This window comes from Tursiops truncatus, chromosome X (assembly GCF_011762595.2).
Source record: "Tursiops truncatus isolate mTurTru1 chromosome X, mTurTru1.mat.Y, whole genome shotgun sequence".
Classification (NCBI taxonomy): Eukaryota; Metazoa; Chordata; class Mammalia; order Artiodactyla; family Delphinidae; genus Tursiops; species Tursiops truncatus.
Genome location: NC_047055.1, coordinates 87,155,867 through 87,226,350, shown reverse-complemented (window position 1 = coordinate 87,226,350; position 70,484 = coordinate 87,155,867). Strand labels below are relative to the sequence as shown.

General features: G+C 46.8%; 3 protein-coding genes and 1 pseudogene across 17 annotated transcripts; 3 read left to right on the top strand and 1 right to left on the bottom strand.

The window, feature by feature from the left end:
- Positions 1 to 2,004: 2,004 nt before the first annotated feature.
- Positions 2,005 to 2,952, top strand: LOC101335596 (retinol dehydrogenase 12 pseudogene; annotated as a pseudogene).
- Positions 2,953 to 13,902: 10,950 nt separating this feature from the next.
- SSX4 (SSX family member 4) lies at positions 13,903 to 19,460 on the top strand. Its single transcript, XM_019943411.1, is given in 4 exon segments — positions 13,903 to 13,971; positions 14,417 to 14,548; positions 17,899 to 18,040; positions 19,360 to 19,460. Coding segments are annotated over 4 exon segments (444 nt in total).
- Positions 19,461 to 37,809: 18,349 nt separating this feature from the next.
- On the bottom strand, positions 37,810 to 47,431 carry SLC38A5 (solute carrier family 38 member 5). 4 transcript variants are annotated; one of them, XM_033850038.2, is made up of 16 exons: positions 46,832 to 47,431; positions 45,350 to 45,403; positions 45,195 to 45,294; positions 44,739 to 44,854; positions 44,575 to 44,663; positions 43,926 to 44,018; positions 43,721 to 43,799; positions 41,936 to 42,018; positions 41,565 to 41,623; positions 41,341 to 41,463; positions 41,050 to 41,129; positions 40,286 to 40,386; positions 39,914 to 40,029; positions 38,962 to 39,106; positions 38,765 to 38,868; positions 37,810 to 38,265 (listed from the first exon to the last, which is right to left on the bottom strand). In XM_033850038.2, exons 2-16 carry the CDS (start codon positions 45,400 to 45,402, stop codon positions 38,164 to 38,166), a joined length of 1,443 nt encoding a protein of 480 aa, XP_033705929.1. In that variant the 5' UTR covers position 45,403; positions 46,832 to 47,431; the 3' UTR covers positions 37,810 to 38,163. The 4 variants fall into 4 exon arrangements, with proteins under 4 accessions (XP_033705929.1, XP_033705930.1, XP_033705932.2 ...); XM_033850039.2 differs by having other exon boundaries at positions 45,195 to 45,270; positions 46,832 to 47,412; XM_033850041.2 differs by lacking the exon at positions 46,832 to 47,431 and having other exon boundaries at positions 44,575 to 44,648.
- Positions 47,432 to 52,880: 5,449 nt separating this feature from the next.
- FTSJ1 (FtsJ RNA 2'-O-methyltransferase 1) lies at positions 52,881 to 68,821 on the top strand. Of its 12 annotated transcripts, none has more exons than XR_002177991.3 (16): positions 52,881 to 52,979; positions 53,061 to 53,201; positions 54,752 to 54,921; positions 55,197 to 55,266; positions 55,365 to 55,455; positions 55,802 to 55,880; positions 57,301 to 57,353; positions 57,439 to 57,492; positions 57,579 to 57,681; positions 57,784 to 57,867; positions 58,566 to 58,669; positions 58,759 to 58,956; positions 59,173 to 59,214; positions 64,111 to 64,164; positions 67,970 to 68,122; positions 68,565 to 68,821. XR_002177991.3 is itself a non-coding variant. In XM_019943538.3 (14 exons), the coding sequence occupies exons 1-13, from the start codon at positions 52,963 to 52,965 to the stop codon at positions 59,203 to 59,205; spliced, it is 1,191 nt and encodes a 396-aa protein (XP_019799097.2). In that variant the 5' UTR covers positions 52,881 to 52,962; the 3' UTR covers positions 59,206 to 59,214; positions 60,662 to 61,229. The 12 variants fall into 12 exon arrangements, 9 of the variants coding, with proteins under 9 accessions (XP_019799097.2, XP_019799096.2, XP_019799093.1 ...); XR_002177992.3 differs by having other exon boundaries at positions 67,965 to 68,122; XR_002177993.3 differs by having other exon boundaries at positions 68,061 to 68,122; positions 68,565 to 68,820.
- Positions 68,822 to 70,484: the final 1,663 nt, after the last annotated feature.

Here is a 70,484-nt window from a genome sequence, read left to right as displayed (position 1 = left end):
GCTGCAACTAAGAGTTCGCATGCCACAACTAAGGAGCCAGCGAGCCACAACAAAGGAGCCTGCCTGCTGCAACTAAGACCCGGTGCAACCAAATAAATAAATAAATAAATATTTTAAAAAACAGGTGACTGAATAAACAAATTGGAGTCCATACTACACAACATGGATAAATCTCAAAATAATTATACTGAGTGAAGGAAGACAGACAACCAGGGGTACATAGAGTATGTTTCTATTTACATGAAACCTTATAAAATGCAAATTAATCTTCAGTGACAGAGAGCAAATCAGTGCTTGATTAGGTGTATGCAAGTGGGGATGAGAGAGTGATGAATGCTTACTAACTTGATTATGGTGAATATATTTATATATAATATAAACTTATCAAATTGTATACTTTAAATATGTACAATTTACTGTATGTCAATTATACCTCAATTAAGCTGTTTTTAAAAAACGTCATAGATAGCAGCAATCTGTATAATCAGTCATGCCAGAAATACATGCAAGAAAGTCTAAGATGTTGAGATATAAAACTGGCAGATATATTTTTCTGATCTCATACCCGGCAGCAATGATTTATCTTTAACACCAACTCTCAGATTCTGAGTTCCCCCGCTTCTCTCAAGTGATATAGTTATGATTTGTGCAAAATTCCATCTTTATGTTATACTTCAATATAAAGTTTACTCTTTTAAAAGAGAAGTGGAAATATACTATAGAGCAAAAGAATCTTCAGCTCAATGAACAATATTCTAGACAATATGGGAAACTCCCACAGCCACATAATGCTGGCCTTTTCATTCATCCATCCTGGAGTCAGAAGGTCCACAGCATCCTGGGTCCTGGTGCAGGCCTTGCCCTCACACAGGGGTCTGTCACCACCACCAGCACAGAGTCTCTCCTGTTCCCTTGTTGGAAAAGTGCTGAGCACAGAGACTTCCACCATCCTGGTTTCTCACACTATAGTCTGTAGCCCTGACAGTAGGCAAGTCCCTCCACACAACTGGCCACAGGCTTTCCTACTTGTAGATGTATTCCTCATTTACACGTGCTCTCTGCAGGTGCTGGGGTTTACAGTCTCCTCATGGGGTGGAGACTAGCATTGTGGTGAAGGATTAGCCAAACATGGTCTTCATTCCTCCCTCTACTATTTGTTGACTGTCTGACCTTAGGCAAATTCTGGCCTCTTGAATCTACATCTGTGACATCTATATCACATGCTCCTGGGAGCATTTGGGTTTCTTGTGAACCCAAAACAGAGTAAGCGCACAATACATGCATGGTATTATTATCACCATGTTCATCAGTCAATAATAACAACAGTCAATGTTCGTAGATTACTCACTATGTGCCTAGCCCTATGCTAAGTGCTTTACAAGCACAAGTTACAATAGCCTTGTGAGGGAGGTGCAGTTATTACCTCATTTCACAGAGGAGGAAATGGAAAGTCAGGGAGGTTGAGTGACTTGCCCAAGGTCACTCAGTCATCAGGTGTTGGGGCAGGGAAGTGAACTCAGGTCTGTTTGCCTACAGAGCCCACATCCCTCCCACCAGGCTGCACTGTCTTCCACCCCATTCGGCCTCAAAGAGCTCCAGTCACTCCTTTCCAAACCCAGTGACCCCAGAACTTCAGAACAAGGCATCTGACTTACTCCTTGCAGTAGGCAGAATAATGGCCCCCAAAGATAGTAGGTCATAGTCCCTGGACACTGTAAATGTTACCTTACTTGGAAAATGGTTCTTTGCAAATATGATTAAGTTAAGGCTGTTGAGATGTGGAGATTATCCTGGATTATCTGGGTGGGTCCTAAATGCAACTACATGTATCTTCATAAAGGATGCATAAGAGATGCCCAGAGTCCAGGAGAGAGAGGAGATAAGGGAGTGGGAGGGAGAAGCAGAGAGAAGCAGCCAAGAATTGGAGCCAGACCAGGGGTTGGAGCCAGAATTGGAGTCGAAGCTGCTTTTGCTAAAGCAGCAGCAACTAAAGAAGTTGAAAAGATGCTGGTTATCTTAGGACTACTCACCTCCCTCCTTTCTTTCCTGTATGTGATAGCTCTGTCCATTAGGAAGTTCTTTGCTGGTGAGATTTGGAGAACAAATGTGCAGCTTCCCAGGAAGATAGTGGTGATCACTGGAGCCAACATGGGCATCAGTAAGGAGACGGCCAGGGAGCTCACTCGCAGAGGAGTATGCATTGCCTGCTGAGATGTACTGAAGTGGGAATCTGCTGCTAGTGAAATCTGAGCTAATACAAAGAACTCCCAGGTGCTGGTGTGGAAACTGGACCTATCCAGTACCAAATCCATCCGAGCTTTTGCTGAAAGCCTTCTGGCAGTGCAAAAGCAGCTCCATATTCTGATCAACAATACAGGAATGATGATGTGTCCATATTCCAAGGCAGCTAACAGCTTTGAAACCCACCTGGGAATCAACTGCCTGGGCCACTTCCTTCTCACTTGCTCTCTCCTGGAGCAGCTGAAAGAGTCTGCTCTTGCACAGATGGTGAACCTGTCATCGGTGGCTCACCATGTTGACAAGATTCACTTCCAGGACCTTGAGAGTGAGAAGTGCTACAGCTGGGGCTTTGCATATTGCCACAGCAAAATGGCCAATATACTTTTTACTTGGGAGCTGGCCAAGAGGCTTCAACGGATGGGGGCCACCCTGTATGCAGTGCACCCAGGCATGGTCCACTCTGAGCTTGTCCAATACTCTTTCTTGCTGTGCCTGGTCTGGCAGCTCTTCTCCCTCTTTTTCAAATTGGTGTGGGAGAAGGGGGCGCAGACCAGACTGCACTGTGCCATAACTGAGGGCCTGGAGCCCCTGAGTGCCAAGTACTTCAATGACGGCAAGAGGACCTGGGTATCTCCAAGGGCCTGAAGTAACAAAATGGCTGAGTGCCTGTGGAACGTCAGCTGTGAGCTTCTAGATATCCAGTGGGAGTAGAGCTGGTGGAAGAGCCACAGCCTTATCAGGCCAAGTCCATGCCATAATGAAAGGGGACCAAGGAGAAGGGCCATCCTGAAGGATTTTCCTTCTGGTTTACTGCTGTTGCAAACCCTGCCCTGTTCTGATTCTCCTGACCCTTACCTTGGCACACCCAACGCTCTTGTGAAGCTGGCTTACAGCATGAGATGCTCACAACTGCAGAGGATTCTTCTCCAATAATTTCATGAATAGAGTGCTCTCTTGGGGCAGGAGGACTGGGAAGATCCGAGGTGGGCATGGGGAAGGCAGAAGAGCCTGGGAAATTGGGGGCAATTTCTTCATCAATACCAGAAATGCCAGCGAACATTTTCAGCTGAGGTGACAGGAGCATCAGGGTTACATATTTCCAGGGACTGTAAGACTCAAACTTTTGACTGATCTGTTTTCTCTTTTCTTCTTCTCTCTCTTTTCTTCTTCTTCTTCTCTTCTCTTTTCTTCTCTCTCTTCTCTTTTCTCTAGTCGCATCTCTTGAGTCTAGACAACTCAGGAAAATCTTGGCTAACCTTGGCCAACTTTAGTTCCTTCCTCTGAGCATCCTGAAGCCACTGTATGAAGCTGGACCTTCCCATTTTCTTTTTCCAGTTCTTTTTTTAAGGTAAAAAATATTGCCAGCCTTATTGAGATATAATTGACATATAACACTGTGTAAGTTAGGACCTCCATTTTCAATCATGCAGATTGTTTCTTTTTCTAAAGAGTTCCCTTTACCTCAATTTTTAGAGAAAATAAAAACTGAACGTGGAAGGGAGGGAGGGAGGGAGGAAGGGGGGAAGGAAGGGAGGGAAGGAAGGAAGGAAGGAAGAAAGGTGGAGAGAGATTTGAAGAGATACACAGAGGAGAAGGCAATGTGATAATGGAATAGAGAGATCTGAGGATGCTGGCCTTCAAGATTGGAATAATGCCACCTGAAGCCAAGGAATGATGTGAGTAGTCAGAAGCTGAAAGAGGCAAAAAATGAATTCTCCCTAGAACCTGTAGATAGAGTACAGCCCTTCTGACACCCTTGATTTAGGCCAGTGATGCTGATTTCAGGTTTATGACCTCCAAACTGTGGGAAAATAAAGCTCTATTGTTTTATGTCACCAAGTTTGTGGTCACTTGTTACAGCAGCCACAAGAAACTAATACCTGATTTTGCTACCTAAAAGTGGAATGCTGCTGTAACAAATACCTAAAAATATGAAAGTGGCTTTGGAATTGGCTAATGGGTAGAAGCTAGAAGAATGTTGAGAAGCTTAATAGAAATGTCCTAGATTGAATTGAAAAGACTGTCAGTAGAAATAACAACTTTGAAGGTGATTCTGGTGAGATCTCAGAAGGAAGTGAGGAGCATGGAAGAGAAAACCTACATCATCTTAGAGAATATATATATTGTCATAAGCAAAATCGTAGAAATATGAACATTAAAGGTGCTGTTGATAAGGGCTCAGAAGCAAATGAGGAACATGTTATTGGAAACTTAAGGAAAGACAATCCTTGTTACACTGGCAGAAAACTTAGTGAGTTGTGTCCTACAGTTGTGTGGAAATCAGAACTTGTAAGAAATGAACTTGGATATTTAGCTGAGGAGATTTCCAAGCAAAGTGTTGAAGGTGTGGTCTGATTTATTCTTGCTGCATATAGTAAAATGTCAAAGGAATGAGGTAAATTGAGGGAAAAATGGTTAAGCAAAAGGGATCTAGGATTTGATAATTTGGGGAATTCTCAGTCTATCTAGATTGCAAAAGACATTAAATTAATAGATTCATTCTCAGAAAGGTGCACTCTGGAGAGAAAGTCAAGAGTGTGGCTGTGTTTGCTAGTACTGCAGAGATTTAGATGTGTGACTCGTGAATCTCTTCAACCATCTCAGCCATACCCAGGAATAGAGCTAGGATAATCTAGGAAAGATATATGGAGGACCATCTGGTCTAATGGTGTGAATCTCTGGACATACGTGGGAGACCCACACAATTTTTTATGTTATATCTTCAGAAACATGGACAGATTGAACTGAACAAAACAGAGGCAAGAAAAAATGAAGGAAAGACTGCCAGACTCCCAAAATTCTACAGGCATCAAAAAGGCTGATAAAACTACTCAATTACAAACATATGCCACACTTCAAGAGAAAGGAAGAATGACTCTGAGGGCAGAGCTGTAGGTCCATAGGACAGAGCCTCAAGTCACAGAGGATTATTCCCAGGCCTTGAAACCCAATGGAATTTTCCCTGCTAGATTTCAAAATTGCTTAGGACCAATGACTCCTTCTTGCTTCCATTTCTCTTATTTGAAATGATAATGTCTATAGCTACTATTCTATGCCTGTCCCACCACTGTATTTTAGGAACAGTTAATTTGTTTTCTGGTGTCCAAGTCCAAAGAGGAATTTTGCCCCAGGATGGATGTACCCAGAGTACCACCCATATCTATTTTAGAAGATGATATTTGGTACTCTTGAGCTGATGATATTTAGATGAGATTTTAGACTTGAGCTGATAGTGTGATGGATTGAGAATTTGGGGACTTGGGGATGGAGTGCATGTATTTTGCATGTGGGATGGACATGAATCCTTGGGGACCCGAGAGGAGACTTAATAGCAGGCCCCCCCAAAAGATAGCCACATCCTAATTCCTGGAACCTATGAGTATTACCTTTCAACAACAATAGAAAAGACTTTGCAGATGTGATTACATTAATGATCTTGAGATAGGGAGATTATCCTGGATTATCTGGGTGGGCCCTAAATGTATCATAAGTGTCCTTATCAGGGGAAAGCAGAGGGAGATTTGGCACAGACCAGGGAAGAAGGCAATATAACCATGGAGGCAGAGATTAGAATGATGCAGCCACAAGCCAAAGAATGCTGGCAGCCACCAGAAGCTGGAAGAGGCAACAAGAAGATTCTTTCCTAGAGCCTCTGGAAGGAGTGCAGCCCAGCTGACTCCTTGATTTCAGCCCAGAGAAACTAATTTCAGACTTCTGGCCTCCAGAACTGTGAGAAATAAAGGTCAGAATATTTCACTGAAACATTCAAAAACATACATACATGGAAACAACCTGTGTCCATCAACAGATGAATGGATAAATATGTGGCACATATATACAATGGAATATTACTCAGCCATAAAAAGAAATGAAATTGAGTTATCTGTAGTGAGGTGGATGGACCTAGAGCCTGTCATACAGAGCAAAGTAAGTCAGAAAGAGAAAAACAAATACCATATGCTAACACATATATATGGAATCTAAAAAAAAATTTTTTAATGGTCATGAAGAACCTAGGGGCAGGAAGGGAATAAAGATGCAGACCTGCTATAGAATGGACTTGAGGACACGGGGAGGGGGAAGGGTAAGCTGGGACGAAGTGAGAGAGTAGCATTGACATACATACACTACCAAATGTAAAATAGATCGGTAGTGGGAAGCAGCCGTATAGCACAGGGAGATCAGCTCGGTGCTTTGTGACCACCTAAAGGGGTGGGATAGGGAGGGTGGGAGGGAGGCTCAAGAGGGAGGGGATATGGGGATATAGGCGTACATATAGCTAACTCACTTTGTTATACAGCAGAAATAAGCACAACGTTGTAAAGCAATTATACTCCAATAAAGATGTTTTTAAAAACCAAAAAAATAATGCATACATACATTTCTATTGTTTTATGCCACAAAGTTTCTGATAATTTGTTACAGCAGCCACATAAAATTATGTGTGATTATAGAAGATTAAGTAAATTATGTTAAAGGTCCTTTGTAATTTTAAGATTCATTCATTCATTCAACCAACCAACAAATATTTGAGGCAATATAGAAGAGTAAGTAAAAGCACAGACTTTGGACTCAATTCAACTCGGGGGTGAACTCCAGTTCTGCTACCTACTGATCCTGTGACCTTGACCAGGTTGCTTAACTCTCAGCACCTCAGTCTCAGCATCTGCACACAGGGGATGATAACAGTACTTAAGGAGCAGTTGTGAAAATTAAATGGAATGATGCACATAAATGGCTTTGTGCTTGGCACATGGGTCATTGCCCTGTCCTCCTTGCCCTAAGAAGGAGGAGGAACTTAGATCAGGGCTGTGATGGAAAGCCCAGGGGATATTGGAGGCACTATTGGGGACCTATTGGGGGTGGGTGTAGGAAAGACTTCCTAGAAAAAAGTGACTTCCGGGCCCCCTGAGGTACGCAGCAAGCCCCAATTACATGGGTATTCTTTTTGATACTATTATTGTAAATATTAGTATTAAGGGATAAAGCATGTTTCTGGTTATCGGGTCTTCCAGAAAAAGCACATATCGAAAACGCACATATCGAAAACAGGTTTTTTTTCTTTAAGTTTAAAATTTTTAAGTTATTAGAGAGGTCCTAGGAGGCCCTAGGAAAGACCCCATATCTGAGGAAATTGGAGACTGATGGGAAGGATTTGAGATGGCAGCCTGCCTCAGATATACCATTTATTAAAATTAAACAGCAGAGGGTAGAAAAATGTAAGCTGAATGCAAAAGTAACATCTGAGCATGCGTGCTCACAGGCCTAGGGAACCTCGAGTGGCCAATTCTGGTGGGAAGCAATCTTGCTTCAAGCCGGAAATTCGAAATCTCCGCCAACTTCGAAAAGGCGAGGAGCCTGGACTGACAAATCCCACTACCGCCTCACTTGCTCCACCTACTTTCCTGATCTCCGATTGGCCAGATCACGTTCATTAACGGCTCTGATTAGTTGATTGTTCTTGGGCAGTTGAATTCTGGGATTTCATCTCATTGTCGAGCAATGCTTCACTGCCGCTTCACCTCCGAGGTAAGTTCTCTCTGAGGGCCACCCTAGACAGGTTAAGGGGGGGAGCAAGTAGAAAAACCAAGAGCTCCTGCTGGTAATTAATGTGGTTGGGTATTTTCTGTACCTCCCAACATCCTCAAGATCGTTAGGACTGAGAGACGACTTAAAGCCTTTTGGGGTAATCCCCGTCAGGCAGACATAAAACTAAAACTGTCTTCAGTCTGTGAGACTCCCTAATTGCTCTTCCTGAGGGAAGCAAAACACCCCTCAGCCCCAGAAACCCCCAAATCAGCCAGACGCCCCTACATTTCCTCAACCAGAGATAATAGCCTTTGCCTAAGGGACTCTTTTATCGCCTTCTCTGGGATAAAGAAGCAATGTTCTTAGCCTAAGAGCCCCCCCCCCCGAGAGACTCCCAATGCCATCAGTTTGGGGTGCGCCAGACTGCTTCATTGAAACTTCCTACATTCTCAGCCTGAGTGATGGGTGGTCCTACAATCTCAGAGATTCCAGCTCTCTTCACTCTAATAATTTTCAAATAACGTAGTAATAGCCGTTTTAAAATCAAGGTATAGTTGATTTACAATATTATATTAATTTCAGGCATATAACATAATGATTCAATATTTTAATTGATTATACTCCTTTTTTTTTTGCGGTATGCGGGCCTCTCACTGTTGTGGCCTCTCCCGTTGCGGAGCACAGGCTCCCGACGCGCAGGCTCAGCGGCCATGGCTCACGGGCCCAGCTGCTCCGCAGCATGTGGGATCTTCCCGGACCAGGGCATGCACCCGTGTCCCCTGCATCAGCAGGCGGACTCTCAACCACTGCCCCACCAAGGAGGCCCTACATAGCAGTTTTTATCTCTTAATCACCTACCCCTGTTTTTCCCCTCCCCTCTTCCCTCTCCTCACTGGTAACCACTAGTTTGTTCTCCATATCTGTGAGTCTGTTTCTTTTTTGTTATATTCATTTGTTTTATTTTTTTAATTCTGCATATAAGTGATAACATACAGTATTTGTCTTCTTCTGTCTGACTTATTTCACTAAGTATAGTATACTCCAGGTCCATACATGCTGTTGCCAATGAGAAAATTTTATTCTTTTTTATGGCTGAGTAGTATTCCATTGTCTAAATATACCACAGCTTTATCCATTTTCTGTTAATGGACACTTAGATTGCTTTCCATATCTTGGCTGTGTAAATAATGCTGCTATGCATATTGGGGTGCATGTGTCTTTTCAAATGAAAGTTTTTGGGTTTTTTTTTTTTTTTGATATATGCCCAGGAGTGGAATTGCTGGGTCATATTGTAGTCCTATTTTTAGTTTTTTGATGTACCTCCATACTGTTTCCCACAGTGGCTGTACCAATTTACATTCCCACCAACAATGTACAAGGGTACCCTTTTCTCCACATCCTCCCCAGTGTTTGTTGTTTGTGGTCTTTTTGATGGTAGTCACTGTGGCAGGTGTGAGGCAATATCTCTTTGTGGTTTTGATTTGTATTTCTCTAATGATTAGCGATATTGAGCATCTTTACATGGGCTTGTTGGCCATCTGTATGTCTTCTTCAGAAAAATGTCTATTCAGTTCTTCTGCCCATTTTTAAATAGGGTTGTTTGGGTTTTTTAATATATTGAGTTGTATAAGCTCTTTATGTAATTTGGATATTAACCCATTATCAGTCATATCATTTGCAAATATTTTCTCTCTTTCAGTAGGTTGTCTTTTTGTTTTGTCAGTGGTTTCCTTTGCTGCTCAAAGGCTTTTAAGTTTAACTAGGTCCCATTTTTTTAAATAAATTTATTTATTTATTTTTATTTTTGGCTGCTTTGGGTCTTCGTTGCTGCATGTGGGCTTTCTCTAGTTGAGGCGAGCAGGGCCTCAGGGCTTTTCATTGTGTTGGCTTCTCTTTGTTGCAGACCATGGGCTCTAGGTGTGCAGGCTTCAGTAGTTGTGGCACACGGGCTCAGCAGTTGTGGTCATGGACTCTAGAGCATGGGCTCAGTAGCTGTGGTGCACAGGCTTAGTTGCTCCACAGCATGTGGGATCTTCCTGGACCAGGGCTCGAACCCATGTCCGCTGCATTGGCAGTCAGATTCTTAACCACTGTGCCACCAGGGAAGTCCTAGATCCCATTTTTTAATTTTTGTTTTTGTTTCCTTTGCTGTAGGAGACAGGTCCAAATAAATATTGCTACAATTTATGTCATAGTGTTTTCTTCTATGAGTTTTATGGTTTCTGGTCTAACATTTAGGTCTTTAATCCATTTTGAATTTATTTTTGTATATGGTGTGAGAAAATGTTCTAATTTCATTCTTTTACATGTAGTTTTCCAATTTTCCTAGCACCACTTATTGAAGAGGCTGTCTTTCCCCCCTTGTATATTTTTATTTCCTTTGTCATAGATTAATTGACCATATGTGTGTGGGTTTATTTTTGGGCTTTCTATTCTGTTCCATTGATCTATGTGTCTGTTTTTGTGCCAGTACCATACTGTTTTGATTACTTTAGCTTTGTAGTATAGTCTGAAGATACCTCCAGCTACTAATTTGGGAGTGTGATACCTCCAGCTTTGTTCTTCTTTCTCAAGAATATTTTGGCTATTTGGGGTCTTTTGGGTTTCCATAAAAATTTTAAATTATTTGTTCTAAGGACTTCCCTGGTGGTCCAGTGGTTAAGATTCTGTGCTTTCACTGCAGGGGCGTAGGCTCAATCCCTGGTCAGGGAACTGAGATCCTGCATGCCATGTGGTGCAGCAAAAATAAATAAATAAATGATTAATTAATTAATTTGTTCAAGTTCTTTGAAAAATGCCATTGGTATTTTGATAGGGATTGCATCAAATCTGTAGATTGCCTTTGGTAGTATGGTCATTTTAACAATATTAATTCATCCAATACAAGATTCTTTCCATCTGTTTGTGTAGTCTTCGGTTTCTTTCACCAGTGCCTTATAGTTTTCCAAGTACAAGTCTTCTACCTGTTTAGTTATATTTGTTCCTAGGTATTTTATCCTTTCTGATGCAAATGTAAATGGTATTATTTCCTTAATTTCTCTTTCTTTCATTGTTTTTTAAAAATTTTTATTTATTTATTTTTGGCTGCATTGGGTCTTAGTTGCCGCACGTGGGATTTTTCGTTGTGGCACGTGGGCTCTTTGTTGCAGTGCACGTGCTTCTCCCTAGTTGTGGTGTGCAGGCTCCAGAGCATGTGGGCACAGTAGTTGCAGTGCACCGGCTCTCTAGTTGGGGCGTGTGGGCTCAGTAGTTGCAGTGCATGGGCTTCTCTAGTTGTGGCATGCAGGCTCCAGGGCACACGGGCTCAGTAGTTGCAATGTGCAGGCTCTCTAGTTGTGAGCCCATGGGCTCTGTAGTTGTGGAGCACAGGCTCCAGGGCATGTGGGCTCTGTAGTTGCAGCACAAGGCTCTCTTGTTGTGGCACGCAGGCTCAGTAGTTGTGGCACCCGGGCTTAGTTGCCCTGCGGTATGTGGGATCTTAGTTCCCTGACCAGGGATCGAACCCACATCCCCTGCATTGGAAGGTGGACACTTAACCACTGGACCACCAGGGAAGTCCCCACTGATAGTTCATTTTTATTGTATAGAAATGCAACAAATTTCTGTATATTGATTTTGTGGCCTTCAACTTAATGAATTCATTGATGAGCTCTAGTCATTATTTTGGTGGCATCTTTAGGATTTTCTATGTGTAGTATCATGTCATCTGCAAATAGTGACAGTTTTACTTCTTTCTTTCTGATTTGGATTCCTTTTATTTCTTTTTCTTATCTCATTGCTGTGGCTAGGACTTCAAATACCGTGTTGAATAAAAGTAGCAAGAGTGGGCATCCTTGTCACATTCCTGATCTTAGAGGAAATGCTTTCAGCTTTTCACTGTTTTTTTAAACTTTTCTTGAGTATAGTTGATTTACAATGTTGTGTTACTTTCTGCTGTACATCAAAGTGTATGTGTATATACATATACATATATCAACTCTTTTTTTAGACTATTTTCCCATATAGATCATTACAGAGTATTGAGTAGAGTTCCCTGTGCTATATAGTAGGTCTTTATTAGTTATCTATTTTACATAGAGTAGTGTGTTTATGTCAATCTCAGTCTCCCAATTTATCCCTCCCCACTTTATCCCTGGTAACCATAAAATTGTTTTCTACATCTGTGACTATTTCTGTTTTATATATAAATTCCTTTGTACCATTTTTTTAGATTCCACATATAAGCTATATCATACAATATTTGTCCTTCTCTGTCTGACTTACTTCACTCAGTATGACAATCTCTAGTTCCATCCATGTTGCTGCAAATGTTATATTTTGTTCTTTTTTATGGCTGAGTAATATTCCATTGTATATATGTACCACATCTTCTTTATCCATTCCTCTGTCGATGGACATTTAGGTTGCTTCCATGTCTTGGCTATTGTAAATAGTGCTTCTATGAACATCGGGGTGCATGTATCTTTTTGAATTATGGTTTTCTCCAGGTATATACTCAGGAGTGGGATTTCTGGATCATATGGTAACTCTATTTTTAGTTTTTTAAGGAACCTCCATACTGTTCTCCATAGTAGCTGTACCAATTTACATTTCCACCAATATTCCCTTTTCTCCACACCCTCTCCAGCATTTATTGTTTGTAGATTTTTTGATGATGGCCATTCTGACCTGTGTGAGGTGATACCTCATTGTAGTTTTGATTTGCATTTCTCTAATAATTAATGATGTTGAGCATCTTTTCATGTGCTTTTTGGCCATCTGTATGTCTTCTTTGGAGAAATGTCTAGCTTTTCACTGTTGAGTATGATGTTAGCTATGGGCTTATTATATATGGCCTTTATTATGTTGAGGTATGTTTCCTCTATACCCACTTTTTTTTATAAAGTGTGTATAGAGTTTTTATAATAATTGGATGTTGAATTTTGTTAAAAGCTTTTTCTGCATCAATCTATTGAGATGATCTTATGATTTTTATTTTTCAATTTGTTAATGTGGTATATCACATGGATTGATTTTCAGATATTGAACCATCCTTGCATCCCTGGGATAAATCCCACTTGGTTATGATGTTTGATCCTTTTAATGTATTGTTGGATTCGGTTTGCTAATATTTTGTTGAGCGTTTTTGCATCTATAGTAATCACTGATATTGGCCTCTAATTTTCTTTTTTTGTGATATCTTTCTCTAGTTTTGGTATCAGGGTGATGCTGGCCTCATAGGATGAGTTCAGAAGTATTCCTTCCTCTACAATTTTTTGGAATAGCTTGAGAAGGATAGACGTTAATTCTTCTCTAAATGTTTGGTAGAATTCATGTGTGAAGCCATCTGGCCCTGGACTTTTGTCTTTTGGGAGTTTTTAATTACTAATTCAATTTCATTACTGGTATTTGGTCTGTTCATATTTTCTATTTCTTCCTGGTTCCATCTTGGGAGATTGTACATTTCTAGGAATTTGTCTGTTTCTTCTAGGTTGTCCATTTTATTGGTGTATAGTTTTTATAGTAATTTCTTATGATCCTTTGTATTTCTGTGGTGTTGGTTGTAACTTCTCGTTTTTCATTTCTGACTTTATTGATTTGGCCTTAGTAATAACCTTTAAATTCACTCATGTTAGGGATCTTCATTTCTTTTCAACAGAGCAAAACCCCACATCCCTCTGCCTGAAAACTGAAACCCTTCAGTCAGAGACACCATATGATCTCCGGGACTTACCTCCCCCGCTTTGCCTCAAAACATCCCCCCTCAGTAAAACTATACATTCACTTCACTGCTTCCCCAACAAGGGTCTTCATATCTTTCCTTCAGGATAAGCCGAACTCCAGGAAAACTACTAACAACAGTAACCCCCCTCAAAGACTCAATGCTGCTTTGATCATGCCCACAGAAAACATGTCATCCCTAATCAGTCCTTCTCCCAGAGACCTCCAGCCCCCTATTCTCATCTTATTTCCCCACCCCCATGTCCTTACTCAGGGACAGATAAGCCAAGGATGGAGAAAAGTAGAACCTTAATTACAGGTGACTAACTGAGTGTGGCCTTCCCTCAGCACTTTCTCTCCCAACAGAACTTTTGGCCTTGTGGCTGGACAGATCCAGGATGTGTTCCTCGAGATCAGACCAATCCCAGGACCATGAACAGAGGCAGGTCCTTTGAAAAGAGCCCCAGGGAAGATAGCCAGAAATCAGAGAAGAACTCCAAGGTGAGGTGATCTGGAGGGGGCAGAGGAGTGGACCAGGGGACAGTGTAGGGTGGCTAGATTTCTGAGGAGAGGAGGTCAGAGGCACTGGGAACAAGGAGCAGCATGTCACGAGGACATCCAGAGCTTCCCACCCTCACTCTGTCCTTGCCTAGCATCCCTGGGTACAAGATCTGTGACCTTGTACTGGATTGGTTGACTCTCAGTCTATTCCAGAAGGTGAGAGGAGAGGATGCCACCAGCCTTAAGCACCTACTGCATGCCAGGTGAGAACCTAGGCAACGTTACCCATGTTCTGTCAGTTAGCCATGACATCAGCCAGGAAGGATTATTATCTCCAGTTTACAGATCTAACATGGAGGTCCTGCAGCCAAGGAAGAGTTCCTGGCTGAGTGTCAGACATGTTTAGCTGAGTCATTGCTAGGATTTATTCTTCTTTCTTTTCTAGGCTTTCAAGGATATTTCCAAATACTTCTCTAAGAAAGAATGGGCAGATCTGGGTTACTCAGAGAAAATCACCTATGTGTATATGAAGAGAAACTATGACATCATGACTGATCTAGGTAACAGGAAGTTCTGCGTCCAGACAAGGCTGGGAACAAATGACCATCCCTCTTTACATGCCATGGCTTCTTCTTAGGCTGTGGCAATTGTCCCACATTTGTCCTTTTGTGTGGGAAGAAATCCCAGGGCAGCTTCCAGGCATTCTTCTCTTTTACTGATATGTCCTGTGCAAGGCTGTGGACTGGGAGTGGCCACAGAGATGATCTGTCCTGGATCCTGTGCACTTCTCTCCCACTGGCCCTGATTCAGAACCCCCCTCCCCCAGCTGATTAGCTTTACTGTTGGTGCTGTGTCACAGCATTCTACCCTCCTCTCAGGTTGCCTGTTAAGAAACAAATATTTTGCATCATTCTAGGTCTCAAGACTACCCTACCAACTTTCATGTGTCCTAAAAAACGAGCCACAAAATCCAACGGGCATGATTCTAAAGATCAGAACCCCAGGAATCTGCGTAAGTGACAGAAAAGGGTCTCCTGAAGCCTGTCTACTTTGGGGTCCAGATGGGGAAAATTTAAAGTGTAAATCTACCCAAAACTTCTAAAATAATAGAGCATAGGTATTGGATAACTATCTTAAGAGAGAAAGTGATTAACATTATGTAATGACATATGGCTATTTCTCTGTGTTTTTTACCAAAACCAAATAGTTGTCTCACTCCTAATTGAACCTGATTCTATGTGTTGAGTTTGAGAGAGAGTCTGAGAGAGCAGTCCTCTGCACATTGACCTTTCCTACTTGTCAGTGAGCAGAGGCAACGTAGGGTTAAAAAAGTGACAGATTCTAGATATCTTTGTGAATTTCAGCAGTGTATGTACTCACTTAAAAAGGGGATAGGATACGTTCACTTGCTCTTTTGCTCTGACAGCACAGTTGTAAGAAGACAGGGTCAGAATGTTCAAAGTGTCTCCAATAGACCTTTGACTCTCCAGCTAAACAGGACAGATTCCACAAGCTCCCAAAATTACTGCGAGAGGACTGAAAATCCAGTGCTTGAGTATCTACAAAGTTCTTGACATTTAAGAGGTGTTCTTATACTGGAAACATCCCAGAACCGCTGGATTAAATCATCCATGGTTCATCATACACTTAACAGTTTCATTGAGGCATACTATAAAATTCACCATTTTAAGTATACAGTGATTTTTGGTTAAAGACCAGTCTATTTAATTCTTTGGGGAAACAAGTAAGAAATATGTAGTGAATAGGATGAGGCAGTGATGGGGTTTAGTTCGCTTTTTATAAATCATCAGAAGGAAAATTATGAATTGATGCTGCAAATAAATGTATAAACCGTTATAATTCAGAGGCTTGTCTCAAAGTAACTCCTTGACGGTGAGTGGACTCATAACCCTCTGCTGCAGAATTCTGATACTACAGGAGTCTCTCTGCAGTTTGGGAATATTTACCAACAAAGAAAAATTCTGATTTGTCGCCTTCTTTTATTGTTATTTTTTTTTAATTTTTTTTTTTTTTTTTTTTTTTTGCTGTACGCGGGCCTCTCACTGTTGTGGCCTCTCCCGTTGCGGAGCACAGGCTCCGGACACGCAGGCTCAGCGGTCATGGCTCACGGGCCCAGCTGCTCCACGGCATGTGGGATCTTCCCGGACTGGGGCACGAACCCGTGTCCCCTGCATCAGCAGGCGGACTCTCAACCACTGCGCCACCAGGGAAGCCCCTGTCACCTTCTTTTAGATGAACCTGCTCAGGAGGCTTCCAACATGCGAGAGAGAAAACACCTGAAGGTGACTGCCTCCCAAATCCAGAGGACCAGAGACCGTTTATCTCTCCATGGATGTGAATATTGGTAAAAGTGGGAAAATATTGAGAATGACCTGGCCCTCACTGCCTCCCTTTCCTGATCTCTTTATCACAATGCCTGATGTAGTATTGAGAGCTTAATAGTAATTAACAACAGTTGTGATAGCTGATACTTCTTTTGTTTTCATAGTGATGCCAGACTTATTTTAGGCAATTCACATGGATTAATTTATTTAGTCCCTAAGAAAACCTCTATGACATTGCTACTATTATTATCCCCAAATAATAATGAGGATATTATTATTATTAAATAATAATAACAAACATGCGGGTATTGTGGTATAGAGATGTTAAATAATTTGCTTGAGACCACAGTGGCAGTGGTCGTAGTCTAACCCAAAGCCCCAAACCATTTCCAAATTCGTGAATTTTTCGTATGTTTCTGAAGCTCAGGCATTTCCCCTAGGGCTAAACTCGCAGATGCTGCTGATGCTTCTGTTTAGATGCCCAGTCTCACAACAGGAAGTACCAGCTCCCATCTGCTCAGTCAAAGGGCCCCTTTCACATTGCTTGGGAATCGCCTGGACTGTTGGCCCCTCCCTTCTGTGAGCTCCTTCGGGGCCTTGTCTGCACCTGAGGCATCTCTGAAGCCTCAGTCCCAGCCCAGGGGGACCCTTAGAGGGTTCTTGAATAAGTTCTTCCACAATTGCAGATTAAACTCTAGTTTAGAGGGTAAAGGGATCTGGCGGGTGCGTTGCCAGTGTGGACACGGTTGAGGAGAGAATTCAAAGAAGGATCATAAAAGAAAATATTCATTTTTATTATTACCACGTTTAAACAGCATTTGTAAGCTCAGAAATTTCTTTCATTTAGCTTGTTTTACAGTTATTGTTCACTGATTCATAAATGAGGGAGCTGGTTATACTGTTATTGCTCACTGTTTCATAAACAAAGGAGCTGAATGAAGGTTAGCTTGAGGTTGTTGGTCAGTGACACACCCTGACACCAGTAGAATTGGTAGAGGAACCACCTCGCTTAATTCCAATTGAAATGTTCTTGCCAGGGTAGGACAGGATGTCACATCTGGCACCACTTTCTTGGCTGTCTACATGAATTTCCGTGAACCATTCCTTTCTTCTCCCTTCCCTATATTCATCCCCCCACACCATTTGCTAGCAGTGTTTTGTCCCTTCTGTACATTGTTCCATTTACTCTCCCAGCAGCTGTCTACTAGCTTATATTCGATCCCTTATATTTTATAGAAGCCCCTCCTCACCTTTACAGACCTCGTGGATTGTTAAGAGTGCTCTGCTTCCCCAAATCTTCCATGTACCACACTCCTGCTCACATGGAGACTCCTCTTGGCGAGAGTGTCAGTCTGGAAAGAGTGTGAAGACAAGCATTCTAGTCTTGGAAACACCCTTCATGTAGACCATTCCTTTTCCTTCTAACTTCCCAGGTTTCTTGTAATTTAGGTACAGGTAATATAATGATCTCCCAGACTTGTTGAGAACTTTAATTAAGGTACTGCGCACAAAGACACTTTGTAAGCTCTAAAGCACTCGAGAAATGCCATTGATACTCTTTGTATGTGACCTTCACATTTAGAAGGTGATGCCCAAGAAGTCCAAAAAGAAAAAAAATCCTTCGAAGTTAGTACCAGTAACATCAGGCTCAGAGTAGGCTCAGGAACAGCTGTGCCCCCCGGGAAAAGCAAATACCTCTGGTCAGCAGAGTAAGAAAACATCAGGTAAGAGGAAACTCTTTGGGAACAACTCCTCTGGCTTCCCTGGCCATGTTCAAGTGCATGGGCTAGGTGTGGGAGATGGATCCTGGACAGGCCTGGGGCCAGGCTGGGCTGAGGAGCTCACCCAGCTCCAGCTGAAACATTAGAACTGACTTCCAGGGAATTTCCTGGTGGTCCAATGGTTAGGACTTGGCGCTTTCACTGCCGGAACCCAGCTTCGATCCCTGGTCAGGGAACTAAGATCCCACAAGCTGCATGGCACAGCCAGAAATTAAAAATAAACAAAACGGGGCTTCCCTGGTGGCACAGTGGTTGGGAGTCTGCCTGCTTATGCAGGGGACACGGGTTCGAGCCCTGGTCTGGGAGGATCCCACATGCCGCGGAGCAACTAGGCCCATGAGCCACAACTACTGAGCCTGCGCGTCTGGAGCCTGTGCTCCGCAACGAGAGAGGCCACGACAGTGAGAGGCCTGCGCACCGCGATGAAGAGTGGCCCCCCGCTTGCCACAACTAGAGAAAGCCCTCGCACAGAAACAAAGACCCAACACAGCCAAAAATAAAAATAAATAAATTTAAAAAGAAGGCTCAACATTTTAAATAAATAAACAAAACAAGGCCAAAAAAAATTGACTTCCAGAGTCACAGACTTGAGTTTCATCGATATGAAAGCTGTGTAACTCAGGGCAAGCCTTCCAAATTCTCTGAGCTCCAGTTCCTAGTCCATAAAACGGAAATAAAGAATCAGAGTTCACAGGTTATTCAAAGGTGTTCAATTCAAGGAACTTCCCTGGCGGTCCTGTGGTTAAGACTCCACGCTTGCACTGCAGGGGGCACGGTTTCCATCCCTGGTGGAGATCCTGCATGCCGCGCACAGAGCAGCCCAAAAAAAAGTGTTCAGTTGAGTCTACAAGCCCTGATGCCATGAAAGGTGCTCAGGTCATTATTCCGTCCGTGATAACCTGGGAGCATATCTTACTCGGAGTTTTATCCCCACCTTCAGCTCAATGCCTGGCATACAATATGCCCTTAACAAATACATGCTGAATGAAAGAAGGTCGGAATAAATGTTCTGGTGAGGAAAGAGGTTGGGAATCTAAATCTGACAATGGAAGGAGCCAGAAGCTAAAACTCTAACTGGCGTTTGGTGTGTGTTGGTGCAGGTTTAGTATCTCAGCCTCTCTGAGCCAGAAGGTGTGGGGAAAAGACTATGTAAAAGGCCTGTGGTCACTTGGGAGGGAGGAGGCATTTCCTTATCTGACAAAACAGGGCCCAACACTCCCTAACCCACCCAACCCCCATTTAGAAACTCTTTTCCATCACAGGACACAGGAGAAGGGAGATTAATGTCTGGACCCACAGACTGCGGGAAAGAAAGAACTTGGTGGTCTATAAAGAGATCAGTGATTCCGAAGAAGATGACTAACTCTGTAAGTGACCTTTCAGTCCATCCCCACATCCCCGCAAAATGCACTGTTCTCTTATGGTACTTGTACCCCATCTTGTTGCTTGTTCCCAAATCATTCCTTTCTCCCTGTCCCTTGGGATGCAGCTCTGAGGCTAAATGAGGAGGCTTCCTGTGCTTTTTCTACTCCCTGCTCTGTATATCCAGAGATCTTCCCTCCCCAGGATGCTGTGGGCTCCCAAACCCCAGGTCATCTACTGGCGTGTAGGCCACACCTTCCTCTAGCCTAGAAACTCATAGGACAGATGAGGGAGTTGCTGTAGCCTGAGCAGAAGTTTGGCCTTTAGGAGCAGCGGGAGGAGCACATAGACCACAAGGCAAGGTGGAATCGGAGTGCACAGGGCTATGCAGGTCAGAGTTAAGTAGTGATTTTTCAGTCAATGGGAGCTCATCGCCACTTATTTTCCTTCTCTTTCCATGCCTCAGCCTCAGGGATGTGACAAGTGCCCATGATAAGAAGCAGAACCTGGTGGCCTTTCATGAACATGGGCATGGCTGTGAACTCCTAGCCATCAGCTGTATAGCAAGTGAAAGAAAGAGTTCACAACAGTGAAAAGTTAAACATGAATTTTCTTACTATGTGCCAAATGTTGCTAGATGTTAGAGTTGCGTTGATGAGCAAGACATATACCTAATGTGTATTTCTCTCTTTGTATCCATGCATCTACCTTAGAAAAACAAGTATTGTCAAGTATTCTTTGTACAAAACGGCACTAGCCTCCCTCTCTCCAGATGCAACTACTGAGACCAGTTCTGGGTGTTTGATTCCAGATGTTTTTCTCTGCATTTACACACACACACACACACACACACACACACACACACACGGTACAACTATGAGCATCTCTGACCTGCTTTTCCCCACTAGCAGCGTGTCGTGGACAAGTCTGTCTCACTCTGTTTCCTGTTCAGCATGTGCTCCATGCTACAAACCTCCATTATTCATTTACCCTGCATCAGTCACTGACAATTAATAAATATTTACAAGTTTTTCCCAGTTGTTTGCTCCCATTCTTGTGCACACAACCCTGTGCACCTGTGTGAGTGTTTCTTTAGGACACGTTCTTAGAAGTGGAATTGCTGTGTCAAAGGGTTCATTCATCCAACACCTAATGGGTTTGTACTGTGTAATAAGGGCCATTCTAGGTGCTGGAGAGATGTCTGGGAACAAGATAAACAACTGTCCCTGCCCATGTGGAGGTGATAGTCTAGTGGGGGATGTTGCTAGTTTTTATTCTGATGGATGCTGTACACCCCAGTCCTGGAGCAGGATTCTGCAGGTGGTTGGACACCTTGGCCTTTGCTCTTTCTAAGATCTTCAGGGTCATGGGGCTGGGATCCACTTGGGAGTATGTGGGAGGAGACAGAGATGAAACTGTCAACTGGGGAACATGGAGGAATAGGGAAGGAGAGGTCCATTGTGAGGACCGTGGTGGACAGGAATGGAAGAGTCCACTTAGTCATGATTCAGGGGAGCAACAGATGGAAAAGTCCACTGGACAAAGGCATGAAATTGCCCATCTCACAACCAAGGGCTTGGGAGCTGGGATAGGGGTCAAGTGTTGAGAATGGGATAGTCCTGTCCCAAACGAACCGTTGCAGGCCACAGAGCTGGAACAGTCGGCTCTGGGGAAGGGAAGAGAGGAGTCTATTTTAGAACAAACCATTGTGTGTGTTGGGGGACATTAAGGCTACCAACAGAGATCCAAGGTGACTTACATGGGACATCAAACACCAGCCCCAGATGGAGGCAGTGTTGCACCATTTTGACCATCCACTGCCCATCACCTCAGCCTCCTGGCTCTCATCCAGCCTTGGAAGGTCTCCACTCTTCTGCTGAGGCCTCCATCTCCCCTACCTCCGCCTTCATCCCACCACTGGACGCATCCCCTCACCCCAACAGATTTGAATCAAAGGCGGGAGGAACCGTAAGCCAGCAGATAATGGGCTCCTGGAGAAGGGCAAGAATCAAATCTCTCCTTGGACTCTGGTCACTGTGACTCAGGTTGGAGCCATGGTTGCTGGGCCAGAATTGGGTCTACCCCCTCCCACAAACACTCTGTGATAGCTGCAGGGTCACAGGTTGCTGTCCACACAGCAGCCCTGGGGCCGGGCCTGGGTCTGGGTCTCCTAAAGACCTCGGGGATGGGGGACCCTGCCCAAGAGGACCTTGCTCTGGGAGACTGAGAAGAGCCTCAGAGAATCACCACTCTGTGGAGCTCTAGACCTGGGAGTTGGCATCGACTGTGACAGACAAGTGGAAAAGGAGGCGTGGCCCTGGGTATGGACAGATGTGGACACCCACATAAACCCTCCCTGACCAGCATGTTCTGAGGCACAGCCTTCCTCACAGGGGTGACCCTCCCTGCAGAGCCAGCTCCTGGGGGCTGCATGGTGAGGGCATCCCAGTTTACCTGAGTCCCCACCTACTCCTCCAAGAATAATAATGTCTTGCCACTTAGGGTCATACCTTTGTGTGGACAGGTCCCAGGCCCTGGAGTCTGCATCCCAGGCCAGGAACAACATCTGCAGGAATGAGGGAGGTGTGGTCCGCTGGAGTCTCCCCCTCTCAGCCCACCTTCCATAATAACCATAGAAAGTACAATTACTATTCATCTTATGTTTGCAAAGTGCCTGGGCTGATACTAAGCATCTCGTACGGATTCTCCTGTTTTATCTCCACAACCAACCTCTGAGCACAGACACTATCATCATTATGATACTATAGATGTTATATACAGCTAGAGAGAGAGATTGTAATGAGAGATGGAGACACAGACAGACGTCCAGCTTCTTGCCAGAGTACCTACAGCTGGCATGTGCAGGAAGAGCTGAGTTTGGAACTCACCATGACTTCAGAGACACTAAGGAAGATAGGTATGTATTTGGGGAGTGGAGAGACTTGAATGAGCTCTGAGTTCTGCCCCAAATCTCAGGGTGGAGAATGTGGAGTCATTTTTCCAAGACAAGGAACCCTAGAGGTGGAAGAGGGGCTGGCAGAGAGGCAAGGGAGACCCAGGGCCAAGTGGGGGTTATCACAGCCATCGGCGGGAGAGGGTGCCAGGAAGGAGGGCATAAGGAGTCAGCTGGCTGGGGTCGGAGGTTCCCCAGAACTGTGAGGACACCCTGCCTGGCGCTGCAGGGAGAGGTGGGTGCTGCCCAGGTCAGTGAGGTCACTCTACCTGTGCCTCAGAGGAAACAAATTCTATTTTACCCCAGTGCTGTTCTTCTTTCCTCAAATTTAATATTCTGCTAGTAGACATTGTGTACCTTATTCTCTGTGCAGATACGGAAGAGGACATCCAAAAGAGTTACAGAAGGATTGGATTTTTCTTTCTCCCAAGGAAGATGGGATCCACGAGCTGGATTCCTCTGCACAGGAGACGGGTACAGGGAAGGATGGCTTGAAAGCACTCTGGAGTCATGACAGGGAGCATTTTCCCTTAGGTTCCCTGGGTAGATACAGCTCTTTCCTTCCTTCCTTCCTCCCTTCCTTCATCCCTCCCCCCTTCCCTTCCTCTCCTCCTCCTCTCCTCCTCCTCTTTCCCCTCTTCCCCTTCCTCCCTCTCCTCCTCCTTCCCTTCCTCCTCCCCCTCCTCCTCCTTCCCTTCCTCCTCCCCCTCCTCCTCCCCCTCCTCCTCCCCCTCCTCCTCTTCCTCTTCCTCCCCCTCCTCCCCCTCCTCCTCCTCCTCCTCTTCCTCCTCCTCCCCCTGCTCCCCCTCTGCCTCCTCCTCCTCTTCCTTCTCCTCCTCCTTCTCCTCCTCCATGTGACAGATCCAAATTTTGAGATGCAGGGAGACCATGGTTTTGCCCGACCCCAGAAGTCAGCCTGTATGTGGCCCCCAAGGACACCCCCAATCAGCCTCCTCCCCGCATCAAGCCTGGGGCCCAGTGTGGATGCACGTGCTCTTATGATGAGGGTCCAAAATGACTTTTTTATTAAATTTCCAGTCTCTGTTTTGTTTCTCTTTCAATAATTTTAAAAACTGGTTCTAAAGCAAAATCCTGGGAATTCCCTGATGGTCCAGTGGTTAGGACTCCACGCTTTCACTGCTGAGGGCCTAGGTTCAATCCCTGGTTGGGGAACTAAGATCCCACAAGCTGCACAGCACAGTCAAAAAAAAATCCTCTTCATAGTAGAGAACTGGGAAAATGCAAGGACATGTGAGAGAGAACAGTACATCCATCACAAGAAAACAGTTCTGAGCTTTATTCACCAAGACCCACGGTAAAGAATACATTTTACAAATGACTCTAAAACAAATGCTTCACAGAACAATACTGACCCTTATACGTGTGATACTCTCCAATATTTTCTATTCTGTTTTATGATGTGCTATGTTATTTCATTCTAATTCATTTAAAATGTGCAATTCTGGGCTTCCTTGGTGGCGCAGTGGTTAAGAATCCGCCTGCCAGTGCAGGGGACACGGATTCGAGCCCTGGTCCGGGAAGATCCCACATGCCTCGGAGCAACTAAGCCCGTGCGCCACAACTACTGAGCCTGCGCTCTAGAGCCTGCAAGCCAAACTACTGAGCCTATGCACCACAACTACTGAAGCCTGCACGCAACTAGAGCCCGTGCTCTGCAACAAGAGAAGCCACCACAATGAGAAGCCCGCACACTGCAATGAAGAGTAGCCCCTGCTCGCTGCAACTAGAGAAATCCCGCGCACAGCAGCGAAGACCCAACACAGCCAAAAATAAATAAATTTATTAAAATAAATAAATAAAATGTGCAATTCTATTCAGGATCCATAAAATATTTTCTTGACCATGAGTCACAACCTGTGGAAAGTCCTTCTCCAGGGTCCCAGTGTGTGTCCACCAGGTGACTTGCTGCTCTGGGTCCTGCAGGGAAGGTTCAAGGAAGCCTCATGATGTCCCTCTAATACAGGGTCCCCTGAAAGGTGCTGACCTGGAGGCTTCCTGCTCCCCTGGCACAGGCCTGACCAGGGGAGGGGTGTATGGAGGGGTAGGCCATCCCAGATGTCTGGGAAAAACACTCCTATGTCTCTTTTTTACTCTCACACTACTACCACACCCACGACACTTCTGGGACGTGTGGGTTTTTTCCCCATACCAAAGCAATTCTCTTTGTCATCAGCTGGGTGTCCTACAATTCAATTCAATCCTGACACTAATGGGAGTTAGCACAGACCCAACAGGTTAAGGGCTCAGTCCCACAAGACTGCCCCTTCCAGCTCAGATGCCCACTGATAGTCCCAGGTTGTCACCTGTACTTCTGACCAATCAGCTACACATCAGAGGTTCCCATGACCCCCTTCTCAAATTCAGTCATTTGCTAGAATAGCTCACAGAACTCAGGGAAACACTTACTTACATTTACTGGTTTATTATATAATAAAGGACATGATAAAGGATACAGATGAACAGCCAGGTGAAGAAATACCTGGGGCGAGGTCCGGAAGGATTCAGAGCACAATGTCCCCGTGGCATTGGGGTGCCCAGTCTCCCAGCATGGATGTGTTCACCAACCTGGAAGCTCCTGGAACTCCATGCTATTGGGATTTTCTGGGGGCTTCCTCACATAGGCATGATCAATTATTAACTCCATTTCCAACCCTTTCCCTTCTCTGGAGGATGGGGGCCTGGGGCTGAAAATTCCAAGCTTGAAATCATAGCTTCGTCTTTCTGGTGACCAGGAGCCCACCCAGAGTCGCCTCATGAGGACAAAAGATGCTACTAGTGCTCTTATCACATAGGAAATTATGTGGGTTTTAGGAGCTCTGTGCCAGGAACCAGGGGCAGAGACCAATATATATTTTTTCTGTTATTTCAAAGAAGGCATCATCCTTTTGGTGGGGAGGGATACCAGCTCAGAGTAGTTTGGGTTATAAAGAAATGACAGAGAATAAGAGTTTATTTCTCACTCATGCTGCTTGCCCACCGCAGGTAGACTGGGGCTCTTCTCCACATTATCAACACCCTCATGCTAGGTCCCAGGGACACAGAGAAGCCATGTAGATGGCCCAGCAGAGACAAGAGAGTGGCTAAGCATGAACTGTCTCATCAAATGGTCAAGTCTGACCCTCGAAGGGGTGAAAGAGTGAGGTCCTCTGGGAGCAGAGAGAGCTAGGATATTTGTGAACATTCTAAAGTTAGCCACAAGGATGGTGTGGCATCATAAAAGTGTGGTGTGGGAGAACTGCCTAACCCAGTGGTTCTCAATGGGGGAGAGCGGGTGTGGATCTTGTCCCCTAGGGGACATTTGACAACGTCTGGAAACATTTTTGGTTGTCATGACTTGATGGGGAGAAGGTTACTGGCATCTAGTGGGTAGAGGTCAAGGATGCTGCTAAACATCTTACAATGCAGAGAACAGTGTCGTCCCCCCTCCCCAAGAAAAAATATCCAGCCCCAAATGTCAATGGTGCCAAGGTTGAAACCCCTGGCTAAAGGGATGCTATTTAAATGGAAAGATTAGACAGAGGCGATCTCTCAGCGAGGGTAGGCAAGAAGGAGAATGGTATAGTTTTTCTCAGTCAATTTATCACAAGGCACTTATTAAGCCTTGACTGTGTACAGAACTCTGTGGGAAAGGCTGACAAGGTAAGAGAGGGGTTCCTGTCTTCATCTTAAGGGAGAAAGTTGATGGTGAATGTGTCCTCTTGTTCCCACTGCTCTGAGGGCCATCTCAGCTTAATGTCAAGGGTGTCTGCGTATGGATCTGTCTCTCAGCTTTCTTTTCTGTCCCACAGTCAATCTGTTGATCCCTGTGCCAGCACCGCCCTATGTCAGGGACCATAGCTCCACAATATGACTGGCTGTTCAGAAGGCAAGTCCTTCCTCTTTGTCCTTCTTTAGGTCCTTTGCACATACAGGTACATTTTAGAATCTGCTGGTCAAGTTCCAGGATTGAAAAAAAGGGTCCCTATTGGGATTCTGACTGGAATTTCATTGAATTTGTCGATCAACTTGGGGGTTAATGACATCTTTACGCTGTTGAGTCTTCCCACCTAAGAACCTGGGTTTTGTCTCCACTTTTAAGAACTTTCTTAAGTCTTCCATAAAGTTTTATAATTTATTGCATCCACAGTTCACACATTTTTTGTTAGATTTATTTTCTGTTATTGTCTCTATTTCTCACAAGAATCTATGGGGTTGGTGTGGACCTGAGATTCAGAGAAGTGGCCAGACCCCACTCTCCAGTTCACAACAGAAGGAACTGTAAAAGAGGACAGATTTATTCTTCCATTAGAGACAGAGGGCTTGGGGTGTGCTGCTGGGGGCAGATGAAAGTCAGCCAACCAACCACACTGTAGAAGAAATTATATGGGAACCACAGTAATCATATTTCTACTTTCAATGCAACACTAGACTTTAGAAATCTGGAAGGTACTGGGTGGGGGACAGAGGCAGAAAGGAGACTGAGAGACAATGAGAAAACTATACTGGCTTCATAATATTACTTTGGATTTAGTCCAGTTCACTTTATTTTGTTGACTTAATAAATTAAGATTTATTCTCCCTTAGGGAAACACATGGTCTTGTAGGAACACAGTTTTTGAGCCCATGACATAGGCCAATGATGCTTTGGACAACATTTTATGTGTTTTACAGTTTTATCTGAATATTATATTCATAAAATGCATGGATCAAAGTATCACCCTTTCAGACTCTTCATAAGTGGGTAGGACATCTGAGTATCCTGTTCGCTTTGGGGTGATTAGCCATGGGACAGACAGGCTGGAAGCGGTCCCCTCTCTACAAATGTGTTTCTCTCTTTCATTATTACTGTGGAGGCTGAAGGTACCTCAGGCTCTAATTTGCTTCTTTCTCAGCATTCCCCATACCTATCCTCGGGGCCCTTCCCAGGTAGCAGGTAGGGATTTCACTGTCATTAGAAGTCATTAAAGTGCTGTCCACCCCGTTTAAGGGTGTTGAGGACCCAACTAGCCCTGTAGTTCTGGGGGTAGTTCTTGCTCTTTCTATCCGTTTACCCTCCACCTACAGTTTCTCTGGATATACTCTTAACCTTCTTAGTTGTTTCAGTCCTCTTCTTTTGACTTCCGGTTCTCTTCACCCTTGTAAATCTTATCTGAACTGCTTTCTCTTTCTAGGAATTCTTCACAATTTCTGGTTCCTGGATGGCATGCTTTCTTCTTTTCCAGTACATTATGAAACTTTCCCATCATTTCAGTGGAGCAGTGGGGAAGTAGACAAGTTTGCTTGAACAGCCATCTTCAGATAGTCTTTAAGGGTGTTTTTTAAAGTTCCTAGAGAAAAAGTGGTTTTCGTTTTATTACATTGTATTCAGAGAATGTCCCTTGTATTCTTCTACATTTTGCTAGGGGTGGTGCTGGTGGTGGTGGAATTTATCAAGATTGTATTTATGGCCTATTATGGGTATTATACAGAAGGTTGGGCAGATTTTTCACTTTCTTTAATGAGCAATTCTTAGAGTTTCATCTTAGAGGCGAAAGTGATTGATACCAGCCAATCTGTGAGGTGTGGGAGGGGAGTCCACAAATGAACCTTTAAATTAACTTAACCTGATTATTCTAAGGCCCACTCCTGCTGTTTCTCCCTTTTGATTCTAAGTTTGGAGTTTTTCAGAGGCTTGGTTACAAAGCACAGCTCTTGCCTCTGGTGATTTGAGTTGCGATCTCATCTCCTCAGATTTCTCTACAAGTCTGATCCCACCTTTTTTCTATCTCCCAGGAGTGCCTCAGTATTTCTGGTGCCCACAAGCACCATTTCTTGTTTTCCTGGACTGTTAAGAATTTATCCTTAAAAACGCTTTTCCTCCCAAATCAATGGGATGTTGGGTGGGATGTGAGGTGGACATATGAGCTGTGTCTGTCACCTTGCTCCAATTGTCTCTTTTTGGGTGTGTTGTGCATTTTTGTCACTATATGAATGTAATTTTTCTCCATTTTATTTTCTAAATGGTTATTATTGTTATTATTATTACCTATAACAAGAAACATGTGGGGCTTCCCTGGTGGCACAGTGGTTGAGAGTCTGCCTGCTGATGCAGGGGACACGGGTTCGTGCCCCGGTCTGGGAAGATCCCACATGCCGCGGAGCGGCTGGGCCCGTGAGCCATGGCTGCTGAGCCTGCGCGTCCGGAGCCTGTGCTCCGCAACGGGAGAGGCCACAGCAGTGAGAGGCCCGCGTACCGCAAAAAAAGAAAAAAAGAAAAAGAAACGTGATTTGCTCAGGATCCTGTGGGTCAGCTATTTGGGCTGGGCCAGATGGTTTTTCTGCTGGTCTTGCCTGGGATCACTGATATAACTACAATCAAATGGCAGGTGGGTTGAGGCCTCATCTAGGATGAGTCCTTGCTTCTTGTGGTCTTATCCTCCAACAGGCCAGCCTGGGCTTCTTCACATAGCAGGCTTAGGTCCTCTGAGACCTGCTGCTTCCCCAGGCTCTGCTCTGCAGGTTCCCTTGCACCAAGTTTGGTGCAGGACTCAGTCTGTTTTATTCTCCAAAACAAATTCATTTCACAAGACAATGGTTACAGAAGGATACTTCATTGAAGATTTCATAGGGAAGACTGGTAAAAGTGAAGGAAGTATATATTTTACAAAGCTAAGCAGTTCACTGCAAAAATCACCTGAACTTCCTTTTTGTCCAAAAATATCACCCTTAGTTATTCTACAACTGGGTTCTTCTATTGCTTTCCTCTATCCCCAATCCTCAAAATGTCCATTTTCTTATTGGGACAATTTTACTCTCTCCAGACCTGGGTCCTCCACACTCAGCACTTAACACTGTCTTAAATGCTCTTGTTTTAGCTCAGGTTCCCAAGGAAACAGCCTTTGGGCCATATAGGACATCTCCAGACAGACTATACATAGAAACCCTGCTTGGAACAGTGCGTGAGAGGGAGGAAGAAAGGAGAATTTAACTGCCAGGCTCACTCCCAGTTTCTTTTCTTATAGATCAAAATGTACCCCGTAGCCATTAACTCCCCCACACTTGCATCATCTGGCCACTTGGGCAGCTCTTTGGGAAGCCAGATCTCACACTTTGAGGTGCAGTGTTTCATACAAGCCAAAAGTGGTGGGAGGAGCCAAAAGTGGTGGGAGGGGCCAGAAAGTCCAGGCGTGCTGCTCATTTGCCTGGCTTTACAATGACATTTAAGGGTGAGAGCTAAATACTCCCAGGCAAGTCCTAAATTCACCTGGTAGTTGGAGTAGCCATCCGTGCTAGCTAATTGCCTGTATCCAAAGGAAAGATTAAAACTCCTGTCTCTAAGACTAGCAGGTGCTTACAGTCTGGAGCCGGGCGCCTAGGCTAAACTCTCAGGTGACAGGGAGCCAGGGCGCTTATCTTCCTCAACATCCACATTTCAAAGAGATGGCTCCAAGGCTTTTAAGAAAGACATTCCTGGCTTATGGGCTGGCAAGAGGCTTATTTAGCTTTTAAAAATATGTACATACATATCAAAGGGGCAGAGGAAGTATTCACAAATACTAGGTTTCTCAAGGAAATGCTTGATGAAAAATGAAGGGGAAGTGTCTTTCCCTTTTGACAACAGGGAAAATTCAATTTTGTGTTTATTTACCTTAACAATTTTCCCCTTTGGTTATTCTTTTATAGTTACACTACCATTCTTTAATTATCTCCGTGGCCATTTCTGCCTTTCTCTGGATAGTTTACAGCGCCTAAATATCCAGTAAGTCCATAGCAAGACACAAAGTAAAGCAATCATCAGAAATACAATAGAATGAATTTTAAAGTTTAAGATAATACTCAGCTTGGGAGAAAAAAACCTTAAATATGTCATACAAATGATGAATGGTTAATGCAGATTCTTTATTGAGCAAATGTGCAAAAATTCTCCTTCATCATACATTAATTGTACTGCTGTGCTGTCTTTAATGCTTGTGCTTTCTCTGTCTTAAACCTTCCGAAACTCTGCATGCCTGAGACTGTTTTTATTCCGCCCAATATAAAAGTTCCTTTCTTTCAACACTTTGGAGTTATTACACCACTGTCTCCTTGCCTCCACGGTGTTGTCTGAGAGATCTGACGTCAGTTTAATTATTCTTCCTTTGTAAGTAAGCTACTCTTTCTCTCTGAAAGTTTTAAAAACAATTTTTGCTTATCTTTCATAATTTTACATTTCACTGTGTCTAGGGATATGTAGAGGGGGTATAGGGGTGGGGCTGTTATTTGTTATAATTGCCTAGCCCAGTGGGTGGAGGGAGTGCTAGGGAAGGAATAGTTAGTTACCAGTCAGCCTGACTGCAATTTTCTATGAGCTTTCCAACCCCACTATGCCTTGATGTGACCATGCCACTTTGGACTGGCACTGGACCAACCCAGCCACTTTTCTGCTCTGTGGTGTTTAAAGGACAGGTAATGAGCCTTCTAGAAAATATGAGGAGAAAAAGGAATGCAATTAGAAAGCTCCATCTCAGCTTATCCTCCATCTGTGGTCTCTGGCCTTTTCCCACAAACCATCAAGAGTTTTGTTGCTGGGAGCTGTTCTGAAATCCAACCACCTTCTCACCTCTTCAAGGTCACACAGCTGGTAAGTTGCGTGCGAAGCCAGAATTTGAACCCATAAGTTCTGCCTTCAGAGTTTGCACTCTAAAAGGCTAATGCTCTTAATTATTCTATAATTCAACCATTAATTAGCATCTCTATCCATCCCTTAAACAACACAAGAACTTCTTTTCTTTCTTGTCCCTCCCCTCATCTTCCATGCTTATATTACCTGAAATTGTAGCTCAAGATTGTAATTTTTTCTTATTTTTATTTTTTTTATTTATTATTTTTTTGCTGCATTGGGTCTTCAGTGCTGCGCACAGGCTTTCTCTAGTTGCAGTGAGCGGAGGCCACTCTTCGTTGCCGTGCACGGGCTTCTCATTGTGGTGGCTTCTCTTGTTGCAGAGCACGGGCTCTAGGTGTGTGGGCTTCAGTAGTTGTGGCGCATGGGCTTAGTTACTCCGAGGCATGTGGGATCTTCCTGGACCAGGGATCAAACCCGTGTCCTCTGCGCTGGCAGGTGGATTTTTTTTTTAACATCTTTATTGGGGTATAATTTCTTTACAATGGTGTGTTAGTTTCTGCTTTATAACAAAGTGAATCAGTTATACATATACACATGTTCCCATATCTCTTCCCTCTTGCATCTCCCTCCCTCCCACCCTCCCTATCCCACCCCTCCAGGCGGTCACAAAGCACCGAGCTGCGCCACCAGGGAAGTCCCAAGATTGTAATTTTTAAAATTTACAATCAAACTTATTTAGATTTTTCAAAAAATTTTATTGTTTCCCCCCTCAACATTGCTTTACTGGAACCCCTTCCTTCCTCCTAAATCCATTTTTTTTTCTTCTTGCTGGATCACATACCTTAATCATACTTTCAGAAAGGGTAAGTGTATGATGAACTTTCTGAAATATTTTTTGCTCTCGTCTGGATTATTTTGGCTGGATCTAGAAATCTAGGTTCAAAGTTATTTCTCATCAGCTCTTTGAAGAACTTCTCCATTATATTCTCTCCCTTTTCTCCCTGGAAACTTTCAGGATTTTCCCTTTATCTTCTGGGTTTTTATCTTTAACCTAAAAATTTTATTTTGTGTGTGTATGTGTATGTGTGTGTGTGTTTGAGTCATGCTCAGAACTTAGTGTCTCTTTTCAGTTTGAAGATTCATTTCTCTCTTCAGCTTAGAAAATTCTAGAACATTATTTCTTCATGTATTTGCCTTCTCTCCAGTCTTTCTATTCTCTATGTCTGGAACTCCTATTAGATGAATGTTGAAACTTCTGGCATCTATTCTCCATTTCCTTTATTTTTTTCCTTTCATACATTCTACTTCTTAATCCATTTGTGCTATACTGTGAAGTAATGCCATTACCCGAACACATTTTTTTCATTGGTTTGCTCCAATTTCTCTTACTGACTTGTAAGAGCTTTTTTATATATTAAAGATAGTTGCTTTTAATTTGTTGCATATTGTAGGAGAATAGAAGATGCCACTCTAAAATATGCCTCTCTGGCATAAAGATTACTTTAAGCTGATTATTTTGAGAAACAGCGGACACTGGAGAAGTTCTAGAGAGAAGTTACTCTTTTGTAAGGGAAATTTACATTTATAAAGGAAATCTCCATTTGTAAGACTGTCACCTTCTCTGTGCTAGGAAGAGAAGGATGACTGTAAATCACAAGAAACTCTTACCCATGAAGAAAGCACTGACTTAAATCTGCATAACAAATCTTATCCTTGTTTACCATACTTGCCCTGGTCACCTTCCCATACCTTGACTCTCAACCGGAAGCCCCAAACCCCTTTTTCCTTTGTTTTAAGCCAAGTTGCTATCTGAATCCTAGCTCTAGCCATCGCTTTGAGTTACTCATCCCTGAGTCTCTCCCATCTGTATATGATTTACACATATTAATAAACTTCCACTTGTTTTCCTCTTATTAATGTCTTTTGTTACAGAGCCCCAACCAAGAACCTAGAATGGTAGAAGGAAAAGATTTTTTTCCTCCCCTACAACGTTTCAACATTTTCCTTCAAATTTGCTTTTCAAATGGTTTGTCTATGGTGTCTTTTGACTTAGGTAACACTTTAATTTTTACATCTTAAATATGTCAGATTTGTTGCTCTTACCCTTGGTGTAATGACAAGAAATACCATGCCACCTCAAGATTTATCATAATATTTTCCTAAATTTTCTTCTAGTTCTTTATAACTTCAAATTTTCACATGTAAATCTCTAATTTTTCTTGAATTTATTATTTTATGTGGTAAAGGTAAGAATTTAATCTTTATTTTTTCCAAATGGATGGACACTTGTCAAACTATCATTTACTATACAATCTGTCTTTTGCCCACTGTTTGGAAATGCATGTAAAAGTTTTGTATATAAGTCAGCTTATTTTATCATCTTTCTATTTTGTTTCACTAATTGTTTCTCTGTGTATTAGTTTTCTCTTGCTGTTATACCAAATTACCACATACTTAGTGGCTTAAAACAACACAAATTTATTAGCTTATACCTCTGTAGGTCAGAAATTCAAAATGAGTCTCACTGGGCTAAAATCAAGGTGTTCCCAGGGCTGTGTTCCTTTCTGGAGGCTCCAGAAAAGAAACCATTTTCTGGCTTTTTCCAGCTTCTAGAGGCTGCCCACATTCCTTGGCTCATGGCCCCCTTTCCTCCATCCTTGAAGCCAACACATAACATCTCTCTGACCCTGCTTCTGTCATCACATCTCTTTCTCTGACTCCTGCTTCCATCCTCCACTTATAAAGTCCCTTGTGATGACCTTAGACCCACCCAGATAATCCAGGATGATCTATTTTAAAAGTTTAGCAACCTTAATTCCACCTGCAATTTTAATTCCCCTTTACATATAACAACATATTCACAGGTTCTGGGGATAAGGATATGAACACCTCTGTAGGAAGAGGCACTATTCCAGGCCCCTTACTGATTTTTAAGTACATCTCAGCATTTGTTAAGGCAAGAATACCCTACTATTCTTTTGCAAAAAAATCTTACTTATAAACTGAATAAATCCTGGTGATGTAATGTACAGCATGGTGACTATAGTTAATAATATTATACTGTATATTTGAAAGTTGCTAAGAAAATTGATCTTTTTTAAAATAAATTTTATTTATTTATTTATTTTTGGCTACATTGGGTCTTCATTGCTGTGCATGGGGCTTAAGATAACTGATCTTAAAAGTTCTCATCACAAGAAAAAAATGTGTAACTATGTGTAGTAATGGATGTTAACTTGACTTATTGTGGTGATCATTTCACAGTATATACAAACATTGAATCATTATGTTGTACACCTGAAACTAATATAATGTTATATGTCAATTATATCACAATTTAAAAAGAAGAATTCAGGCTTGTACATCTGAGTATTTTCTCAAAAGAATAAATAAAAATGTTTCATAATTGTCTAAACTTCAAATAATTCATAAAAACTAAAAATAATTCTTGGCTATTCCCATATATTTATCCTTCTGCCACTTGGTTTTCCACTGGCAAACTTTAGAATCAATATGGCATAATCCAAAAAAACCCAGTCATAATCCAAAGAAAATCCCACCTGGATTTTGTTTAGAAATTGCATTAAGTAGAAAATTGCAGTACATAGAAATTGTATAAAATAGATGTCAGAAATGACATCTGGGGACTTCCCTGGTGGCGCAGTGGTTAAGAATCTGCCTGCCAATGCTGGGGACACGGGTTCGAGCCCTAGTCCAGGAGGATCCCACATGCAGTGGAGCCACTAAGCTCGTGCGCCACAACTACTGAGCCTGAGCTCTAGAGCCCGCGAGCCACAACTACTGAGCCCATGTGCCACAACTACTGAAGCCTGCGTGCCTAGAGCCCGTGCTCTGAAACAAGAGAAGCCACTGCAATGAGAAGCCCGCACACCACAACGAACAGTAACCCCTGCTCACGGCAACTAGAGAAAGCCCATGCAGCAACGAAGACCCAATGCAGCCAAAAATAAATAAGTTAATTAATTAAATTTAAAAAAAAGAAATGACATCTGTACAATATTGAATCTCCTCATCCAGAAATAGAATATTTCTGCAAATTTGTTCCTATTTTCTTTTCTATTCTTGAGTTCAGTTTTATAGTGTTGTTACTACAGTCACACATATTTCTGATTCAGTTTATTCTTAGTTTTCTTTAACCATTTTATTGTTGTTGTAAATGGAATATTTTCCCCCGTTATAATTTCTATCTGATTATTGCCAAGAGGTAGGAATACAAGTTGATTTTTGGATATTTATTTTGTGTCCATGCCAACTTACTGAATTCTTTTTTCTAATTCTAATAGTTTTGTTGATCTTCTTGGACCTCCTAAGTATATAATCTCATCATCTGAAAAGAATATTATATTTGCCATCATTTCAAAATATTTACCCCTCTTATTGCACTGGGCATCATGTCCAGATCAATATTGACGAATAGTGATTAGTAGTGGGAATAGTGGGCAATGAACACATGAGGACTGAGATTTAAAACATAATACCATTTACAGTTGCTGCCAAGGAAATGAAATACTTAGGTGTAAATCTAATAAAACATGTATAGAACTTGTATGCTGAAAACTACAAAATATTGAGGAAAAGAACCAGAGAAGATTCAACATAGTAAAGGTGTCAGTTTTCCACACTTTGATATACAGACTTAATGCAATTCTTATCAAAATTCCAGCAATATTGTAGCTATAGTCAAGATTACTCTAAAGTTTATATGGAAAGGCAAAGGAACTAGAATAACTAAAAACAATTTTGAAAAAGAATAAAGTGGAAGGAATCACTCTACTAAATTTCAAGGAATCAGATGTGATGTTGTGGAGAAAATAGACACATAGATCAATAGAACAAAATAGAAAACCCAGAAATAGTTGCACACTGATTTTTTTACAAAATTACAAAAGTAATTCAGTGGAAGAAGGATTGTCTTCTTAAGAAATGGTGCTGGAGCAACTGGATATCCACGGGCTCCCCAAAAAGAACATTGACCTAAACCTCATACCTAATATAAAAATTAATTCAAATGGATCATAGATTTAAATGTAAAACATAAAAATTTAAAACTTGAGCATGATGAAGAGTTCTTAAACATGACACCAAAAGCACAACCCATTAAAAAAAAAGATAAATTAGACTTCATCAAAATTTAAGTTTCACTCTGCAAGAGACTCTGTTGAGAGGATGATCTCTTTGGGTGGTGTTCAATATGAAGATTTACATTTTTAAGGCCAGGCACTGGAATTTCAAGTTAGCATTTATTATTAAAAAGCAAGCTTGTTGGGCTTCCCTTGTGGCACAGTGGCTAAGAATCCACCTACCAGTGCAGGGGACAAGGGTTCAAGCCCTGGTCCGGGAAGATCCCACATGCTGCCCCATGTGCCACAACTGCTGAGCCTGCGCCCTGGAGTCCGCAAGCCACAACTACTGAGACCCCGCACCTAGAGCCCATGCTCCACAACGAGAGAAGCCACCACAGTGAGAAGTCCGCGCACTGCAACAAAGAGTAGCCCCCGCTTGCCACAACTAGAGAAAGCCCGTGTGCAGCAATGAAGACCCAACACAGCCAAAAAATAAAATTTTAAAAATAAATAATTTGTTTTAAATAAAGCAAGCTTGTTGTGCTTCACTTTAGTGGCAGTGAAGAAGGAAGGAACAGTGAAACAAGGAGTATACAGAAGTAATCAACTCTAGTCAACTGCCCCATTTCTAAATATGGAGAGGAGAAAAAAGATTATATAACTGTAGTGGCTTGTGTATGCACAAAAATCATCTGAGAAGACAAATGAATGTCTCTTAAACACTTGAAAACTTCTTTCATAAAGAAACACATGTGAATTTTAACAGCAATACCATTTTCACCTATTGGGGGGCAAAATTCCATGTTGGCAAGGCTGTGGTGTAACTGGCTGATGGGAGAGCAAAATGGCCACCCTGGCTCCTCCTTGGACCTGTTATGCTTGCTCCTACCTCAGGCCCTCTGCACTTGCTGCTGCCTCTGTCTGGAACTTTGTCTAAATAACCATGAGACTTGCTCCTTCTAGCCAATCGAGGACACAGCTTCTTGTCCTTTCCTCAGTGAGGTCTCCCTGACTGCCCCCACCCCCCGCCACCACCCCTGGCGTCACAGTCATCACTCATTTTCCTCATAGGGCTCATCTTTATCGGGAATGATTATCTGTTTTCCTCTCTTCTACTAGATCAGAGATCAGCAATTTTTTCCTGAAAAGGGCCAGATAATAAATACCTTGGGCTTTGTGAGCCCTATGGTCTCTGTTGCAACTCCTCAGCTCTGCTGCTGTAGCACTAAAGAACCATCAACAATGTGTAAATGAACAAGCGTGACTGTGTTTTAATAAAACTTTATTTGCAGACACTGAAATTCAATTTCATATTAATTTTCAAGGGTCACAAATTATTCTTTTTATTTTTTTCAATCATTTAGAAATGTGCAAACCATCCTTAGCTTGGGGGACATACAAGAAGGCAGTGGGCTGAATTTTGCCTGCAGGCAATAGTTTGCCCTTTCTTGTGTTAGAACATCAACTTCAGGGGTTATTGTCTGCTTGATACATTGCTATATCCCCAGCACCTAGAGCAGTGCCTGGCAGCCAGTAGGCTCTCAAGAGATATTTCCTGAGTGAGCAAGTGAACAGATCTATGAGTTGTGTAGGGAGCTACTGAACTGTGGAGATATGGGTGAACAGATGAGAGCTGGCAGTCCTACTCTTGGGGCCTCAATTTACCCCTGTGTGAACCTAGGAAAGGTCCCCCAAGAAGTCCTAGAAAGAGATCAAAAAACTGAAGCCAGAGTTGCAATTCAGCATCTTTATTCTTCCCCTTTAGCTCGAGGGTGATCCTGACAAACAGCTTCTGCCAGGAGGAGGCAGAAAAGACTGGGCTGGGCAGGGGCTCCCCAAGGACCTGGCCTCCCCCTCCTCCCATGGGGCTGGAGTTGGGGTTAGGGCCATGATCCAAGCTCGGCATCCCCTGGGGAGGAAGGGAGAGGACCACTCTTCAGCCTCTGTAGCCCCCTCCTCCAACAGCCATGTTGATGGGAACCAGCCACCTCCACACCCCAGGCAGGAGGGACCCGGGTGAGCAGCCCCATCTTCCTCCACGTGCGCAGGCACATGCACACGGGGGCCCAGGCGGAGCAGGGCTTGGTCAGTGTCCAGATACATGGCTCTGGCCTGTGGCCCAGTTGGCAAACATGAAACCTAGACTGATCGCCATGAAGAGGACCCCCAGGATACCAAAACACAGAGCCTGTGGATTTGAGGGAGAAAAGATGGAGCTGGTTGGGTACCTACACCCAAGCTCCTCCAAAGGATGTTCCTCAAGCCCTCCACCCCCTCCAGAGAGTGCCCCATTCATTCATGACCCTCCTTTCCTGCTCCCTCTCCTTCCTTAAAACCAGCGCCTTCCTGTGAACCCTCCTTCCATCTTCCTAGAACCCTTCAGGGAGTACTCTCCCGCATCCTCCTTGAAAACATTCCAACCCTCTTCTAAGAGTGCTCCTTCCATCTGTCTGAAGAATGCTTCCTATAAGCCAGCCCCCTTTTGAGTGCTTCCTGTCTTCTTAGACCCTTCTTGTGCTCTGTCTGCTCAGGCCCTTCCTATGACAATCTCCTTCATTCTTCCAGACCATCTGCCCCCCTCCCCGCCAAGCCTTCTCTTGAAAATGTTCCTTCAACTTCTAGCCATCCTGGAGTGCTCCCTCCGCAGAATGCTCCCTCTTTCCCCAGCCCTCCCCTGGAATGCTCACCTGGATCTTGGGCCACGAGTAGAGGGGCTCCACCTCAGAGGGTACAATGCGGAGGTAGAAGACGCTGGGAAGGATGAAAATGAGGCTGGGGGCTGAGGTGGACCCTGAAGGACAAGCAGGAGGGACAGAATCAATGTAAGTTTGGGGTACAAGGCCCATATTAGGTGGGGTCTGGGACTGGGGTTGGGGGTACTGACCGATAACCCCAAAGATATCCCGGATAGTTGGCACGCAGATGACGAGGACGTTGACCAAGACAAGGAGGATCAGGGCTATGGCCACATGGCGTGGCCAGCTGAAGGCCTTGCTTGGGAAGAGCAGCTGCTGCAGAGCCCGGCGGATCTGTGACCAGAGTAGGGTAGGACACAGGTCAGGGCTCAAGCACTACCTCCCCTTCCATGTAGTCATCTGTCTTTAACACCGCCCTCAGTCTGAGATCCCTGATTTCCCCTCCATCTGACTGTCTCTCCACCCTGTCTGACCATCCTTCTGTGCTTCCAACTTCTGAATGAGCATCCTGCCTCCCTTCTGTCTGACAACCCATGACTCTTCCTTCTGTCTGATCATCCATCTATTCCTCCATTCACTGTCTGAAATCTTGTCCTCCTCCTCTATCCAACTATCTCTGCCTCCTCCTGTCTGACCACCCACTTGTGCTTTCACCCTGAGATCCCTGTCCCTCTCTCTCCATCTGACAACCTCCATATCTCCCCCCTCTGTCTAGTCATCCCACCTCTCCATCTGAGAGCCTTGTCCCTCCTACACCTCACTACTCCTGCCTCCACCCTTTTTCTGGCCATCCCTATTTCTCCATCCTGAATGTCTATCTGTGCCTCTTCCCTGTCTGACCATTCCTGCCTCCCTCTTCTGTCTAGCCAGACGCCTGCGCCTCCTCCCTCCAACTGACTGCCCCTGTCCTCCTGATTCTTTCTGCTTTGCCATCTATGTCCACCTTGTGTCTGCCCATCTATTTTTTCCCTCTCCATCCATTTGACAACTCTGCCTTCCCCGTCTGTCCGTCCCAACCTCCTCTATCCAACCATCCATCCACTCCCATCTCCACTGTCCATCCAAACATTCCTGTCTATGCCCTCTACCCATCCATCCATGTCCCTCCACTCCATGGGCCCACCCTCGCCCCCAACGCACAGGGAACAGCACGACTGGCACAGTGAGAGTCACCGCAAGCAGCACAGCTAGGCGCACACAGAGGATGAGCAGATCCTGCTGGCTGTACATGTGCAGCATCTCCGCCTCCACGCTGCCTGGGACATGGGACATGGGATACAGGATGTGACTGGAGCACCAGGACCAGTGTCCCAGAAACATATACGTGTGCACGCGCGCGCGCACACACACACACACACAGATGGTGACAAAATCTCCATGTGTGATGCGTACAGTCCCTTTGGAAGCTGATAGGTCTGAGGGCATGGAGGGAAAGTGCTCAGGTTCCTGCCCAGCAGTCTGCCCAGTCCCCACACCAGCTCCCTACCCAACCCTGGCCCCAGCCCCACTCACTGTAGAAGGTCAGGTAGCCAAAGGTCGCTGTGAGTGCATACATGCAGAACATGGCCCCAATGGACACGTTGGCCACGGCCTGCATTCTGCGCTTGGAGGGCCTGAGGTATAGAGGTCATAGAACTGTCATGCCCAGACCCCTGGACTTGGTCCAGGCCCCTCAAAACCAGCCCCCACCCTCCAGAGTCCCCTCCTCCCAGAGCTGATGTTCAGCTAGTACACACTGGGATGCCCATCTCTGCCTCCCCTGTACTAGCCACTCCTCCCTTCTCTGTCCATCCATCTTACCCCATATGACCATCTTTGCCTATCTCTCCACCTATCTCTGCCTCTCTCTTCCATTAGACTGTCACAGCCTCTCCCTTCATTCTGATCATCCATGCTGTCCCTCTGACTGATCATCCCCAGATCCCCCCATCATATCATCCCTGCCCTCCCTTTGTCCATCCATATCCTTCTCCATCTGACCATCCCCATCTCCAGATCCCATCCACGTATGCCACCCCTCCATCTCATCTTCTCAGCCTCCCCTCTTGTCCATTCACACTTGTACTGGATGTTAAAAGAGTAGAATACTTAAGTTCCAATTAGTAAACAGTCACTGCCCTGCGTCCCCCAAGGCCTCCTGGCCACCTCAAACCCCTCCCTTGGCACTATCTAGCCACAATCAAGCTACAGCACTAGGACTGTTGTAGGGCTTGTGGCTTATGACTATCGCCCCACCTGCTGCCCCATCACACATGCCCACTTGCCTGCCCACTCACCGGCAGAGTTCTGTGTAGATGGGCAGCACCTCAGGGTGGCAGACAAAAGCAAAAGCCATAATGGGCACTGTGTAGAACATCTGGGGGAGTGGCCCAAGTACAAGAGATTAGAGCCTGCAGGGTTCCATCCTCTCCTCCCCATGCCCCCAGCCCCACCACTGCCCTCCATATCAGACACATGGAAGCCCCCAGTGTCTGATACCTGGCTCCACTCTGAGCAGAGTGCACTGTGTGACAGAACCAGAGGACCTAAGTGAGGTGCAAGGCATAGACATACGCCTGCACACCAACCTGTGAGTCAGCTGTGAACATCTGGGCCTCACAGCTTGTGTTGAGGCTTGGGGGGCTCTTCCTCTCCACTTCTGTCTCATTGTGGCCTACAGCACACCCAAGCTGGAACTTCTTATAGATGACCTGGGGGAGGGAGGGTGTGGAAGTGAGGTCATGGGGAAGGCTATGTCCCAATGCCCCAAACTCCCTCCGCACTTTTTCATGTCCTTCTCCCTCAGACTCACCGAAATGAGGAAAAATAGCATACAGGTCAGAGAGAGACCACTGGTATACCCCAGGTAGCCTGCAAGGGGAAATATATGGAGCCTCAGAAATCAAGGGACCCCCCCAGAGCAAATATCAACCCCCGCAGGCTGGCCTTCAAGGCCCCCTCACCCCAATTTTGCCACACTTTACACAAACTTCTACTTCTATCTGGACCACCCCACCACCACCACACACACACGCACTTAGCAAACTCCTATTCATCTGTTAAAAACCCACACCAAACAAGCTCTCCTCTGGTATTCCACAGCCCTTGAAAGTCGAGATTCTTTGAATCTGGCTCCCCTTCTCTAATTCCACGATCCAATGACCAATTCAGGAAGCCTCTTACCCAAGTGTCTCATGAGGGCCAGTGGCAGGATGATTAACACACTGACAATGATGATGAGGAGGTTTCCCTTCAAGAACCAGTCCCTAAGGAGACAGGTAAACATAGTGAGTAGCTGCCTGCCAAAGAAAACTGTCAGGCAGACGCTCATAGAAGACAGCTGGACAGAGAGGTTTCTGCATGCAGTCAGGAGAGATGGGCTGACCCCTCAGCTGTGAGAAGTCATCCAGGTGGTTGCAGAGACAAATGGCACAAAATGATTGATGGAAACAGCCAGACGGATTATCAGACTGTCAGTCACACACAGTCAGAGGGATATAGCTGGAAACACACACACAGCTGGACAAAACTGTGCCATCAGACCTCAAATGGACATACAACCAGATGAGCAAACAATACCCCACATCAGCCAGACTCACATAGTCCAACACAAGGTACCAGACACAGAGAGAGTCATGACCCTGGTATGTCTGATAGGTAGAACACCAGTCTGATGATCTGGTAGGCAGGCAACAACGCAGAGTCAGACAAAAAGTCAGAAACACACACGTGTGGTCGTTTGAACAACTCAAGGTTTGTTGAGCACCTGAAAGTGGCAGGGCCGATTTGGCCACACAGTCAAAGATGGAAATAGAGACAGAATCAGCCAGCTGGCCACTCAGTTGGAACCAAGCTCAAAGAAAGAGCAGGATCTGTACAGAGATTGGAGGGAGGTGCCCAGGCAAGATAGTCTGTTAATACAGGATTGGCTGAACAACTGCTCATTTATTCAAAAGAATTTTATTAAGTGCTTACTATGCTCCAGGTATTCACACATTCTCTTTCTACCTTAGACACACAGTTACACAGACATGAACCAACAAAGTACCATTGGTCATATATACAGTGGGAGCTAATTATAATAATTAGACACACCTAGTCACATAGACTGTCAGCTACCTGGATGGTTTCAGGATCAAACCAAAGATCTAACAGTATACACAGAATCAGCTATCATATACAAACAGTTGAAAAGTTTCAGCCAGCCGATGGATCCAGAATTAAACAGTCAGCTGGATACATACTCAGAACAACAGGCAAACATACATGGCTAGAACCATAATACAGAAGACATATACAGTTGTAGTTGAGGATCACACACAAACAGCCAGAAAGAATTTGCCAGAACGATGGTCACCAAGTTAAACACAGAAAGTTAAACACAAATCACGTATACTTAGCTGGCACCACGGTACACTGCACACACACGTGCACATACTCTCTTGGAGTCAGTGACCATACACTTATAGCTAGACAGATTCAGCCAGCCTAATGGACCCAGAATCAAACAGAATCCACTGGACAGAGAAAGTCAGAGTAAGCAAATGTCAAACACACATGGTTGGAGCCACAGTATACAGGACACAGCTGTAGTCAGCTAGCATACAGATGGCCAGAGAACCTGCCAGTATAAGAGTCACAGAATCAAACCCACGGACAGAGTTTAGGTCAACTGGATAGGTACAGCCACACAGTCAACATCAGAGTACCCTGCACACACAGAGTCAGCCAGAACAGTCACAAAAATCAACACATGGTCTTACTGGACTCCTGCAGCCAGAGCAACAGTCACACGTACTACTGGCATCACAACACACAGGAATCGCAGTCTGAACAAACTGGCCTGCCCAACTGTCTCAAAATGGAAGACCTGGGGGTCAGCTGGACACACAGTTGAAGCTAGTAGCCAGACCTCACGGGCAGAATCAGTGGTCTGTGGGCCAGAGCCAAGGGGTGTTGCACACTCACCCCTCAGGGTCCATGTCCAGGAAAGTGCCGATAACCAGGGGGAGTTCGGATTTGATGATGAACAGGTAACTGGACATGGCTGGTGCAGGTGGGGGGAGGTGTAAGCAGAAGGATCCCTCTCATCTCCCTCCCACCCCAGCCTGGGGAAGCCCACCTCAGCCCACCCTCTTCCCCCAAGCTGACCCCCACCTCCCAGAGTCCTCACCCCCAACATTGTGCAGACAGATGACCGCGGCCACCACTACCTTCCCCGCAGGCCCCAGCGCCCTCTGTCCCAGCTGTTCATAGGCTCGGATGCCTGGAGGGGAGGGGACCAGAAAGGAACAGATTGTGGGTCGAGGAGCCCAGGCCAGGGGTGAGTTGGAGGCCAGAGAGTCTGGGAGCTGAGGAGCTGGGGCTTGGGCTACTTGGGCCTCATTGCTGGGAGCTGGAGGTGAGGGCTAAGCAGTTGGGGTTGGAGTCTGGTAGGTGGATCTGTGGCCAGGGAGAAGGTTGGGGGCCAGATGTGGGTAGTTGGGGTCTTGGGGCAGGATATGGACTGAGGCCATGGCAGGAGTGAAGTCTGAGAGCTGGGGGCTGAGGACCGGCAGTCTCAGGGTTGCGGTGCTGGCTCCCATGGGTACGTGTGCTGGAGACTGAGGGGTGGGGGCTAGAAGTGGCGTGGAGTGGTCTGGGGTGGGGGCTCTGGTTTGATGGCCAGACTGAGGGCTGAGGGCTGGGAACCTGGGAGCCCAGATGAGGGCTGAGGGCCAGGGTGCCGTCTGGGGTCTGGAGCCCAGAGAGCTGAGCATGGTGTCTGGGGTCCTGGGTCCAGGATCTGGGGTCCAAGGTCTAGGCTGAGCTCTGGGTCTCACCTACAACACCAGCACAGGTCAGCAGGAGATGGATGGAGTACGAAGACAGAAGAGCGATGCAGAGCAGCAGGGCCCTGTGGCAGATGGCACTGATTGGACTTGGCCCCCAGGCCTCCCGCCTGCCCACCACACCCCTCCCCCACCCCAGACTGCCTAGGACTCACAAGAAGAAGAGGACCCCTGTGTGGGCCATGGCATAGGCCAGCCCCAGGATGCCGCTGCCCATGATGGCGTTGCTGAGGTTGAACACTGACATTCCAAACGATGTCTTCCCCTCGAACTGCGGGTAAGGGGCAAGGCCCGGGCACACATGGGGAGGGGGATCAGGGAAGGAGACCAGTGCCGGGGCCTGGGAAAGACTAGGGAGGAAGCGACTGGGGCAGAGGAGAAGCCCAGGAAGGGCCATCAGAGGAAGGAAAAGGATTTGAAGAGGAGAGCTGGAAAGGGAAAGGCTAGGTGAGATTTTAGAGGGGAGCAGGTGGAAGTGGAGAGGAACAGGGAAGGGTGGGGCAGCGACCAGAGGCAAAACAGCTGAAGGGAATAACCGGGAAGAGGGAGCAGCAGGGGAGGGGCTGAGCTGGGCAAGGTGCAGCTGGGACAGATCCTGTGGGGTCACTCACATCCATGAACTGGGCTGGCTTCCTCCCAGGAGAAGGACTATGGCTGGGCAGGAAGCCCTCGTGCTCCTGCCTGTAGCTAGAATAGGCAGGGAAATTGAGGCTGATGAGAAGGTAATTCTGATCCCTGACCTCAACCCCTTGGGTCCCCGACTCACTCCACAGCACCCCCAGGGAGGGCTCCGTTCATCTTTGGATCCTGCAGTTCCATCCTGTGGGCAGAGAAATGGGGTGGGGGGTTCAGAGATGGAGCAGGGGGGCTTACAAAGTGGGGAGAATTACATGAAGGGGGTCGGGGGGGGTCCGATAGTGACAGACAGATAGATATAGAAACAGAGACACAAAGATGAGGTGAGGGGAACAGGAACAGAGGGATTAGAGAGACAGGGAGACAAGTGGAGATAATTGAGACAAGAGGGAGAGGCCGACAAAGAGAGATGAGAGAGAGAGAGAGGGACTCAGGGGAGAGACGCCAACAGTTACTCACTGAGACATGGAGAAAAAGAGGGCAGCAAGAGGTAGAGGGGTAGAGACAGAGACAGAAGGAGAGAGATACCGACCCCTCAGCAGATGAAATGGCCATTTGGAGCTGGGATAGCCTCTCCTCCCAGACCCCAGACTCACTCTCTCTTGCTGTCTGTCTCTTCCCTGCCCCGGTCCCCCGCGCACCCCCCTCTTCCCTCCACCCTCACCGAGTGGTTATGCCTCTCACTCCTTACAGGGACACGTGTCCGCCTGACTGCCCCACCCCTCCTAACGCCCCCTACCCCCCTCCTCCCCGCCCGGGCCGCCAGCCTGAGCCCAGAGCTGATGCAACCTGTTGGAGGGGCTGAGGATGGGAGGCGGGCTCAGCGACCCCAGCCCCCCACAACCTGGACGCGGCAAACTGCTCTCTGCCACAACTCTGAATATTCTCACTGGAAGCCAAAAGCAATTCCCCAAACTGAACCCCCCTCCAGGGATAGAAGTGACCCAGGGACCCTCATTTAATCCCCCTTCTAGGGACTAGAGAGGTATTTTCTGGGACCCTTGTCAAGTCTTAAACACTCCTATTCCAGTAGAAGTCACTTTAGAGACACTTCCAGACTTGAGATCCTTTCTGGGCTTGGGGTGTCTCAGGAACATGGCCAAGCCCTAATTTCCCCTCCTGAAGAGGAGCTGTCTCTGAGACAATCATCAAAAGCCCCCTCCCAGGGCCTGATGTGTTTCCTGGGGTGGGGTGTCTCTGCAATCCCCACGCAAGCCTGGAGCCTCCCTCTTCTGGACGGAGTGTCTCTGAAGAAGCCCCCAGCCCTGAACTCACTTCCTGGGAACGCCGTATCTCAGAAACCCCCATTCAAGGTCCCCATCATGACTAAAACTCCCTCCAGGAAACCCCCTACTCAAGCCCTGAATCCCCTTCCTGGGTCGGGGAAGGCTCTCAAGGAGCCCCTTCGTCAGCCACGAGCACCCTCTGGAGCCTCCCACCCACTCCTGAATTCATTTCCTGGGATCAGGGTACCAAAAGGATTCCCCCTCCCATTCAATTCCACACTAGTGCTAAAAATGCCTCCAGGGAGCCCCTGAGCCCTCTCCCAGGACCCCCATTCGTGCCCTGGGGACTCAGGAGCCCCCCTCGATGGCCAGCACCCCCTCCTCACCTTCCTGCTCCTCTCAGCTCTTGAAGCGGCAGCAACTCAGAACTAGGGCTCTGGGACCCCGCCGGGCGGCAGAGCTCCCGCTCAACCAGACCCTGCCTTCCCCTGCCCTCTGACCAATCAACTCCGCCGGGCTTGCTCGGCGGCTAATCAGCACTGCCCGGGCCCCATCTGGCAGGCGGATTTTTTTTTCCTGTAAAGTTTTAACTTTAATTCAGTTTCCCTCTTCTGGTTCTGGGCAGGGGGAAGTCGGGGGGAGGTGTGCCTCCCTTCATCTGAACCCACATGGAGGGAAACAGAGGTTTCGGCGGAGGTGGGGGAGATGGGCTGAAAGATCAAGGGAGTAGATCCACTCCTAGAGAGAGGGACAGACGGAACTGACTCAGGGGTCAGACATACAGTGGGATGGGATGGATGGCAGGAGGAGAGACAGAAATAGGAAGAGAAACAATCCCAAATAGAGACAGGCAGGCAGAAGAAACAGCACAAGGACAGACAACAGGAGGGGACAGAAAGGGTATGAGGGAGTGGTAGACAGGCAGAGGGGCAGTCAGCGAAGAAAGAGACTCAGAAACGGTGGGCAAGGAGAGGCTCTCGCAAGCTCCTGGATGAATGCAGATGGACAGGTGGACACAGCCAGACACATCCCCAAACAGAGATTAGGAACAGACACACTGGCTCAAAGGGACAGAGCAAGTCCTGCTGAGGCAGAGAGACACATGGAGGGGCAGGTGGCAACAGGCAGAGAAAGTCAGATTCAGGCAGAGGAGCAGACAGACCGGGGGACAGCAGTGGGACAGGTGCAGGGAGAGGCACAGCCAGGCCACCAGAGGCTGACCTCAGACAGACAGCCCAGCCGAGAGAGGACCCTAGATCTTGGGGGGGTCCCCAGAGGGAGGCAGGGAGGGCACTTGTAGTTGGGCGGGGAGTGTGGATACACACTGTCTGCAAACTAGGCACACCCTGAAGTCCTGGACCCCAGCCTAGGCATTGGGTGGAGCCTGTCCACACCCTAACGGAGGAGCCCCACTGTCTGTTTGCCTGTCTCTCTTAAATAGGGGTCTGTCAGTTGACTCCATTCGGGCATGTGACAGGCATGTCTGTCCCAGGCAAAGCATGTGTCTCCCGCAGGAAGTCAGGCGGGGTGGACATGGGGTCCAGGCCCGACTCGACTGGGCTGTTTGTGGCCCAGGTGGACAAGAGGCCTCTGTCCCGGCCCCTCCACCCACCTGCCCGCCCCCCACAGGGAGCACAGAATTCCCGGAAAGGCCAGGGGCTGGCTGGGGCTTCAAAGCTAGCCTGGAGGCTCCCACCCCACTCGCAGTGGGAGGAGGGTGAGGGATGGGGCGTTCACTTCCCCACAGCAGGAGAGAGACTCCCGCACACTCAGGGATCACAGCCCCATCCAGGGGCTTAGAGATGGAGGCAGGCTCGCCATCACCCACAGAGGTACAAACTCGCATGCAGACTCCCAGCCACACACAGAGAATATAGGCTGACCAATACGAACACGCGCAGATGGCACATGGAGAGCCCAGGCCATGGGACAGCCACATATAGCCACACAGAGTGACTTAGTCTGATAAGTATCATCACCCACTGAGCCGCACACAGAGATCACAGACGGATGCAGTGATAGGCTCACACTGCTTTACAGCCACTACAGACTCACAGACATCGTCACCCACGGACTCACAGCCACATCAAAGAGAACCAACAGGCAAATCACACACAGACTCACAGCCACACACGGAGCCAGAGCACACAGACAGATATGATTCCACAGAGCCGACAACATCATACACAGGCCCAGCATCTCCAACACACGTGATTCCAGGTTCAGATGACCCTGGAGGCCAACGTCCAGGTTCAGCCTCTATCATGATACCTCTGTGCATGTGAATTTGTGTATGAACTTGCGACCACATACAGCTCTGGTCACAGAGAGAGAGGCACCCACAGGCAGACACGATTGTACAGACAGAGAAGCCGCAGTTACAGACACGTGCACAACTGCATTCAAGCAGATAGGTGCACACAGCCGTGTATACACAGCTATTCACACAAATCAAGTCGGGGAAGACACGCACAGGGAATGCATATGTAGGCGCACAAACTGGAAAAACAGGGATGCAGAGAGTACACTTACTATCATTACAAAGAGGAAATGCAGAAAATACACCTAAAGCTGCATGAAGAGGAAACAAGGGAACATACACTGGCACCAGAAGAAATGCCCTTACGGAGCACACACCTATAGCCACTCACCGAGGAGAGATGCAAACATGGTGCCAGAGAAGAAAGACACACAGACGTCGGAGACACACATACAGAGGAGAGACAGATAAACACACCTCTCACCCACGAGCATTACAAAGGAGACACATAAGCACCCAGGGAACACACACACACACAGCCCCATATAGATGCATTGCGCAAGCAGATGGGACCAACACACAGTTGTCAAAAAGGAAACACACGAGTTGGATAGGCAGCGATAGACACAAGACACAACCAGGCAAGTAACATAGTAAGACACACGTGGAACTCACATACATGTGTTTGTTGCTGGGAACATGTACAGGTAGCTGAGATACCCTCAGAGTATTCATACACAGGCGCGCGGGCACAAGCCAGCGGGTGCACACACACACACCACTCCACCGTCTATCCCGGCCTACTCCGTGTCTCTCGTCTCTCTCCTCTTCCCCCCTGAGAGCCATTAAACATCTGTGCTTCAGGCCAGCCAGGGAAAGAGACACCTGTCAGCAGAGGCCTTGGCCCAAATGACTAAGGGGCGGGGGACGGGGACTGGTTAGGCAGGTGTCTAGATTCCAAGAAAAGTTTGAAGTGTCCCATCCAAAGAACTAGTGAAACTTCAACAAAAAACAGATGCCCTCACCCACCACCTCCCAGAGCAGCTTCCTCCTCTGATCACTGTCCTCCCCTCCAAGGGCCAGCCCTGCCCTCCAACATTGCCCAGCACAAGGCCACCTGGGCACACAGCTGGAGGTCAATGAATGCTACTTATCAAGTGTCATATTATCATCATTATTTTTATTTCTGCCGAGTGAACTCTTCTAGGGGAGGGGCAAACCTTCATCCAGCTCTGCACCCCATAGCTCATCTAAGTTTCAGGGCATTGCAAATAGCAGGTGTTCCACATATGCTGGTAGGAGGAAAAACAAAGGGAAAGTGAAATCTGGCTGCAGAGGCAGCCTGCTTTAGAAGGAACAGATGTCTTTAAGCTTGACAGAGGCCTTGAGGCCGTGCCAGGGATAAGAACGCTTTGTTCGTTCATCAAAGTAGGGCCCTTTCTCAGGGTCATTTAAGGCTTTTGTTGGTTCATTAAAGCAGACCCTTGTGGGACACTTGGGATTCCTATCGAATCTATTAAAAGTCAGGTTAGGATCTTGTCAGTTCTTCTAAGCAGACCCCTGCTTTTCATTAAAACACTGCTCAGCAGTCTTCAGGGGAGGGAGCCACGGAGCAAAGCAGTTAACAACGCAAGCTTTCCCAGCTCTGCAACTTAGGAGCTGTGCGGCCAGGAGCAAGTTTCGAAACCTCACTGTTTCAGCTTCCCACAGGGCTTACTACTGCCTAACTCAGGGTCATGGGGAAGATTGAATGAATTAATACAGGTGAAACGCTAAGAACAATGCTTGACATACAGTAATCGCTCAATAACATCTTTGTGAAAGGAATTAATGAACTCTTCTCTGCCAGTGAAGGCATCCCCCCACTGAGCTGGGTTTGGATTCTAATCTCTCCTTTCATGCAGGCTCCCCACGGATAACACTTCCGTCCCTCAAAGCAGCCCCTGGACGGCAAGGCTTTTTGAGTCAGTGTCTGGTCCCCTGCACCTGGACCACCCCCGTCTTTCCCTCACGTGGTAAGATGCCCTCCAGCACAGGGCCGGCCTGGCAGCTCCCCTCTCCTTGACCTTTTCAGGAGGCTGAGGGGAGGACACCTTTACACTCAGTGGGGTGCTGGGTGGGAGCTGCAGGCGGACACCCCACTTCGGGAAGAGCCTGGGGAGTTCAGAGCCTGGCTCCTGTCCCCCAATCCCCCCAGCCCTGCTGGAGGAAGCAAGTTTCTTTGCAAAAAATTAAACATCCTCTTTGTGAGAGGCAAGAAAACAGGAAGCATCCCACAGGGTGAACATGGGCCCCCAATGCCTGGCACCCCCTCCTCTCTGTGGAGCAGCGCCTGGTGGCTTGAACCCTTGCTTTCTCACACTTGCTCACCTCTGCAGGGGAGCCATGTTCCCACCGCCCCCCACAATGCCCTTGAACTCCGCTGAGAAGCTCTGACTTCCTCCCTGGCTCTCCAGGGTCTCTGCGTGGCTGTCTACACCTCCTCCCAGGGCCCCACATAAATGCAGAGCACACCACTACGGAAAGAGTGAAGGAACAAAGCAACAAAAGGGTGAATTCAGCAAACATCTATTGAACACCACCTGTGTGCCGGGCCCTATTCTAGGCGCCAGGGAGGCAGCAGTGAACAAAACAACAGAAACCCCTGCCTAGCGAAGCTCACATTTCTAAGGAATGATGAATCTATCGTTCAGTTGTTTGAATACTCGCCAAGCTCATTCCCACTTCAGGGTCTTTGCACTTGGTGTTCCCTCTGCCTGGAATGCTCTTCCTCCAAATACTCCTAGGGTGTGCTCCCCTTCAGGTCTCAGCTCAAATGTCACCTCGTCAGAAAGCCTTCCCTGAACACACTGTCTAAAATAGCAATTCAATCCCTGTTACTCTCCAATCCTTTCACCCTCCTTTATTATCCTTCATAGCTTTTATCATCACCTGACATAACATATTTATATACTTAATAGTATATTTCATTTAGTAGTTACTTTAGTAAGTAGATATGTATAGATACTAGCAGATTTATATATATATATCAGCATATACATTTATATAAGATATGTATATTTTATACATAAACTATACAAAAAAGCATAGATATATTTCCACATGACATATTTATATTTATTTGCTAATATATAATTTATATACTAGTAAATATTAGACATCACTATATATTTCTATATCATCACATACGCAGTAAATGGCATATGTTTACACATAGAATATATATATATATATTCTCCTTTGTCTCCTTTTCCTCATCTGTAAACTGGGGAAAACACAGCTATTATTAAAAATGAAATTATGTAAACTTATAATTAAATAAATTAGATTTTAAAAGGTGATACTCAAAACTCATCACTTGTTAATTATTATTTTACTACATTTCATTATTTCTATGCTCCTGAGATCATTTATCCCTATTTTAATTGTACTGTAGAAATAATACACAATGGTGCACTAGTGCATCTCTTCCAAGACTCTGTGTTCGTGACTACACCTTGGTAAGTTGAAATTTGACAAGATGATAGTATGTAAACCATGGAAACTGGCAAATGTTAGAAATCAGGGCTTCCTCTCCCTCTCCACCTAAAGAGCTGATTGTTAACCATTTACCAGCACACCACTGAGAGCACTCAGAAGAGTGCCTGGCACATGGTAAACGCTGTAACAAATGTTTCCATTACTATATTTGCTTGTGCACTGGGTCGAGATGCAGTCTTTTTTCTAGGTCCGAGTTAAAAGTGTTTGAAGAACACAGAATTACAGTGTGCGGAACTACACCTATTTAATCCTGCCAATGGCTCTCTCTGGAGTCTGAACTACTTGTCATCCCCATTTTACAGAAGAAGAAACCGCAGGTCTGAGACGGTAACAGTCAGAAGGCGCTATCAGTTAGCGGAAGAGGGATTTGAAATTGCAGCCGAGCAGCTTCTGCGCGCTCACGCACTTAATTAACGCACTCTCCTTCCTCTCAAATTCGCTACCCCAGAGGTGATTGCACTTCGCGGCGTGCGAAAAATAAATAGGTGCCGCCGCGCGCGTTGTATCTTGGGAAATGTAGTCCACAGGTTCAAGGAATACTATTGTACAAGAAGGGAGGGGCGGAGAGTACGTCGATTTTCGCCCTGTAACAAAAGAACAAAGTCAGTTCTCGTGCCTCGCGACGTTTCAGCCATGCCGTGCGCGACTTTGGCGCTTTACTCGCGCCCGTTGCATGCTGGGAACGGCAGTTCGCCCGACCGGCTACGTCGGCGCGAGATGGCGGAACTCACGTGGTACGTTCAGGTCTGGTCCCCGCTTGGCGCGAGCTACCGCGTTCCACGATGACAGGCTTTCCACGCTCTGGTTGCCCTTAGGCATGCGCGACAGACATTCGGATCAACTAGAATACAGACTGAAGCCCTACGACTTCTCACCGGTTTGCGCTCTCGCCGAGGCTCCGGCTGCTTGCGGACCGGCCTCCTTCGTTCCGCTTCTCCCCACTCCGAAAGTTTAAGGTAGGCCCTGGGGCGCGGAGGACTTGGGTCCCGGCCAAGACGGTTGAGGCATGCCTGCGTTGTCCCGCCGGTGAGGGAAGGAGGCAAGTTCGCCCTCGGCGCTGCAGCTGCGTAGTCCGGGCAGCTGGCACCAGGTAGGCTCCAGACCCAAGGTTTGTCTGGAGAAGGGGACCACTCATGCGGGATGGTCTGGGGGTGGGCGGGGGGGCGCAGAGGTCCAGATACCGGCGGAGCCGGTCTTGTGGTCCCATTGGGGACTTGGGCTTTCAGGTAATGAGGAGGAGGGACCGGCGGTGTAGCCAGAGGGCTGTTAATGGGTGGGTGTGGAGGTTTGGTGGGCTGCGTGGGTGTAATAGAGGTCTGGTGGGAGTGTTATTGGGGAATCGGTGAGGGCTAAAAGGCGTGTTTTAGTCGATGTGTTCAAGGGGGCCAATGGGATGTGTTCGTTAATTAATGAGGGGATGGTAGAGTGGGCAACTAGAAGATAATGGGAGGTAGGTAGGAGTGTGATCCTTGAGGGACTGATGGAGGTATGATATTCAACGGGTTAAAGAGTGGTGGGGCATAGTGATTGAAAGGATAATGGTGCGACCGTGGAGGGAATAATAGAGGCCAGTAAAAGTCATGATCAAGGAACTAATGGGAGTAGTGATCAAAGAAGAGAGAATGAGAGGCTGAAGGGGTGTTGTAATCAAAAGATTTTAGTGGGTGATGATGGTATGATCATTGAAGAATTAATAGGAGCAGAGTGAGCAAAGAGGGGGTAATAGTAAGCTGTTGGGTGTGATCATCAAGTGATTGTTGGGTGGGGATAAAGGTGGGCAGTGAGGGGAGAATGTGGAACTGATGTATGATTATCAGGGATTAACATGAATGTGTGGTAGTGAAGGGTTACAAGGGGCTAGTGGTGTGATCTATGAAGGATCAGTTGGAGGGCCAGGTTAATGGGGACTGATAAATCATAGTAATTGAGAGCTCAATGGGGGACTAATAGGCCATGATTCTCCAGGCATTAATGGGGGGGCGGTGATAAAGATGTAGTAATAAGGGAATTATTGGGGGCCTAATCACTTCAGGGGAGAGAGATTAAGGAGGTGGGGAGCGCAGTGAGGTAGTATGAGGATAATGGGGTGAAAACAAGGGATTAATGGGGGGCTAGTAGGGCTATATGACTCTAGGGGCAATGAGGAGAGCTGGGAAGACAGTAAGATGTTATTGGGGGTAAGGTGGGCAGAGAAGGGTTGATAGTGGGGTTTAATATGTGGTGTGTGAGTGACAGCAGTGGGAGGTGGACAGGGTCAGTAATGGGTCATCTATGAGATATGGGTTGGGTTTGTGGGATCTTTGGGGGGGATCTGTGGGGTTAGTGATGGAGCCTGAGAGCTCAGTGGTGGGGTCCTTCAGGCTCAGTGAGGTCATTGGGGTTAGTGACTGGGCTCCAGCCTTCCCACCTGTTGAGTGAGCTGTCACATGGATCAGATGAGCCCGGTTTAGTTTTTGTGGTTCTCGCTGCCCTGCAGAGGTAGGTGATGGCCCACTTACTGATATAGGGCGGCGTCAGCTTACTGTTGGCAGGTCCCTGGGCAAACAGTGTGTGAGATGGGACGGACGTCAAAGGATAAGCGGGATGTCTACTACCGCCTAGCCAAGGAGAATGGCTGGCGTGCCCGCAGTGCCTTCAAGCTGCTACAACTTGACGAGGAATTCCAACTCTTCCAAGGTCCCCACTTGGCGGGCGGGTCACGGGGGGATGGGGTGGGCGAAGGGAATAGACAAGTGGGCTAGGCCTACAGAGCTCCCTGTGGTAGGTGGGCTGACTTGGAGGGTCTATGGGGCAGGGGCCAGGCAGGAAGATGGGCAGGTATGTGAAAGGAGCTGGGCATCTAGGCAGCAGATAGATACGGGTGCTCCCCAGGGGAAAGGGGTGAACTTTGTAGGGTCCCAGGTTGGAGAGGTGGGTGCAGCTGACCACTACACCTTCCTGTGTGTGCTCAGGTGTGACGCGGGCAGTTGACCTGTGCGCGGCCCCGGGCAGCTGGAGCCAGGTGCTGAGCCAGAAGATTGGGTGAGTGTGGAGTCCCAGATGGGAGAGTGGGAGGGCAGGTTAGATGGAGGGTGGACCAGGAGTGATAACTGGGCTGACATGGACCATGTTGTCCACAGGGGCCAGGGGTCCGGCCACGTGGTGGCCGTGGACCTTCAGGCTATGGCTCCACTACCAGGTGTGTTACAGATCCAGGGGGATATCACCCAGGTGAGAGCATGGCTTGGGGTGTTGGGGTGTATCCTGGGCAAAGGCCCCCCAACCTGTGGGCTACGGCAAGTGGAAGAGAGAAAGAGAAAGACAAACAGACTGAGAAAGACAGACAGAGATGGAGTAACTGAGAGAACCCAAGAGAGTGTAACAGCAGAGAAACAGAGCCAGCCTGTCATCATCACAGAGAGACAGCAAAAAATGATTCCAGAGATGGAGCCTGGTCTTAGGCAAAGCCTGAGAATTTGGCTGACCCAGGGGCTGCGGGCCAGGGCCAAGGGCAGGTGGGGTTAGAGGGCTGTGGAGGGGGTGCTTTGGGGCCACTCATCCTCCCTCTTTTCCATAGCTGTCCACTGCCAAGGAGATCATCCAGCACTTTGAGGGCTGCCCCGCGGACCTAGTGGTGTGCGACGGGGCTCCTGATGGTAAACAGCAGGGATTGGGAGGCCAGGCGGGGGCCCTATGTGTGTCCTTCTCTGTATGTCCCGCCTCTGTTGGCTTCTTTTACTGCCTCTCCTCTCCACTGTCAGCTGTTCCTATATCTAGCAACTTCTCCCTACCTCTGTTTCCTATTCTCTGCCTCTGTCTTCTCCCTCCCCGTACTCTACCATTTGGGTTTTGTCCACCCTTTCATCTTCTTATTGCTCATCTCTCTGCAACTGTCCAATTCCATCTTAGTGTTCACTCTTTTTCTTTTTTTATTTTCAGTTAGTTAGCCATCCATCCATTCAGCACATTTACTGAGCACCTGTTGTGTGTCAGGCACTGTTGTACATGTTGGGAAAATATTTGTGAATAAAATTCTGCTAACCTCTGACCTTATAGAGCTGGTGTTCTAGTGGGAGCAGACAGAAGAGAAACAAGTGATTGAGCTTTGTAGCCTGTCAAAAGGTGATAGGTACCATGGGGATGTCAATGAAAAGGAGAGGGAAGAGGGGAGTACCTGTAGGAATTTTAAATAAAGTTGGGAAGGCCTCATTGGCTTTAGCACAAAAACCTAAAGGAGTCAAGGGAATGGGCCAGGGGCACGTCTGGAGGAAGAACAATCCAGGTAAAGGAATTGGCCTATGCAAAGGCCCTGAGGTAGGAGGGTGCTTGGCATGTGTGAGGTATAGCAAGATCAGCGTGGCTGGATCAGAGTGAGTGAGCAGGAGAGTTGTAGGAGGTGAGAACAGATCCTTGTGTGGATCTTTCTGGGCCACAGTGGTGACTTTGGCTTCTTCACTGAGATGAGAGCGTGGAGAAAACCATGGGAGGGTTGTGAGCAGAGGAGGGCCGTGCCTGACTTGGGTTGTGACAGGATCCCTCTGGCTGCTGTGAGCAGTGTGAGGGGTGAGACCTGGGGAGGGGAAGCCGCTGCAGTCGTCCAGGTGGAGTTGAGAAGATTTGCTAATGGCTTAAATGTGGGTGTGAGGAGGGAGTGGTGGGTGGGTGTGTGTCAAAGGTAACTCGAAGATTTTTGGCTTGAACAACTGGAAGGATCAGGTGAGATGGGAAAGATGATGGGAGGAGCAGGTTTGGACAGGAAGATCGGGAGTTTGTTTTTGGATGTATTGAGTCTGAGATGTTCGTTCTGATCTGAGTCTGGAGTCAAGAGGAACAGTCTGGACTGGAGGTAGAAATGATGATAACAGTATTCGCGCCTGAGGTGGTTTTGAGAATAAAAATGAGTGCCTAAGGGTTAGGAGCTCAGAGTACACATCTAGTTGGCAGGTAGTATTTGCATGCAGAACCTTAGCAGTAAGAGAGCCTAGGAAACGTTTTTAGCTCTCTAACCTCTCTGGGAGGTTAGAACAGGAGCATAGCTAGACTGGAAGGCCCCCTAATGCTGTTCTCTTGATGCAGTAACCGGCCTCCATGATGTTGATGAGTATATGCAGGCCCAGCTCCTCCTAGCCGTGAGTAACCCTGGCTGCCCCTGCCTCAGTTTGGCCCCCTCCTGGCTGTCTCCACCTCAGCCTTAGCCATCTGTCCTGCCCACAGGCTCTGAATATTGCTACACATGTCTTGAAGCCAGGGGGCTGCTTTGTGGCCAAGGTAAGACTCAGGGAACCTGGTAGGGGGTAGAGAGGGGTCTCCAAAGGTCATCCTCATGCCTTCATCTCTGCCTCCCCACCCTGCAGATCTTCCGAGGCCGGGATGTGACACTGATCTACAGTCAGCTGCGTGTCTTCTTCTCCACCGTGCTCTGTGCCAAGCCCAAGAGCAGCCGGAACTCCAGCATTGGTCAGTGGGGTGGAGGGGCCAGGCTGGGGGGTGCGCATCTCAGGGACCCATCCGCACGGGGTGGTGCTGGCAGTCGCCCCTCACTCCACCTTATCCCCACAGAGGCCTTTGCTGTCTGTAAGGGTTATGACCCCCCTGAGGGCTTCCTGCCGGACCTGACCAAACCCCTGCTGGACCACTCTTACGGTGAGAGCCAGAGCCCTGGGCCCCATCCCTGGGGAGAGTCTGTCCACCAATGGAATTTATGTCGCAGGAGGGCCCTCAGCCCCACCCCCTGGTGGAAACTCTGCACCTTAGGGGAATTCTGTCCCAAAAGGATCCTCAGCCCCATCCTCTGGAAATTCCACCCCCGTATGGATATTTTGTCCCAGGAGGATCTTTAACCCAGTGGCCTAGTGGTAACTCTTGGACCTGGTGAAAAGTCTGTCACAGGAGGATCCTGAGTCCTACCCCAAGGGAGACTCCACTTGTCTGCGGAGATTCTAGACTAAGAAGATTCAGTCACGCCCCAGGTGGAAACCCCACCCCTGTTTGGGAATGTCATCCTGTGAGGGCCTTCAGACTGGCCCCTAGAGGGAAAAAGCACAGAGCGGCTCTTGTGGCAGGCACACTTGAGTGAGACAAAGTCCAGACAGTATATGGCAGGTGGACATAAGTGCAGTCGGAGAAAAGTGGGTTGGGGGGGTGTGTTTTAGAACAGGTGATCATGGAGGGCTTCCCTGAGGAAGTGATCTGAACCAAATGAAGGATTTCTGGTAAAGGAGGGTAAGAGTAGCTGGTGGATACGTTGGGGAGGCCTCGGTACCCATCCTTGGTGCAGCCTGAGTCACGACTGTTCCCAGACACCCCAGCCCTGTCCTGCCTCATCTCTCCCTGCTTGTCAGATCCAGATTTCAACCAATTAGATGGTCCCACCCGCATCATTGTACCATTTGTGACCTGTGGGGACCTGAGTGCATATGATTCGGACCGCAGTTACCCACTGGATGTAAGCGCCCAGCCAACAGTGGGTGGATGGGGGGTGCTGTCCTAGGTTCCCAGGTCCTCACCACCCCCTGCCGATATGTGTCCCTGCAGCTAGAGGACGGCTCAGAATACAAGTATACTCCGCCCACGCAGCCCCCCATCTCACCACCATACCAGGAGGCCTGCACCTTGAAGAAGAAGGGGCGGCTGGCCAAGGAGATGCGCCCCCAGGACTGCCCCATCAGCACAGTGGACACGTTGCCCCAGTCCCTGGCCGCCCCACAGCGCCACACCCTGCTGGCCTCTGAGGTCTGGAAACACGGGCCCAGAGCCCTTAATTCCCTTTCTCTGTGCCCACAGTGACCCCCTCCTCGTGTGCCTCCTTCTGCCCCAAATCACATGGTTTCTGGGACAAACTTCTCTTCCCTGCCTCCCAATAGCTATAAAAGTCAATGGGTAAAACCAAGTACAGTGAACAGAAAAGCTTAGCCAAGTATCTGAGTCCCTTCTTTTTTTCTTGAGTAGGTGGAAGACAGTGAAATGAACTGTTCGCCTTAAGATGTTAAGGTAAATTTGCCTTTTTGTCTAAGAATTTGAGTAAATGGCACCTTTAAGAAAAAACTGAGTAAAATTTCACCTTTGAAATTTTTACATCAGCTGGTAAGATTTCAGTCAGCAGACCTTTACTAAAACACCTGATCTTATGTGCCAGGAACTGCTTTAAGGATTTTACATATTGAGGTACTCAGTAAACATTTATTGAGCACATGCTGTGTGCTGGGCATTGTTCTAGGTTTGAAGATAGAGCAGGGAATAACACAGACAAATATCCTGGCCGTCAGAGCTTCTAGTTTGGGAAAGAGGTGATAAGCAGTGACACAGTCTAAATGCAGGAGTTTCCACCCACACATACACAAACTATTTATCTTGACCTCTCTATATATGTACGTACACACACACACACACACACACACACACACATATAAAATGTAAAAGTAATATGGGATATGAAGAAATTTTTAAAGCAGGGTAAAGAGGTCAAGAATTCTAGGAGGTGGCAGTTTGCAGTTTTTGAAAAGGTTATCATGGAAGGTCTCACTGAGGTAATGTTTGAGCAGAGACCTGAAGAAGATGAAGGAGGGAATCGTGTGTTTATCTAGGGGAAGAGCATTCCAGGGAGAGGAAATAGCAAATACAAAGGCCCTGAGGTGGAACCCTGCCTGGTATGTGAGGGAGCAGTGAGGAGCCAGTTTGCCTGGAACAGTCTGGGCTAAACCTATCAGTGCTGGAGGGCTTCGCACACTCAGGATACCACATTAGAGGACATCCCTGTCTGGCAATGGCTTTGCAGGTTATTCAGACCAAGTCTTCCATTAAAATAAGAAGTAAAAAAGACATCTTTAAAAAAATGAAATGGCAAATCACAATGGGAAGAGATATTTATAATCCCTATATATAGTATCCTTGATATTTAAAAAACTGCTATAAATCAGCAAGGAAAAGAAAATATGAGAATGGCCAGTAAGCACATGAAAAGCTGCTCATCAGGGAAATGCAGGCTAGAACTAAAAAGATTGACAATACTAAGCGTCTGGAAGGATGTGCAGCAGTTGGAACTCTTGAATACGCCCATGGCAGCATATAATGGTGTAGCCACTGGAAAATTGTTAGGCATTATCTGCTAAAGCTGCATGTGTGCCAGTTCCACTCCTAAGAAATGAGTACTAGAATGTTCCTAGCCAGCACTATTTGTAGTACCCCCAGACTAGATACAGCCCAAATATCCAATAGCTGTAGTATGGATCGTTAAATCCTGGTTTATTCGCAGTGGAGAACTACACATCAAAGAATGAACATTATATGTTTTATGCATTTTTCTGTGTGTTATGGTTCACAATGAAAGTAAAGGAAAAAACTTCAAAAAAATGTTAGTAGCTGAGCAAACAATGATTATAGTAGAAGACAGTGGGGAAACATATTTTGGTTTAAAACTTCCTTTTACTTTGACCTTTAGTTAGCTGGCAATCTGATAAGGACTCGGAAGCTGTTTGCTGTCAGGAAAACCAGAACTTGAGTTGATGAACTTGTTTTCAAATATCTCATCAACCGGTCCTGAACATACAAGCTCCGAGTGGGAACCTGCAGCAACCACCAGGAACACAGCGAGGAAAGAAACATCACGGAATGTCCGTCTGCACTGCAGAGGGGATTCTTGAGTGGGGTCTTGCCTCTTCTCTAAATCTTTCCAGCCGTGTCCTGATTATGTCCAGAATTTACCCTGAGAGCGGGGGTTCTTAACCTTGGTAGAAGTCAGGGTTATATGTGGATTTGATGGAGGGATATATTACATCTTTATTTTCACTAAATATAACTGAAATTTTAGCTGTACCCCCGGATCTGAATGTTGGCGTCAAATCACAATAGTAAAAGCAGTGCCTGCAACTTCCACCAATACAGATCACAGTTACTTTTTTATGTTATGTTACAGTCGTTGCAGGCATCTTAAAATATTGTTCACATTGGTCACTACTTTGAATAAGATCTTAAAATTTGATGTATTAATAAAAAAAGTTCATATAGCATCCCAATGTTGTTTCATTTTAACATGGTAACTATTTTTCTAGTTTTATTGAAATATAATTGATATAATGTGTAAGTTGAAAGTGTACAACATAATGATTTGATACATGTGTATATTGCAAGATGACTACCGCGGGTTTAATTAACATCTATCACCTCACATAGTTACAGTTTTTTTTCTTGTGATGGGAAGTTTTAAGATTTGCTCTCTTAGCAACTTTCAAATATACAATATAGTATTGATAAGTATAGTCACTATGCTGTATATTACATCCCCAGAACTTATTTATAACTAGAAGTGTTGTACCTTTTGACCACCTTCACCCATTTTTAGATTCCACATATAAGTGAGATCATACAGTATTTGTGTTTCTCTGACTAATTTCATTTAGCATAATACTTACCTCAGGGTCTGTCCACGTAGTCACAAATGGCGGGTTTCCTTTTTTATGGCTGAATAATATTCTATCATATGCATATACTGCATTTTCTTTATTCATTCATCTGTCAACAGATCCCTAGGTTGTTTGCATATCTTGGCTATTGTAGATAATACTGCAGTGAACATTGGGGTGCAGATAGCTCTTAGAGGCAGTGATTCCATCTCCTTTGTATATATACTCAGAAGTATATATTTGGGATATGGGGAATGCTGGATCATATGGTAGTTCTATTTAATATTTTGAGGAACCTCCATGCTGTTTATTTAGTTTCCATAATCCTGTGTATTTGAGCGTGTGTGTGTGTGTATGCACATGCACACGCATGCTTTCAAAAATATTCTATGAAGGGGTCCACAGACTTGATCAGATCAGATGCCAAAGGTTCCCCAGAACAATTTTTTTTTTAGCTATGCTGCATGGCTTGTGGGATCTCAGTTCCCTGATCAGGGGTTAAACCCACACCACGGCAGTGAAAGCCCAGAATCCTAACCACTAGGCCACCAGGGAACTCCCCAGAGCAAATTTTTTACATTAAGAACCCCTCTCTTAAAGGAATATCGGAAAGTCTGCCATGACTGCCGTCCTGAATTTCTATATTTTAGCAAACAGGAGCTGACAAACACGAGCTACATGGGCAGACCCGGCTTCCGCAGCTTACTCGCTTATCTTTAGAAAATCACTGTTCTTTGTCCACACACCAGCCATTGACCTCAGGACTACCGACATCCCAGTCTGTGACCCCAGGTGTTTCTATACCTGACTTTGTGACCCTGGGAGTGTCCATACTGAGTCTAACCCCAGGGGGCCCACACCACAGCTTGTTAACCCAGGAGTCTTATCACCCACGTCAGTGTGACCACAGGAATGTCCACACCCCAGTCTGTGTGACTCCAGGAATGTAAAACAGAAGTATCCACACAAAAGGTGGTGTGTCCACACCCATCACCATGTAAATTCAGCAGTGTCCACACTAGAGTCAGTGACGCCCCAGGAGTGTGGACAGCCCAGTTTGTATAATCCCAGGAGTATCCACGTCTCAATCCCCAGGAGCGTAAACACACCAGCCTTTGGGACCCTGTGGGCATACTCACCTTGGGCTGTGTGTCCCTGGTGTCCACCCCCATCTGTGTAACGTCAAAAGTATACACCGAAAGTCTCTCTGACGGGAGCAGTGTCTAATTCCCAGTCTGTGCAAGCCAGTGGAGTCCACACCCCCAAGTGTGTGGCCGAGGAGAGGCCCACCCAGCCTAGGCCTGCTCTCTGAGCTCAGGAGTGCCCACTCTCCACCTGTGTGGCCCTAGTCTTGCGACTCCAGGAGTGTCCATGCCCCTCAGTGTGACCCCAGAATTTTCCACGCCAAAGTCAGTTTGTCCCCAGAGGTACATCCATCCCAGCCCGTGTGTCCCCAGTGGGGTACGTACTTTAGTCTGAGTGACTCCTGGAGTTTTTCCACCCCGGTCTGTGATGACAGGATTGTTTATTCTCCAGTCTTTGTGACCCCAGGCTTTCCGCAACACAGCCTGTGTTACCCCAAAAGTGTACACGTCCTGGTCAGATGACTGCAGGTTTGTCAATTGCTTAGACTGTGTAACAACAATGGGTGTCCATTCCCCTGTCGCTGTAACCCCCAGGGTTACCACACCTCAGTCATTGTCGCCCCCCAAGGGTGTCTACAGTGTAGTCTGTGTCACCACAGGAGGGTGTACACTCCAGTCTGTGTGACACCTGGAGTATTCAAAATATAGTCTGTGACCCCATAAGTGTGCATATCCCAAAGCTTCTGACCGCAGCGTTGTAAAAACTCCAGTCTGTTTGACCACAGAGGTGCCCACTGCAAAGTATGTCAGTCAGCGGCAGTGCCCACGTCCCAGTCTGGGTGACTTCACCAGTGGCATATGTCAGGTTCTGTCACCATAGAAATGTCCACCCCCTCTGCCTGATCCCAGGAGTCTCCAGATGCCAGTGTGTGTCCTGAGGGAAGCACACCCCTAGTCTGTGTTACGAAAGCATTGTTTGTTTACACCCCAGTCTGTCACTGTTGGCTTTCCACCTGCCAGTCAATGTCCCCTAGGAGTGATCATTCCTCAGCGCTTGAAACACCAGGAGTGTCCACACCCCAGTGTATGTAACCCCAGGAGGACCCACAGTCAGCCTGTGTTTCTCCAGAAGGGTCTACACAATAGTCTGTATGACCCCAGGATGATCAACTTTCTGTGTGACCACAGGAGTGGCCACCACCCAGTCCATGTGTCCCTAGGATGGTACACCCTTGACTGTGTGATCAATGAAGTCTCTATGCTCTGGGATCTGTGACCACCAGGGCGTCACTCCCCAGCCTGCAACTCCAGAGCTTTCTACTCGGTGTGGGAGCGCGGAGTGTCCCCACCTCAGTCTCTGTGGCCCCACAGGCTCATTTACTACGTCATCTCTGTCACCCTAGGAGTAGCTGAACTCCAGTCTGCATGATGCCACAAGCGTCCACATCCCGAACAAGGTGAGCAGAGGGGTGTCTACACTTGAGTGCGTGTGACCATAAACATGTCCTCCCCTTGTCTTTGTGACCCCAGATGGGTCCGGTGGGTTTTACCCTGGCTGTGTCCACATCCCAATGTTTGACTACAGAAACGTCCACAGCCCAGCCTTTGTGACCCCCCAGGAGTGTCCACCCCACAGTCAGAGTCCAGAAGTGGCAATGGCTTAGTCTGTGTGACTTTGGGAGGTTCCACAGCACAGTCTGAGTGGCACCGTGAGTGTGATTATCTCAAACTGTGTGATCACAGAGGTGTCCACGCTCCAGTCTCCGTGGCCCAGGAATGTCCACACTTGAATTTCTGTGACAGAAGCAATGTCCAATCTCGAGTGTATGTGACCCAGTATTGTCCAAACCCCACAGTTGCTGGCACAGCGTGTCTATACCCAGTGCCTGTGGCCTCAGGAGGGTGTGCTCCCATGAGGGTGACCACAGGAGTATGAAAGTCCCATGCCTGTGACTGCTGGTGGGTCTACACTCCAGTCTGGGTGACCCAGGGGAGGATACCCCCCATCTGTGTGACCAAAGGAGTCTCCATGCTCCAGTGTCTGTGATCACAGGGGCGTTGGTCACCCATTCAGTGTGACTGGAGGAATGCCCACACCAAATTCGGTGTGATCACACCACTGTCCACCCCCATCTGCCTGTCCTGAGAGGCATCTCTGCTGCGGTTGGTGTGATCCCAGCAGAGGGCACACTGCAAGCAGCATGACTACAGAGGTCTCCTTCTGGATAAACACAGGCTGACTGTGGGTCCTCCTGGTGTTACATACACTGGGGCGTGGACACTCCTGCCTATGATACTCTAGCAGTGTCCACGCGACAGTCCTTTGACTACAGTGACTCCCCAGTGTATGTGTCCTCAGTCATGTCATTGTCCCAGTCTGTGGTCCAGACCCCAAAGTTTGTGACTCTGATGGTGTCCAAAGTTGAACCTGTGTGAGAAGGTACCAGATCATAGTCCGTGTGACTCCAGGAGTGTCCACCCACCAATCTGTAGGAATCTAGGAGAACACATCCCAGCCCATGAGACTTCAGGAGTGGCCACGCCCCATCCTGCATGACCACACACCAGGCTGTGTGACGCCCTAGAGCCTCCACACCCGAGTGTGTGACCCCAGGAGGTCCACATTCCAATCAGTGTGACCCCAGGATTGCTTACGCCCAAATCTAGTGACCTCATGAATGTCTACACTGTCATCTGTTTGATCCCAGGAGTGGCCACACCCCAGGCTATGTGACCCTGGGAGGATCCATACACCAGTCAGTGTGACCCCAGGAGGGGCTACATCTAGAGAAAGAGTAATCCAGACAAAGGGGGAAAGCCTGTGCAAAGGCCCTGAGGCAGGAGCATACCTGGCACACTTGAGGTAGAGTGGGAGCAGAGTGAGCGAGGCGCGAGTGGCAGGAGGTGAGGTCGGAGAGGTTACAGGGCCTGGTTCTGTAGGGCCTCTCTGGCCACGGGGAGGACTTTGTCTTTTTTTCTGAGAGAGATCTCAGAGCAGGGCTCTGAGCAGAGGAGGGCCGTGGGCTGACTTGGATTGTAACAGGACCCTCTGGCTGCTGTGAGGACAGACTGGAGTCCTTAAGTCAGATCAGAGATCAGGCTGAGCCATGGAGGGCAGGGGCCCCAGGAGCCAGGGCCATAACCACTTGACAGGCCTCCCCAGGGGGCTGTACATTCTCACTGGGGCATGTGGTAGCCCTCCTCCTGTTCCCCAGAAACACAGGATATATTGGGGAGAAGTCGTGGGGATTGAATGAAAATGACCTCACTGTGGGACCTCAGGCCAGCCTTGCCTTTCCCTGGGCCCTGGGTTTCCACCTTTGGCAGATGAGTATAATAATTCTTGCCCTGCCAATCTCTCCAGCATCTCTACTCACCTATTCTCTCCAACCACACTAGCCTCCTTGATGTTCCTCAAACACACCAAAGCATTATTCCCACTTCAGGGCCTGTGCGCCTGCTGTTTCCCCTGTGCTTGAACACTTGTCCCAAGATATGTACATCGTTCACAGTTACATGGCTTCCCCCTTCGTTTTCTTTTCTCTGCTTAAAGATCATCTCCTTAGGAAGCCTTCCCTGACTATCCAAAATAGGACCTCTGTATCCCTGCATCCTGCTTTGTTTTTCTTCATAGCACTTAGTACATCCTAATAGTATATTATATATCTACTTGTTGAGTCAGCCAGGGCACTGCATTTGGGGTGGAGGGACACAAAGCACACACAGGTGGAATTTCAAAGAGACCTGAATGAAGGGACAATTACAGAGGTGCAGAGAGTTCAGTAAACCAGTAAGGTTGCTGAGCTACCCGGGGACTGGCATCAGAGGGGTGCTGCCACCATTCCTAGGCCTGAAGGGGCAGGAACGGGAACAGTGTTCCCGAAACCCAGGAGAAGCTGGAACCCAGCCCCAGCCAGTGAACACCTGGCTTTCTCTGTCCTTGTGTTGTCCAGTCACCTACCAGGGCCTCTCATTGGCCAACCCCGCTGGAAGCCAGGTGGGGCAGAGCATGGCTGATGAAGTCCACACTGGGACACAGGGCAGGACAGGGAAGGAGGGAGAATGGATTGCCGGGGGTGAGGGGACAAGTAGACTATCTAACATGTTAATTTAGTGTTTTCCATTGCCTATTGAATAATACTGAGCATGGGAGGTCCCTGAAGACAGGTGTTTGTGCCTGTTGTGTTCTCTTCTGTGTTTTTAGTACCTAGAGCAGTGCATGGCACACTTAATAAATACTTGTTGAAAGTATAAATGAAACAAAATAATAGATATAAATGTATAATGCAAAAGTGAAAGGATGAGCCACAGACTGGGAGAAAATATTTTCAAAATACATTATCTGACAAAGGACCAGTATCCAGAATATATAAAGAATTCCCACAATTCAATAATAAGAAAACCAACAACCCAATTAAAAAATGGGCAAGAGATTTGAACAGATACTGCACCAAAGAGGAAATACAGATGGCAAATAAACATGTGAAAAGATGCTCAACATCATTAATCATTCGAGAAATGCAAGTTAAAACCACAATGAGATATCATTATACACTTATTCGAATGGTGAAATTTAAAAAGACTGACCATACTAAGTGTTGGCCAGGCTGAAACTCTCCTATGGTGCTGGTAGGGGTGTTAAATGGTTAAGTCACTTTGGAAAACAGTTAGGCAGTTTCTTATGAAGTGAAGCATACACCTACCACACAACCCAGCAATCCTACTCATAGGTATTTATCCAAGAAAAATGAAAACTTGTGTTTATACAAAAACCTATATGCAAATATCCATAACAGCTTTGTTTGCAATCACCCCAACCTGGAAACAACCCACATGTCTTTCAACTGCTGGCAAATAAACGAAGAAACTGATACATCCTCACTTACTACTCAGCAATGAAAAGCAAACTACTGATGCATCCAACATAGATGACCCTCAAATGCACTAGGCTAAGTGAAAGGAGCCTGAATAACAAGGCTACATACTGTCCGATTCCACCTATATGGCATTCTGGAAAAAAGCAAAACTGTGGGGATAGCACACAGATCAGTGGTTGCCAGGGAGGAGTTAGGGGTGGAGGGAGGGGCTGACTTCAGCGTGGCCACACAAAGAACTATTTTGAAGTGAGAGAACTTCTCTCCTACTAGTGGCAGTTAACCAACTAGTTTTGTTTGTCAAGCCTCGGAGAACTGTATGCTACAAAGGAGACATTTTACTGTATGTAAAATATACCTCAGTAAATATGACTTTTTTTAAGTGCAGTACTTTGCAAGCAGTAAGGAATTCTATGTCTACAAGATGGGCTGTGATCGTGCCTGTTGTTACTCCTCCTCTCCATCTGGTTTCTGCACAGACACGTCTCAGGAACGCATCTGAGGAAAAGGAGGAGCTGTAGCCATCCTGCCACAGCTCAAGGTAGCGCTTTGTTTGTTGACTGTTAGCACCTGAACTGTGTCCCCCTACAAATTCATGTGTTGAAGCCCTAGCCCTCAATGTGACTGTTTTTGAAGATGGGGGCTTTAAGGAGATCATAATTAAATGAGGAATGAGGTCATAGGAGTTGGTCCTAATCCAATAGGACTGGAGGGAGTCTTATAAGAAGAGGAAGAGACACCAGCGAGCTCTTTCCATGCATGCGTGCACAGAGGAAAGGCCATGTGAGGACACAGTGAGAAGGTGGCCATCTGCAAGCCAGGAAGAGATGCCTCACCAGAAACCAACTCGAATGGCACCTTGATCTTGGACTTCCAGCCTCCAGAACTTTGAGGAAATGTGTCTGTTGTTTAAGCCACCCAGTCAGTGGTATTTTGTTATGGCAGCCCTAATACATAGAGCAAACTAATACTTTGCCTCTCAGTTTCAGATCTGACTCCAGGAGACTCATTTTGGCCATGTCTGAGGACAGCAGGCATTCAAGTGAAAGAAGGAAAATTCAGCACAGTCTCCCTGTCTAGCTGAACGGGGCTCTGAAGCTCAGAGAGGGGATGTGTAGCCAGAGAAACACAGGGTGAAATCCACAGCACTCCCACAGATCGGATTCTGGGGGCTGTATCCACAGGACATCCTCAGCCACACTGCAAGATGAGTAAGAATTGTTGGGGGTAATAAAAATTTTTTTAAAAAATAATTGTTTGGGGAGTTTTCAGAACCGCCCTAAGCCTCCTTCTAAAACCCCACCCAAACCTGGTTCACGCCAGGCTGTTCTCCCACATAACACGTATGCAGTTTAGAGCCACTGGTGCCGTGGTTTGGGAGAGTAGCTGTAATGGTGTAGTCTCAGGCTTGGTGGCAGCCCAAGGTTAGGGACAAATGTCTGAATCTCTCTAGGTGGCAGGGGCTGGGGAAAGCTGGGGTGGATCATAGATCACAGACCGCATCTCACAAGAAAGTTCTGCCAGACGCAGGAGCTGAAAGCAATTACCAGCCAGGCAGAGTTGGTGATTGAAAGCTTCCAAGGGTTATCGGGTGTGCACGCCCACATGGACGTGTGTGTGCACAGTGTGCATTCCAGCATGTGTGAAATTATTTGCATGCGCGCCTGGTGTGCTTATGTCTGTGTGTGCACATTTACAGTGTTCACATGTGCACGCATATGTGGTACATGCATGTGCATTCAGGCTTTGCTGGTTTGGGTGCAGGTGTGTATGTGCATTACACAAGTACAAGTGTGCACCTGTGGAGGTGCTAGGGTGCAGATGAGCCCAGCAGGGACACGGAGGCCTGTACCCTGATCAGGGTGTTTGTGAATAGCAATAGTGTACACACACTGGGATGTGCTTATGCAGGAGATTTCGTGTTCAAAGCCCTATTACCATGGGCGCAAGCCTGAGTGTTTGTGTCTGTGTGTGTATGGGTGTACCCTAGGGTGCACATGCGTGGCTGTGTGTAAGTGCACAGGTACAGAGGAGCCCATTGGCCCAGGCTTGTGTGTGTAGTGTCTGTGCTTGTATATCCCGGGTGCCGGTGCATTTGCCAGTGTGATTGACCAGGTGCACACATGGGGCTGGGCCTGGGTGTCAGTAAGCACATACCCCTGAGAGCCTGGGCCTGGGCATGTATGTAGGCATGGCTGGAGTTATTTCCATCGGCCTGGGCCTGGCTGTCTGTGCTCATGTCCCCTAGGGGGTTCATGAAAGCACATCTGTGTTTGTATGGACTCACTAGCGCCCAGGAGCCTGGACTGTGATGTCTGTGCACGCGTACCCCTGGGCACCCATAAATGTGTGTGTACACGGGTGTATATTGGCCCATGGGCCCTGTATAAATGTGCATGTGTGTGGGTGGGTGGGTGCAGCTGTGCCCACAGTCCTGGGCCTCACTATCTGTGCATGTACAACTCTGGGGGCCCATGCCCATGTGTGTGCGTGGTTTCATGTGTGGACATGGGCCTGGGTAAGGGCATGTGTATACGTGTATCCCTAGGGGCCCATGCATGGCATGTGCTCAGGTGTTCAGATGTACCCATGAGCTTGGATCTTGGTGTCTGTGCACATGTCTCCTTGGGGACACACTTATAGCATCTGTGTGGGGGTGGGCGTGCTGCTCCCCTTCCACCTACACCTGGCTGGGGATTGTAAGAGAAACCAAGAAGTGTGCTTTCTCTAGGAATCCAGGTTTTGGCAGAGGCCGGGGAGTGGAATTCAGGACCGTTTTGCTTTTCTCCAACCTTGTTACTTGGGACAAAGCTAGAGCTGGGAAAGCGCCCCTTCCTTCATTCAGCCAAGTTGAGCACAGTGGTGGGCTCTGGAACCCTGGAGATGATGTGACCAAACTCCAG

Coding starts and splice junctions, on each gene's coding strand:
- SLC38A5 (XM_033850038.2), bottom strand. CDS start 45,402: ATGGAACTGCAGGATCCAAAGATGAACGGAGCCCTCCCTGGGGGTGCT. Junction 41,624..41,935: donor GGCCCTCATGAGACACTTGG/GTAAGAGGCTTC, acceptor TTCCCCTTGCAG/GCTACCTGGGGTATACCAGT. Junction 38,266..38,764: donor ACTCGTGGCCCAAGATCCAG/GTGAGCATTCCA, acceptor TCAAATCCACAG/GCTCTGTGTTTTGGTATCCT.
- FTSJ1 (XM_019943537.3), top strand. Junction 55,881..57,300: donor GTGCGACGGGGCTCCTGATG/GTAAACAGCAGG, acceptor CTCTTGATGCAG/TAACCGGCCTCCATGATGTT. Junction 58,670..58,758: donor ACCGCAGTTACCCACTGGAT/GTAAGCGCCCAG, acceptor GTGTCCCTGCAG/CTAGAGGACGGCTCAGAATA.